The 72,089-nt window shown below is 35.1% G+C and overlaps 5 protein-coding genes and 1 non-coding gene across 7 annotated transcripts; 3 read left to right on the top strand and 3 right to left on the bottom strand.

Moving 5' to 3' along the window:
* The first annotated feature begins 4,380 nt into the window (after positions 1–4,380).
* Positions 4,381–8,069, top strand: LOC132623849 (peroxidase 19). The gene is made up of 3 exons (XM_060338660.1): positions 4,381–5,041; positions 5,509–5,709; positions 7,287–8,069. Exons 1-3 carry the CDS (start codon positions 4,769–4,771, stop codon positions 7,866–7,868), a joined length of 1,056 nt encoding a protein of 351 aa, XP_060194643.1. The 5' UTR covers positions 4,381–4,768; the 3' UTR covers positions 7,869–8,069.
* A 6,739-nt stretch (positions 8,070–14,808) lies between these two features.
* On the top strand, positions 14,809–19,391 carry LOC132621246 (uncharacterized). The gene is made up of 7 exons (XM_060335435.1): positions 14,809–14,948; positions 15,032–15,123; positions 15,202–15,268; positions 17,430–17,460; positions 17,698–17,838; positions 19,108–19,133; positions 19,230–19,391. Exons 1-7 carry the CDS (start codon positions 14,814–14,816, stop codon positions 19,290–19,292), a joined length of 555 nt encoding a protein of 184 aa, XP_060191418.1. The 5' UTR covers positions 14,809–14,813; the 3' UTR covers positions 19,293–19,391.
* A 92-nt stretch (positions 19,392–19,483) lies between these two features.
* LOC132621245 (negative regulator of systemic acquired resistance SNI1) lies at positions 19,484–27,572 on the bottom strand. The gene is made up of 15 exons (XM_060335434.1): positions 27,321–27,572; positions 27,175–27,241; positions 26,041–26,134; positions 25,861–25,950; positions 25,687–25,764; positions 25,486–25,554; positions 24,794–24,875; positions 24,628–24,677; positions 24,284–24,505; positions 24,141–24,211; positions 23,992–24,061; positions 23,709–23,774; positions 21,305–21,457; positions 20,992–21,125; positions 19,484–20,251 (listed from the first exon to the last, which is right to left on the bottom strand). Exons 1-15 carry the CDS (start codon positions 27,436–27,438, stop codon positions 20,179–20,181), a joined length of 1,437 nt encoding a protein of 478 aa, XP_060191417.1. The 5' UTR covers positions 27,439–27,572; the 3' UTR covers positions 19,484–20,178.
* Positions 27,573–27,609: 37 nt separating this feature from the next.
* TRNAE-CUC (transfer RNA glutamic acid (anticodon CUC)) lies at positions 27,610–27,682 on the bottom strand. The gene has a single exon. It is a non-coding gene; the product is annotated as a tRNA-Glu (tRNA).
* Positions 27,683–49,800: 22,118 nt separating this feature from the next.
* Positions 49,801–52,953, top strand: LOC132623064 (GDSL esterase/lipase At5g45950). Of its 2 annotated transcripts, XM_060337768.1 has the most exons (6): positions 49,801–50,142; positions 50,714–50,844; positions 50,945–51,178; positions 51,302–51,361; positions 52,111–52,360; positions 52,539–52,953. In XM_060337768.1, exons 1-6 carry the CDS (start codon positions 49,866–49,868, stop codon positions 52,727–52,729), a joined length of 1,143 nt encoding a protein of 380 aa, XP_060193751.1. In that variant the 5' UTR covers positions 49,801–49,865; the 3' UTR covers positions 52,730–52,953. The 2 variants fall into 2 exon arrangements, with proteins under 2 accessions (XP_060193751.1, XP_060193752.1); XM_060337769.1 differs by lacking the exon at positions 51,302–51,361 and having other exon boundaries at positions 49,803–50,142.
* Positions 52,954–59,242: 6,289 nt separating this feature from the next.
* LOC132624939 (GDSL esterase/lipase At5g45960) lies at positions 59,243–64,594 on the bottom strand. The gene is made up of 5 exons (XM_060339705.1): positions 64,074–64,594; positions 63,483–63,613; positions 61,508–61,741; positions 59,766–60,027; positions 59,243–59,665 (listed from the first exon to the last, which is right to left on the bottom strand). Exons 1-5 carry the CDS (start codon positions 64,390–64,392, stop codon positions 59,472–59,474), a joined length of 1,140 nt encoding a protein of 379 aa, XP_060195688.1. The 5' UTR covers positions 64,393–64,594; the 3' UTR covers positions 59,243–59,471.
* Between the last annotated feature and the right edge of the window lie 7,495 nt (positions 64,595–72,089).

Here is a 72,089-nt window from a genome sequence, read left to right on the forward strand (position 1 = left end):
GTTTGACAGGTTTAGTATTTACTTACTACACCTTGGTTTTCAATGCAGCAAAGCAGACTCATCATTGTTTGTCATTAAGAATAGAAGAGGTATTATCTTACTTCTTCTATATGTGGATGACATTATTATCACTGGAAGCTCAGATGAGTTCATTAGTGATATAATTTCTGGCCTTGCAAAAGAGTTTGCTATGAAAGATCTTGGACCATTACACTTCTTCTTAGGAATTGAAGTACATTATTTCAAATGAGGGATCCATCTGAGTCAAGGAAAGTATGCTGCAGAATTGCTGAAGAAGACTAATATGGCACTTGCAAAACCAGTTGGCACACCTTTGGCACAAAAACATGGTCTACAACTAGCAACAGGAAACACAGTTGATGCACCATTGTATAATGTAGGAAGTCTCCAATATCTGTGTCTAACTAGGCCTGATATATCACATGCAGTTAATCTAGTTAGCCAGTTTATGCAGGCTCCAAACACTGAACATTTTCAGGCTGTAAAGAGGATTCTTAGATATGTGAGAGGGACATCAAACTATGGTCTGAGGTTGCTAGCTAGATCATCACTTACATTGTATGGATTCTCAGATGCAGATTGGGGAGGTTGTGCAATAACAAGGAGGTCAACTACAGGTTACTCAATATATCTAGGTGCAAATTGCATCTCTTGGGCCTCTAGAAAGCAGCATACAGTGTCAAGGTCCAGTGCTGAAGCAGAATATAGAGCACTGGCCTCAACAGCAGCTGAAATGACTTGGATAATATACATTCTTAATGATATAGGAGTGTACTTGAAATCAGCACCAACACTATTTTGTGACAACATCAGTGCATTATACATGACAGTAAATCCAGTTTTACATGCTAGAACTAAACATGTGGAAATGGATTATCACTTTGTAAGGGAGAAGGTAGCTAGAGGACAGCTTGTGACACACTTTGTGAGAACTAAAGATCAACTGGCAGATATTCACACTAAGGCATTGACAAAGCAGGAGTTCACAAGATTCAGAAGCAAGCTAGGAGTGTGCATACCACCACCTCACAAGCTTGAGGGGAAGTGTTGTGAGATAGAAGACTCATGCATGGATATGAAGTCTTCCATCTATGAGATAACCTAGTTGACTTACAATAGGTTTTCCTAGCTTAAGTGTACATGCAGTTGTATACATATTAGGAGTGTATTTCTGTATTTCCTAGTTGTTTACTACTTAGGACTCTACAATTACTATGTATATAAATAGAGCTAATTGTACATGATCAATTTATCAATAATACTCAACCTTCTCTCATCTCCACGGCTGTGTAATTCTACAGTTATCTTGTGACCAATTCAGAGGGTTTGAAGTTCGATACAAAACTTTATGAATATTAAGTTATAACAAGATTGATCAACATTGAATAACTCCGGTCCTTTTGGTTTGTACTAAAGTGGCTCAAATGTTTGAGCTACTTGAAGCTAGAATTTTCTCTATTTTACCCCATTTTTTAAACCGTCATGGGATTTCAACTCGTGGACAAATGGATAGGCAGAGTGGAATGATCATGACAACATGAAAGTTTGAATTTATGTACTCTCACAAAGTGGTTTCTCACTTGGAAACAAAAACCTTATACTCGGGATGGACGTTTTAGAAATTCTCCTTTTTCAGGGCCACAAAATGGGGTTTGTTCTTTCTCCATTAAAGCTTGGCATGAGAGATGTGAAGCCTGAATTGCATGGTCCACAGCTTTTACTGAGCTCATTTGTAGTAGATAGCCAGTGATATCAACAAAGGGATGACTGAATTTTAAATACAAAATGTAAAAAGTGCATCTTTTGTGACTTGCTTGCTGACTTGGGTCCGTTATTGCACTTGCACATGCTCTGCATTTAAGGCATTTAAGTGCTCTGAGCCACATAAAGGTCTTTCGAGAATTCTTCTTTAGGTGTGGTTTGGAATGGAATTCATTTTCTCATGAATAGTTTCTTATAAAAATAGAGCTACTCCACTGGGTATTACCGGATATCTCTACTCATCAAGAGAAATTGAAAGAAATCAGCTAGCGTTTTTGTTTCAATTGTGATTTGAACCCTTATTTCTCATGACTTTCGCCTACTTCATTGATGTTTAGATCATACTCTTAGGTGATTCATTTTGTTGCGAAGAAAATGGAATTTCCTCATTGCCGCTTCTTAATTAGTATACACAATTTGCATAATCTACACGGTATTGGGTCCATTACAAACACACATGTTTTGTTGTAAAACAACATAAAACAAAAATCAGCTCTCTCATAACAATATCACTAAATCAAACACCCCCCAGCCAAAAAAAAAAAAACGTTTCCAAGGCTCATTACTTTTTGACCTATTATGTAGTGAAAAGAAGAGTTAATTCTTCAAATGGTCGCCTAAAAGGAGAGGAACGAAGCTTCGTCTTTGTTTTTCTTCAAACCCCCAATCCGCTCTCGCTCGCCGCTACTAACGGGGTCTCGGTTGATTTCCCATGAACTTATAGAAAAGTTCTACTAAAGTAACTTTTGAATTTTTTTAGACAATAAGGTCATCAAACTATGTTCTTGTTTTCCAATAAAGTAAATTAACCCATTTTTAGACATAAAACCTTTAACCCATATATAAATTATAAAATCCATTACCTAGGCACAATTTTTAGAAACTCCAAAATTCTTGTTCAAGTTTTAATAATAAAATAGAAATATTCAAATAATATTTCAAGCTATATGAATAAAATACTATAATCGTTCAAACTTTAAGTATGCTATAAGTTGATTTTCTTTGTTATATCAACATCTTTTGAACTATTTTGATATTTTTCTATTGTTCAAAGTCGGAAGTTAAATATTTTACTGAATAGAGGTGCTTGGACATAATTGAAACACATGAGACGTTATATAAATCCATGATGCATGTAATTATTATTTTCGGTTTTTATATATATATATATATATATATATATATATATATATATATATATAGAGAGAGAGAGAGAGAGAGAGAGAGAGAGAATTAGAATGAGATTGGTTTATTGGTAGAATATTTGGATAAATTTTCTCAAGAAAAAAATCGTGTTAGATAACGACGTCGCAACAATGAAAAAACTTTTACAATTAGTTGTATACATGCTTTCTAAATATAAAATGTTTAAATTAATTGTAATCCACCTATGTATAAAACTTAAATAAAATCAAAATATTACAAGTTCACCTTCAAGAAAATAAAAATACTAAATATTTTCTTTTATTACTGAAAATTTTAAAATAATTTACAATCAGTTAAAAAACCTATAGTTAAACTTTGTGCTCAGTTCCATTACCATTCAACTGTATCCTCTTATTGTCCACTGAGATATAATTTTGGAATATTCTGAAATTTTTATTCGAATTAATATTTCACATTTTGAAAATAAAATAGAAATATTCATGGACATAATTTGATGACCTTATTGTCCAAAAAAAAATCAAAAGTTATTTTATGGAGACTTTCCTAGAAGTTCAATGACCATGGAATTTGTGGAATTGACTCGTGAAAAGAAAGGGACAATCATGAGCTTAACTGCTTCTTTGCTTGAAATACAAGTTGCTTTAGCTTTAGTTTTTGTTTTTGTCTACCTCTTCTTTATGGTTTTGGTTGAGTATTTATTACTATAAAAATGAAATGGTGAAGGCATAATGGAACAGAGAAAATGAGAAAAGTTACTAGTCCACATGGACATATCATTAGAATTTCTCCATGTTTCATTTGAATAGTACCGGACACCTACCTTTTACTTTTCGCCTTTCTTAGTTTCTTTGCTGTACTTTGGAAAGCAGATCAGTTAAATTTTGTGTTTATGACCCATAGCTTAGTCACTGTTCCACTCATCTTTCACCTTTTACTTACTCTCCTAACTTTTTTACTTATCCAGATTCTAACATAAGATTCTCTTAAGTGTACGACATAACTTTGGTCATCTATAAGAGCACTAGCAATCTAACGGTAACAGACGGTTGCATCCATTTGGTCCCCCACCCCCCCAACCCCCACACCCAAAAAAAAAAAAAAGAAGTAATAGTACTATATACGTAAGAAGTTAAAACAGTCAAGTGAATGAAAGAGTTGTAGATATACTACCAATGCAGTTATAAACGCGATTGAGGGCTAGCTCACAGTTCATGAGGGGGAGAGCTTAAATGGCGTCCATAGCATAGCAATTCCTTTCTCCTTCCCCTCTCCTGATGTAATAAGAAAAAAAGGAGCAACAACAAATTCAGAGAAATTGCTCATGTAGTCCCGATGAAATACTTGAAACTAACTACCCTTGTTAGAGAATTATGAGTTTGTTTTATTTACCTGATGAAAGTAATTCATACGTATCATGTGCTTAAACTGATTTTATAAATAAATAGTTACACGATTTGAATAAAATGATTGAAATTAATTTTCTAAATAAATATTTACGTGTTAGAATAATGGCTATAAATTATTCTACGATGATCATTGGTCACAAGACTCACAACTACCGTAACGAAATAGGAAAAAAAAAAAAAAAGAAGATAGAAAATGGCTAAGAAGTATTCACCTGATGTTTTTCTGTCTGCTATCATATTTATTACTTATGTATTCCAATATTTATATTGAGCATCCCCTCACGGGTCCATGATTCTCTTTGGAACATGACTACTTCTTGTCTGTCTATAGCAGTCACCTTTCGATTTTTCCTATATACTACTACTCTCACTGTTTCTTATTTTGTCTTAGCCACTAAACGAAACCAATAACCATGTCTTCTTTCTCTACTTCTTCTGCCACCATTTTTATGTTCCACTGTTTCTTCTTCTTCCTCAATTTACCCTTCTCCAATTCCTTGCCAAAATCCCCACCGATCAATGCCACCCTCAGGCGGGCGCCTCGACAACTCTCTGTTAATTACTATGCGAAATCTTGCCCTCAAATTGAATCTCTGGTTGGCTCAGTAACCTCCAACATGTTCAAAGAATCCCCTGCTTCTGGCCCTGCCACCATTCGCCTCTTCTTCCATGATTGCTTTGTTGAAGTAAGTCACAATTTACTAGAAGCTTTTTTCACCATAATTTGAATTATATACGAGGCTAGCGAGGTTAAGAAATGCTGTAAGTATTGAATTCCTTCTATTTGTACAAAGTCTTAATGGACAGAATTATTTGATACCTACGGAGGTGGATTCATAATTTAAACTTTAAGGGTTCAGGATGCCATTAAACCACTAGCCATTTGAGTTAGTCGGTTTGAAATTTAAAATTTGTACATATTTAATAAATTTCTTAACATATATACAGAGTCTGAGCTAAAGCTATCGAGTTCTGCCGAGTCCACTGGTGAAACTAGGGTACTGAAAAGGGTTTGTCGAAAATTACATTGTATATACAATATTCAAATTATATTTTAATATATAGTGGGTGTTGAATCACCTTGACTTCTATATGTCCTGCATTTTGGCTTGTGAATTTATTGTTCTCGTTAACTTTCATCCTTTTGATGCAGGGGTGTGATGGTTCAATATTGATATCAAGTAAAGCAGGAAGCAAAGAATTGGCAGAGAAAGATGCAGAAGATAACAAGGATTTAGCTAAGGAGGCATTTGCAGGCATATACAAAGCCAAAGCTGTGGTGGAAAGCAAGTGTCCTGGTGTTGTTTCCTGTGCAGACATTCTTGCCATTGCTACCAGAGATTTTGTCCACTTTGTAAGTACTAATTCAAATTACTACACAAGTTAGTCTACTAGGAGTATAGTTTAAATGGTACTGTGGTTTTTTTTTTTTTTAAGCTGCATTATCATGGAAAATCATGGCCCTCATATGTTATAATTAAAAAGGAAAAGTAACAGATAAAAACTCGAAAGTTTGTAACCTAAATTCATATAAGAAAATCCATGGTTCAGATGTTTAGGTTGAATACCTCATAAGTTCATTACTTTTCAAGATAAATTGTGAGCTTATATTCCCACTTTTATGATAGTCATAAAGAAGCTATAGATGAGTCCTTATTGTAATAACAAGTTTTTACCTCTTATTTAAAGTTAGAAAAAATCTCGATGGAAATACATGTATGTCTTCAATTATTCCTCAATAATTAAATGATCTCAGTTGGTCAAAATTGATATGTAGTTTTACTTTATTCTCCTACTGATGTACAGTTCTTAATTTCCTATTTTCGTTTGAATAATGCCTAGGAGTAGGCACTATTGCCTTCCTGTTGTACTTAATTTGGACAACGTACGGCCCCACAAAATAAGTCGGGATAAAAAGGAAAGAGCCATTTGGTCTTCTTTCTTTTTTCATCGAAATTGTCTCCTCCTCATAAAATCTAATACTAGATGCTATCAAGATGCCTTATCCCCTCTTTCCAAATGATTTTATTTAAGAGAGAATCAAACGGTTCTTGAATGTTTAATATGTAGAGGCAAATAGTCCAAAATCGTGCCGTGCTTTTTTTTTTTTTCCACATAAAAGCTGAAAATAGCTGCCCAAGTTTTGGCATGACCTGAGAAACAAGACAAAGGTCATATATTTATCTTTTGTCAATTACTCCAGTAGTCATCTATATATATGTGGTTTCAGAAGATTGGCTTTTCTCCACGGTACCAAATTGCAATAAACATGGTTCATTTGCTAGCAAGGACCTGACTAAATAGATATTATTGAAATACATGTGAGCTACATTTTGTTAATGTTATTCCATGGGCTCCAAATGAAATCTTGGGATAATTAACAAGTCTTTGACTTGTCTTTCTTCACACTGGATGTTTGAAGAAGGGGCAGATGGTTTAGAATGGCCAATTGTCCCAACTGTTGTCACCTTTTGCTCCACATTGACTACTGATGAGCGGAAAAAACAATAGACGAACTCGAGAAAGAAAAAGAATGTACTAAGTAGTAGTACTAGCTAATATTTTATGGCACACGTGAAATGAGAATGGAATTTTAGGAACTTTATTTCATGAAATTGGAAAATTACAGAGTTCTATACATACTTTTATACTATCAAGTTACTCATAAACTAATTACAATTTATTATAGATAGTAAATACGGTGTTATTTAGTAGGTAAAATCACACTGATAATGTAAGTTATACTTATTTCACACTAATTTAAGTTATGTACATTGATTATGTAAAATTTTCTTTATTATAATTCAATATGTTATACCATGTTAGTTATCATTTCTACCGCTTTATTAGTTAAAGTTTATCGTAAGACATGTAGGTAATTATTTCATAAGTGATCTAATTGTATAAATATGTGATAATTGCCTTGAATAGGTTGGAGGACCATATTATCAAGTGAAGAAAGGAAGATGGGATGGAAAGATATCAAAGGCATCACGGGTGCACTCAAATCTTCCTCAATCAAACTCAACAGTGGATCAACTTTTGAAACTTTTTTCCTCTAAAGGACTTAACCAAGAGGACCTTGTGGTCCTATCTGGTGCACACACTATTGGTTTTGCACATTGCAAACAATTTGTTAACAGACTCTATAACTACAAAGGGACCAAAAAACCTGACCCTAACATGGATCCTAGGCTCTTCAAGGCCCTCAAAATGTCATGTCCACAATTTGGTGGCAATATTGATATTGTAGCACCCTTTGATGTGACAACACCTTTCTCATTTGACAATGCTTATTATGGCAATTTGGAGGCTAAGTTGGGATTGTTGGCTTCTGATCAAGCTTTGTCATTGGACCATAGGACTAAGTCTTTGGTGCAAGATTTGGCAAAGGATAAACATAAGTTTTTTAAGGCTTTTGCTGATGCTATGGAGAAAATGGGAGGTATTGGGGTGAAAAGGGGAAGAAAGCATGGGGAATTTAGAAAAGATTGCACTATGCATCATATGTGAGTTTTGGTTGTTGGATAATTCTCCTAATTATTCATTTTTTTCATTTGATTTTTTTTCTTCTTGGTCCTTGTTTTTTTCTTTTCTTTCCTTTTTCTTGAAGGAATCTTGTACTGTTTGTTCACATCTATGATATCTCCTCAGAGACAGAGGAGAATGGAGAGTGAGATTGTGACTAAAAGAAAAAGAACTTTTCTTAAATAACTCTTCTTTTTGTCCTTTATTATTATTTTCTCCTCCCTCAATTAGATGATTTTTTTTGCAAAAAACAACAAGATTTTTAAGAAAGTATTTACACAATTAGGTCATCTAAAAGTAATTAAGCTAATTTTATTTAACAATAGTATTGATTGATAATTTTTAATATATGGTAAGTCAGTGGTGGAGCCAGAATTTTTACTAAGAAGATTCAAAATATAAAAAAGTAAACATAAGAAGAAGCCAAAGGGAGTTCAACATCTAATATATATATACATAAAAATAATTTTAACCATATATAAATAGTATTTTTTTCGCTGAAGGATGAACCCCTAGGCCCTATGTGGCTCCGCCCCTGTGGTAAGTAACCAGTTATAATAAGTATGTTAAATAACACTATGATGTAAGAAATTCATTATGTGTCATCACGTATAACTTAAATAAAAAAAATACATGAATGGATAGTTGATTTTCCTCCTAATTATTACTGCATTTTCTACATCAAAGTCAAATAGGAGTAGAATATAATAAATTTTGAAGATATTCCTTTTTTTATTTTTACTATTTTTTTAAGGCGAATTTCATTTATGTTTCCCAAAAGGGAAAAAGAGGAACAAATAATACACATACTGTTTTTTTTTAACTCTCAAATGTACGAGTAGCTGTTCCGGAATCTTGAGAATTTGACACAAAAGTTTGAGTTGAAGAACACAACAGAAGAGAAAAAGGGATTCGATACTAACAAAGACAAAGAGTGTTCTGATTACAAAGAAGGGTTATCAAATGCAAAAAGGTCATCAGATGCAAATCTCATTTATCCACATTGGGCTTCTTCAACTCGGGCTCAATTTAAGCATTTGGACAAAGGAGCAGCCCGTGTACAAATTCAAGATGAATCTGAGCCCAACAAAGCTGTGGACAGATCTGACCCAAATCTGGCCATACAGCTTGGTGAAAATGACACCTGTGCACACCTGTACAAAATCAGAAAATCCCATCAGTACAAAGAATAAAAGCTTGTTAGAGAATTAGTCAATAGAAGACAGACAAATATGTATGGGATTAATTGCTTTCTTTATTTGTTTTAAATACATAGGCTTGTATATATAGGGGTACTTTCCATGATGAAATACACAAGAAATATCTCAAATTTACTGGTTCATTAAATATTATATGGTATCAGAGCAAGGTTAATATCACCTGCTCTTCTCATCCTATTTTCATCATCTTCACTCATAACTCTCACCATGGGTGACAATGAAAGAAACACTACTTTGCCACCAACTCAAACAGCCATAGAACAAACTAAGCAGTCAACCATTGATCTTTATCACCCATACTTTCTTCACTCATCAGATTCACCATGAATGGCCTTGGTGAACAATCCCTTTGATGGTAGAGGATACCAGGGATGGAAAAGAACTGTGCTGATAGCACTTTCAGCAAAAAATAAGGTTGGATTCATCACTGGTGCTCACACTACACCAGATTCAACCTCATCAGACTTTCACCTCTGGAGCAGGAGCAATGACATGGTCACATCCTGGCTCCTTAACTCACTTTCAAAATAACTGGCTAATAGTGTGATTTACTCCAGATCTGCTAAGGAGTTATGGACCGGCCTTGAGCATAGATTTGGCCAATCTAATGGAGCTAAACTATACCACTTGCAAAAACAGTTGAGTAGTTTGGTGCAAGGAAACTCAAACATAGCAGCGTATTTCACTTCACTGAAGAGGTTATGGGATGAATTGGAATCTCTCAACTCTGATGTAAAATGCAACTGTGTATGCATTTGTGAAGATAAGGACAAGCTGAGAAAGTCTCTTGAAGATGAGAAACTCATTCAATTTTTAATGGGGCTGAATGATGTGTATTCTCAAACAAGAGGAAACATATTAATGATGAACCCTCATCCTAATATTAATGTTGCTTACTCTCTACTTCTTCAGGATGAGAATCAGAGAGAGGTTTATGTCAATCCTCATTCCTCTACTGATTCTTCATCCTTCATGGTCACTGGTCAAAACTACAACAACACAAACAGAGGACCAAGACAAAATTAGAGGTTCCCTATGAATAATCAAAGGTCAGGACAAGCTAATCAAAGGAATGGAAATCAGAGGATTCTTCCAAAGTGGAGAAAATCCAAGTACAATCCAAATGTCTCTTGCACATATTGCAAGAAAACATGATATGTTGTTGATGACTGTTACAGGCTCATTGGGCTTCCTGAGGATTTTCAATTCACTAAGAATCAAGTCAAAGCAAATGGGGTTATAGGAGGTGAGGACCTTGAAACTATGACAAATGAAAATCCGGACCTGAACTTCATAGGCAAGCATCTCAACAAAGATCAACTTGCACAAGTGGTTCAGACAATCAAGCAGACCAAATTTGGTGGTGAAGGAACATCGGGAGGAAACTCAAAGATAAACTCAAATGCTGTGGCTGGTACTATCAATAAATTTTTTGGAAAATGCTTATCTGTTTATAATTCCTACTCTTGGATCATAGATTCGGGAGCATCAGAACATATGTGTTACAACAAAGATGTTTTTCTAGCCATGTCACTCCTAGAAAAGCCTTTAGATATAAATCTTCCAAATTCTCATAAAATCAGTGTCACTCATATAGGACAGGTTGCTATCTTTCCTAATATCATCTTAAATAATGTTCTACATGTTCCTAGTTTCAAATGCAATCTATTGTCTGTTCATAGGTTTTGCTATCAATTTAAATCTATTCTTTTATTCACCTCTCTTGCATGTCTGTTGTAGGGCCCTTTAATGAAGAGGCCACAAGTTTTTGGTGAAGCAAGTGAGGGCATCTACCTACTCAAGCCTAGTGCCTCAGGATCTGTTTCATTATCTAGTGTTAATGTTCCTAGTTTTACATTAGAAGATAGTAGTCATGATGTTTCTGTTTCTATTCCAGTACCAGTTTCTTTAAGAAAGCATAGTGATGGTGTTTCCTTTCTATTAGTGCTAATGTAAGTTCTGATGTAAGACTGGCATATCAGGCTGGGGCATTTGCCCTTTTCATCAATGAAAAACATCAGTTTTATTTTATCTCCTTCTATTTCTGATTGCTTTTGTGACAATCAAGACTGCCCTTTTCTTTAAGTCAATCTTCCACTAAGTCCATTTTTCACTTGATTCATGTGGATACTTGGGGACCCTACAAAGTACCAACTCACAATAATTTTAGATATTTTCTAACTATTGTTGATGACTATAGTAGAGGGACATGGACTTTTCTAATGAGCAACAAAGGAAATGCATTTTCTGTTTTACAAAATTTCCTACAAATGGTAGAAAGGCAATTCCAAACTAAAGTGAAAATTATAAGGTCAGATAATGCCATGGAGTTGGGAAAAAGTGTTGCTGGTTCTGTTTTTCTACAATCTAATGGGATCATTCATCAAACATCATGTGTGGCCACCCCTCAACAAAATGGTATTGTTGAGAGGAAGCATAGACACTAGCTTGAAATTGCAGGAGCATTACTGTTTCAGTCAAGAGTACCTACTGGTTATTGGGGAGAATGTATTATGACTGCAACATTTTAGATCAACAGGATTCCTTCTAAAGCTCCTCAAGGTAAGACACCATATGAGAAATTGTATGGTAAAGCACCATCTTATGAATTTCTAAGGTGTTTTGGTTGTCTTGCCTATGCTTCTACTTTGGCACATAACAGAGGAAAATTTAAACCTGAAGCAAAAGCTTGTGCATTCTTAGGATATCCTAATGGACAAAAGTGGTATAAGTTGCTTGATTTGAAGACTAAGGTTATTTTTGTCTCTAGAGATGTCCAATTTCATGAAACCATTTTCCCTTTCAACACAGATTCCTTATCAACTGATCAGTCTATTTTTCTTCATCCCATTAGTTCTTCATCTCCTGATTTTCCAGAACCTAGAGTGGATCATTCAATCCCAGAAACAGAACCACCTACTTCACCTTCTGATATCTCTCCTCCCACTCCAGATTCTCTCATCACTCCCAATATTTCAACTTCTTCAGAATCGCCTATCTCATCTATACCTTCTAATATTTTATCTCAAGATCAAGTCCCTCCTACTCCTACTTCAATTCCTAACTTATCACCTTCCCATAATATGGCCACTAGACAATCTGCTAGGATGAACAAAGGACAACTACCCTCTTGTTTGAAGGATTATTATTGCAACAACATTTTCCTAAGCAATGTCACTGATTTCTGTCTCACAGCACCTGGTCATCCTATTGTGTTACCAATTTCTGTTTTGTCAATTACAAATCAAAAATTACTTCATTCTGTTTCTCATATCAAAGAACCAAGTATTTTTTATCAAGCTAATCTAGATGTTGGATGGAGGAAGGCCATGGATGTTGAATTAAAAGCTTTGAAAAGCAATCACACGTGGGACATTGTCCCTCTTCTTAATGGTAGGAAGGCTTTGCCTTGCAAGTGGGTTTATAAAGTGAAGCATCATTCAGATGGTACTATGGAAAGGCTAAAATCTAGACTGGTCATCAGAGGTGACATACAAGAAGCAGGGATTGATTATCATGAAACTTTATCCCCTGTAGTTAAGATGACTACTATTAGATGTTTAATTGCTGTTGCTATTAAGAAAAGGTGGCCTATATCACAATTTGATGTGAACAATGCATTCTTGCATGGAGATTTGCGAGAATAAGTGTATATGAAATTTCCTCCTGGCCTAAAGTCTACTTTTACTGATCTTATCTGCAAACTAAGGAAACCCCTTTACGGTTTAAAACAAGCATCTAGGCAATGGTATGCCAAGCTTGCTGGAGCTTTAAATTTTAAAGGATACATTTCATCCCTCAATGATTATTCCTTATTTTTCAAGAATTTTGGGGGTTATACAACTATTGTTGCTGTTTATGTAGATGATATTCTAATTACAGGCAATCATTCATCATAAATTGACATGCTTAAAGGATTTCTTCATTCAGAATTCAAAATAAAGGACCTTGGATCTTTACACTATTTTCTGGGAATGGAAATCATCAGAGAACAACAAGGAGTGGTAATCAGTCAAAGGAAATATACCTTAGATCTTCTCCATGAATTTGATGTTTCACACTTAGCAAAAGTTGCTTCACCACTGGATCCTTCTTCAAAAATCACAGCTTCTTTAGGTCAACTTCTTTCTGACCCCACTTTGTAAAGACATCTTGTTGGGAAGTTGAACTATCTAACCCACACTCGACCGGATCTCTCTTTTGTTGTTCTAACCCTTAGCCAATACATGCAAAAACCCACAACTACTCATTTTTCAACAGCTTAAAAGTTCTTCAATATCTTCAAAATGACCCGGGTCAAGGTATCTTCATGTCTTCTTCACCCAATTTTTCTTTAATAGCTTATTGCGACGCCGATTGGGCTTCATGTCGCGATTCACGAAGGTCAGTGAGTAGTTTCTTCATCAATTTAGGGGATTCACCGATTTCTTGGAAGTCCAAGAAACAAGATTCAATTTCTTTGTCCTCAACCGAGTCAGAATATCGATCAATGAGACGATTAGTCACTGAATTAACCTGGCTTCGTCGTTTGCTAACTGATCTATCCATTTCCCCTCTTCTTCCCATTCCTATCTTTTCCGATAGCCAAGCGGCAATTCACATATCTCGCAACCCTGTTTTTCACGAGCAAACCAAACATGTAGAACTCGATTACCATTTTGTTCGGCAACAACTCTTATCTGGTTTGATTTCCCTTTCCTTCATCCCTTCCAAACAACAGCTTGCCGACATCTTTACCAAACCCTTACCTGGACCTTACCACAATTCTATTCTATCCAAGTTGGGTGCGACTTCATCACCCTCTAACTTGAGGGGGGATCTTGAGAATTTGACACAAAAGTTTGAGTTGAAGAACACAACAGAAGAGAAAAAGGGATTCGATACTAACAAAGACAAAGAGTGTTCTGATTACAAAGAAGGGTTATCAAATGCAAAAAGGTCATCAGATGCAAATCCCATTTATCCACATTGGGCTTCTTCAACTCGAGCCCAATTTAAGCATTTGGACAAAGGAGCAGCCCGTGTACAAATTCAAGATGAATCTGAGCCCAACAAAGCTGTGGACAGATCTGACCCATTAAAAGTTGATAAAACAAATCTGGCCATACAACTTGGTGAAAATGACACCTGTGCACACCTGTATAAAATCAGAAAATCCCATCAGTATAAAGAATAAAAGTTTGTTAGAGAATTAGCCAATAGAAGATAGACAAATATGTACAGGATTAATTGCTTTCTTTATTTGTTTTAAATACATAGGCTTGTATATATAGGGGTACTCTCCATTGATGAAATACACAAGAAATATCTCAAATCTACTAGTTCATTAAATATTATACGGAATAGGAACAGCAATCACTCAATAACCCGAATAGGAACAGTAGGAGCAGCAATAACCCAATAACCCGAATAGAGCCTGTTTGGCCAAGCGTTTGGAGGCTTAAAAGCACTCATTTCTTTTCTAAAAAGTGTTTATTTAAAAATTTAAAATGTTTGGCCAAACTTTTAAAAGAGAATAAATGATTGAGAGTAGCATAAGCTAAAAAAATAGTTTGTTACTAACAATAAATACTTTTAAGAAAATACACTTATAAATATATTTCAAAAGTTTGATCAAATACTAATTAATATTCAAAAACAAATTTAAATTAATTATCAAACACTTCTACTTCTCATTTAAATTACTTTAAAATAAACACTATTAAAAAATATGCTAATTTTAAAAGCTTGGTCAAAGAATAACGAAATCCAGGGCCGTGCTATATTACGGCATAATCGCGCACTTCACTTGTCAGATCCAAAAATGAGGGCCGTAGTCCAGCGTGTTGCTTCAGCCAGTGTAGAGGTCAAAGTCAAACCTCCTATTTTTTTTTATATAGCTAGGAATAATACTACTTGTCATTGCTCACCTAGTACGTAAATTGGCAGGTGGAAGGGCGTATTATATCAGCAATCGGGCCGGGCTTGCTGGTTCTCGTGGGCCTTCATGAATCAGATTCTGACTCCGATGCTGACTACATGTAACTTAACTGTCACACTAGTACTACTTCGATATGCTTAATAGGAAATATTTTCTGTTGATGTTTGTAATATTGCAGATGCCGGAAAGTGTTGAATATGAGACTGTTCCCAAATGAGGAAACTGGAAAGACATGGGATCACAGTGTAATTTTCACTCTCTGTTGTGCTGGTTAATTATATTGATCAACGTTACACCTTTGATTCATTTTCTATGGTGGTGTTTGATTGAACTCAAAGTTAAAATGTTAATTGACTTGTGTATTATATTAGCAGTAGTGGAACAAAAAAAAAAATACTCAAGTACTGGCTGAAAGGAATTTATTCACGGCAAATTCTAAACTTGAATTTTCTTCAAGTTGTAAAAGTTTATTAGTAGTCGCATTAGCACAATATAATTTTTTGTGCTCAGATTTCTGCTATTATCTGTTATTTCATGTGCTTTGATTATCCTGTGTTATCTGTGTCGCTTGCATTATTTCATTTCGTATCGCTTTGAATCTCTTAACCTTATCTGACTTCTTTTTATGCTTGTATTGAGCGGAGGGTCTTTCGGAAACAGCTATCCTACCTTGGTAGGAGTAAGATCTGCGTACACTCTACCCTCCCCAGACCCCACGATGTGGGATTTCACTGGGTTGTTGTAAAAGTTGTTTAGAATGATAGTATATGTCAATGAAGTTATGTCAAAAGATTTACAACATTTCAAAAATGAAAAGTGTGTGATATAACTTGAAATGGATGGAGTAGTTTATTTTTAATTTTCTGATCAATTCATTTATACATTCCATGTAGTCATGAAGCTTCTCGCTGTAGAGTGAACACCTTTATTATGAGCTTTTGTTGCTATATGATGGAATTTTGAATATTTATTCTTGCCTGATATAATATGTGTGGTTTCTGAGTGTTGATTTTTACGGCTATCTACTGCCTGTTTAGTACCATTATTAACCGATTATCTGATTGGACATTGGAAATTTTGGCTTGAATCATTGCTTTATTATTTTGTCAAAAATTGACCTCCTATGCTAGTTGATTCTTAGAAGGTATACTGCTGATAAGCATTGACACAGAATGGTTCATTTCATGAGATGAACCTTTGGCTGCATAACAAGAGTATTCCATGTCCAATTAATTAGAGGAAAAGAAAGAGTGTATACATACAGCGTTCATATAACCGACGCCAACTAATTTACCAACTGTTTTGTGATTGAGGTCTATTTGATTTATTGAACTTGTTGCTACCTTATACACTGTAAAAGGAAGTAGGATAAAATGGATAAGTTACTCCCTTTGTTATTAACTGGAGGTTACATTTGTTTAGAAAATGAGAAGTTCATCTTTGCAATGTAATGGTGTATTCAATTTTTTGACTCTGTTGCTTTAAAAAAATACTTGCTCTCGTTCGGCTTTTTAACTTCTATTGGAGATTCTATGAAAGATGGGAGATTGTATACTCTAAGATTGCAAATATGATTCCAGTTTTCTGAAATTTTGAGACAAAATCATGGCTCGAACTTCAGACAGAACAATAAGACGAACTGCATTTCTACTTCACAAAGAATGTAAATGGACCATTTCTTGTACTCCCTTTGTGCCATTGACCATACTCTCTCCGTTCCATTTAATTAGACCTATCTTTCTGGTCCATTTAAAATAGTTTGGCCTAGTTTTTTAAATGACAAAGATTTTCTCCTTTCTCTACTAAACTTGATGTAATAACCTATTGAACTTGTCATTCTTATTAGACTCCACAAAAGTCAAATAGGTTTAGCTTTTTGAGATGGATGGAGTGCGTTGATCCCATGTAAGTGTTACCAAAATACCAACTAGAAACTGTGGCACATATTACATATGTGAACATCATTTAGAGACTTTTCATTTCTTGCATATATATTATTTGATGAAAAGTGTAAGGATTAAAGTTCAACCAAAAATTGAATGGCATTGTCATGGAAGATAATGTCTAAAAAGCAGAAAGTAGGATATAGAAGATCTTTAACCCCAATAGATCCTCAAGCTAGTTATACACTTATTAAGAAGTTTGGTGTTTAAACTCTTATGCAAGACTAATTTGAATATGTCACCATGTTATTGGGGATTTATAGAGTAAGAATATCATTGTTCCTTTTCATATCTTGTCAGAGTTTCTTATGCATCGTTGTAAATGATGGACTGATGGTAGTATTATTGCATAACTTGGACATTTAGAAAAATAGAACTGTACTATTTACTGCGTAGAACTGTCATTTAGTTTTATGTCACTGCTTCAGTATTAAGTTTATTGGCTTCTATTGTCCATTGGCAGGTAGTTCAGAAGAATTATGAAGTTCTATTAGGTAACTGTTTTGCTGTACAAGTTCTCGCAATGGTCAAGTCTTAAAGATATGATACTTTGAAACTCTATGATGGGAAAAGCATCAAACCATCTCAAAAAAAACTCTATGATGGGAAAATAATTTACAGTGGCTTTAAAGATGATGCATTGACTGTCTCAATGATGAGAAAATAAGTTAAAACTTTGATCAGGGTGTATAATGATTTACTTGTATGTCTAATACTACTGGATGGTGCAGTGAGTCAGTTTACACTCTATGGGATTATGAAGGGAAACAAGCCGGATTTTCACGTCGCAATGCCTCCTGAGAAAGCGAAACCCTTCTATGCCTCTTTGGTTGAGAAATTCCAGAAAGCTTACAAACAGGATGCAGTCAAAGGTGAATAATGTTTTTTCCGTGAAGTCTCCGTTTTGATCTCCTTTCTGTTATCAATTGTCCTACGAAAAGACAAAAGTGGACATCGCTTTCTGACTCTCTTGTTCTTTTGCTGACTGGCGTCTATATTTTTGACTGAACTCCTTCCTACGTCACTTTCATAACAAGTTAGCACCAGTTTCAGGCTGTCAACACTACTATTTTGCCTCCTGCGGGATCTCATTGCCCTCAATGCAGATTACTTGCTTATCTTTACTCCGTGCACAGGCTACACATGTTGACAACTTGATCCTGAAGGTTCTAGTACAGAATGCTAATACTTTCTTTTTTCCTTAACTCAACCTTGACAATTTCAGCTACAAAAGGGAAGAGTCATAAACTTAGTGCGGAATTTGCCTTAAACTAAAGAGATCTAATGTGGAATTTTGAAATATGTTCTAATCTGTAATGGCGTGATACGTGGGCCTAGCCCCTGCTGTGAGAAAGAGCATTAAAGAATAATTTCCTCATACTAGAATACTTGTATATCATTACATCTGGAAGACAAGGCCAAATTTCTCCAGCCATTGTGAGATATTCTTCTACGTATTTGAAGTGTTTGGATGAGCTTCTACAAGCCTAAGCTTTTAGATTTGTGTTCAACATCATCCATGCAGCCATACTCACATCTGATAACTACTTCACTGGATAAGGCTGTTGGTCTTGCATCCATGGTGTTTCTCTGTCAACTATTCATTGTTAGGCCTCTTATATCTGCTTGGTGTAGAAAAATGTCGCATATATCTGTATCATAGATCTTAAAACTGAACTATTATCTGCCGTCTTTCAAAATCTCCAATTCTTGAAGATATTCTAGTCTGTAGGTAATAAAGTAGTTCTTCATCGGTATGACTGTTCTCTCGAGACGGTTTAATGGTTTCTTCTGCATGTGCAAAGAAGTTATATTTCTCTCTGCAGTGGTCAAAGATTGGCTGGCTTTAATGCTCCTATTCTTGTTATGACTGATGAGGCCTAAAGTATTATATCCTCTTATTTTATGATTGTACTTGTTTAGTCACCTTAGATAAGCTCAGCTACTTGACTGAATGCTTTATGATGTTGTGGGGTGTCAGATTGCCTTACTGGCTTACTCGGTGAATAATGAATCCATAGGAGTAACGTCTGCACTTCAAGTTTCTTTCTTTTCCTTTTGAGAATGCTAAAATTGCAGAAACTGTATATACGAGGTGCCTACCTATGTAACTTTTTTGTTTTTGTTTTGATTTGTTGCAGATGGTGTCTTCGGAGCAATGATGAAGGTGAAGGTTCCCGAAAATATTAAACATCTTTTTAGCTTTAAAGTTCAGTTGAACCGGGCGTTGTGCTCAGACTTGTGTATTTGTTTAATTTGGCAGGTCAACTTGATCAATGATGGCCCTGTCACTATGCATCTCGACTCAGCACAACCATCAAAATGAGACTGAAGCAATTGATGAATTGATTCCTAAGCACTTCTGTAGCTATTTGATTGATAAATATCAAACTTTACCTCATTTAAAAAAAGTTTGATTGATAAATCTCACGTTCTGAAAGTAAGCAACAAGAAGCGTTGGGTTATTCATTTATAAAATTTTCGTAATCTGAAACCTTGTAAGGAGTCAAAAGAGGGTAAAAGAAAAACAATTACTCTTCCTTAAGTTGAAGAAATGTAAAGAAAGTACCCAGGTGGAATTTTGTTATTCATACATGAATACACTCCAAACTCTTTCACTTGAATTAAAGTATGATGAACACAAATTCAGTTTATGGCTCTTATCACTTGTTGAGATAGCTGCAAACCAAATCGCTAGTACGCTGCATCAAAATCGTTCAAGGACATCCTGCAAATTGCCTCCGAGCAGACGCACCACCTCTCATAAGCCCATGACGCTCCAACTAATTCATCAAACAGTTTCAATTGAACAGGATATAACATTAGACTTTCTTCGTTTTTTCACTAATGATATTCATTTGCCAATCTCCTTAGACAGTGCTATATTTTTTGGTTTTCCTTTAGCTACAAGAGTGCCTCCATCAGTTTCCATTGCTGTCAAAGAGGGCCTTAGTTCACCAGCCAGAAGTTATAGAAACTAATAATGCAAATCTATTTTGCTGTCATATAGTGCCGTTGCAAAATTAGAGGTGAATTAAATTTCACCAATCACCATAGAAGGCACATAGGTAAACTGAGGTTTCCTTGACCAACTTTTTACCCCTATTGCTGTGTGAAAAAATCATTAGGCCAACTTCAAGAGGTAGGGGCTTGCTAATTGCGTCCATTTGAACAAAATATACATCATCAGCAACAAATAGTAACCATTTCACTTATGACTTAGTTGAAAGAATGGTTGCTGCTGTAAACACCGCTTCTCTACCAAAAAGTAAAATTTCTGTGTTCCTGCATCATGATATGTCAACTTATTAACTGATGCAACAGTATATTACCATGTTAGTATATAGTCTGAGGCATCAAATAAAGTTTTATTCTAATACTACGAATCCATAAGGAGAGGAAATCCAGGATTGCGGAACAGAGACTTAAATGCACTTAATAGCTAAAATGGCTTTTTCAACACTTCGCCAGAATATGCAAAAGGAATTCTAGCTGGGTACACCCTGTAATCCTCTCTTGCTGCTTGTTCTTTTTCCTTCCTAGCTACGAACGATACCAGGAATTCTAATTTATTAGGACTTATATCTCACCCAGTTGTTTTTCTAACTATAGCACTAATCCAAATCAAAGGTTAGCCCTTCTAATCATAATTTTCTGGATCAAACGTGCCCTTTTGATCTTATTTCCGGATTTGTATCTCATACCATTTAGCTCTACATGGAACTACGCACCTCAGGTACATGTTTCTGCGAGAAGCTAAAGTAATAAGATGAACGTGATCTATGCATAATTCACAGGGGAAAAAGACAAATATAGTACTTCAATTGTCATCTTGCAGATTCTTATGAACTTCATATTTGCCCAGATATTAGGGAATCTAAAGCCAGTAGGTGCCTAATTCATTAACGTGAAGCTTGTGCAATGGGTGGTTCCATAAATATGACAGCGACAGAAAAAGAAAAAGAAATTAAGAATATCTTGAGAGGTGAAAGCAAACCACTCAACACACACCAAGTGAACCTTACTTGTTTTCTTTTCTGATAGCTGTAAAAGCGGCTATTATGAGCTTGCAGATTTCTGTGAGACAGCTTCCTTTAACTATCTCTTCAAAATCATGAACATGTTCAGCAGAAGATTCCACCGATACTGACAAGTAGGCCTATAAGAGAATGAAATACTTATCCTGGTCAGGAAAAGATAATGATTATCTATAACTGAACTCAAAGATCTTTTTGCAGCAACGTCTTCTGGAAATTCTGCAAGTGAATTTACTATTCAAGGAATCAAAATTGGATATCCTAGAAGTGAACAAATTTGTTTGCGAGTAAGAAGAATCACCAAAAAGGCATGTCCTAGAAGCAGCTGGGCAACATCTGTTCCAACTTTTTTTATGATACTCTTCGTGCTGCTGCTATTTGAGAAGCACTTCAAAATACCTTCAAATGTGGAATCATTCACTTGACTGTTTAATCTCCTCGTACGAACAGAAGACTGCAACGAGTAAATTTAAGTGGTTTTAATAAGGACTGCAACATGGAGTACATTAAACTGGTATTAATTTCTCAAAATTCTAGCTTGTAACCTCTGCATTAAACCAGGCAACATCAAACAAAGATGGTGAGAAAACCAAATAGAACAAGCTTTCTGATAGATGACACCTCAACCAATATAAGGTACAGGGAACTAAAAACAGAACCAAAAACAAAATTGGGGCATGAATCTTTTGAAATTCCTAAAAAAGGAAACGCAAACGAGTCATATGTTGAAAATGTTCAACTTGTCAAAACTCAAAACTAAGGACTTCTGCAATAGTCCAGGGAACTTGCTTGTATACCATTTCCCATAGAGGAGCTACGGAAAATTTATGCCCCATATTTTCCAGCTCCCAATAAATATTTCCATAAAGCATCTAGGCTGCAACCTCTATCCATACTCGTCGAATGTGATGAATTGAAAGCAAAAGCTCTTGAATATCAAGACATTAAGCAACAGACTGGTTCCACAATCATGCCTAGTACTTCAACTATGCATCGACCAGAGTCTAAATATCTGTACAGAAATTCATGATTAAATTTGAAAGAGATTGGCAGGTGCACTGGTTAAAGGTAAATAGTACTTTTTTTGATAAGTCTGGTTAAAAGCTATGTTGCTCGGACTCGAGTACGGGTATCAAATAAGGGTACGGATCTAGAGGTCGGATTTGTCATGATATAAATTTTAAGATTTGTGGGTACGGATCCAGGTACGGATACGGGTGCGGGGATTCGGAAAAAAATAATTCTAAATTCTAAAATTGAGTTATAAAACCTAAATTATGAGATATTATGTGGAAAATTTGAGGAGAAAATATTGATCAAGTTATTCCATTTTCTTCAATTTCACAATAGTAATAGCTTTTGTTTTGATTACATAAATTAATGAATCTGTCCAGAATTTCTCCCTCGATTTTGGTCAAAGTACCCAAAATTGGTTGACCAGATCGGGCACGGATCCCACACCCACACCCATGTCGCGTCGACACGGGTGCCGCACCAGATGTGAAGAGTCTGAGCAACATAGGTTAAAAGTAAATATCTTGATAAAGAATTTCCTACGCTTACATGCACGACTTCACATTTCTGCCATCAAAAACAAAATGAAGAAACCAGCACGATATGAACTAAGACAGCACAAACGAACAGTTGTGTTTAGGAAGTATATGGAATGCTAGAATGAGAAAGGAGCCATCTGCTATATGCTAATGTCTAATACTAAGTCTCACGGTAAAATATCTACAGAGTCCAAGGATTCCTCAAGCAAAGGTTATGAGTCTTTGCCTAGAATTTACACACTATTTAACAGCTTGGACATCTCCTGAATTTAATGTCTTGACAAATTAACTATCAACTCATCCCTGTATTTATATATAAAATGAGAGTACACTTCTTGCCTTTAAACTGAATGCATCATGCTGCAACAAAAAATAGGACTGAGGACATCTAGATAGCGTCCAGAAAAATGTCACTACTCACTACAGTCAAGTCTCAACTCCCATGAAAACGTGTACAAGTACCAAAGCTTCACTAGAAGTTGACTTTTATGTGGTAGCAAGAATCACAACGATCACGGCTTCAGCTTATGAAAACATGTAAATGTCCTACTAAATGGAGATGGAAAACCTTTTTTATGCTTTTCGAACAGCAGATCAATTCAAAGAAGTGTGGATTATCCCAGTGGGATGGTTGGACAGCATGGACCAAATAGCATAAGTATTCAACTGAAGGGTAGGACACTTCGTATGACTTACCTACACCTGCCGTTAATAGTGTCACATGATATTGAGCAGTATGAACCCAATAATCGAAAAAGTGGAAAAAAGGTTAATAGGATAGAAGAAGAGGTTAGTAGAAAAGGTTAGAAGTATTATTGAAAGCATGGGAGAGGTATGTATCAGTAGCATACTATCTAACATCCCAACAATATTTCATGTCTATCATGCATGCATCTGGTCCTATCACCAAAAAGTTAGAAAGAACCCAAAAATCCAAACAAATAAAAGAGCAACAATAACAAAAGAATGCCAATAACAAAATACTAAGCTTCATAATGAAACTAAATTCAATAAACTAAAACACTGCCCCAATCACGTATCTAGCCTACATTCCACTATAAAATTCCTACCAGGTGAACGAAGTGGAGATACTTCCACTGTCGGTTTTAAAATTTGTTAAGATCTGTCATGATGACAGAAGAATGCGTTTACCTTAGGCGTGTACTTTTGAAAATACTGCATGATCATTTTTAGCTTCCACCAGGGGTCATCAAAGACCTGCAGAAAATTGTCTCACCATATAAGCATTCTCCTTGAGAAGGAAAATGCATCAGAATGCCAACGAAACATGTAGTGTAACAAAAACTCAAAGTCTGATTTAGCATTTGTGATGTCAGATTTACAGGGACCACGTAGAGAAAATGTTAATATCTTCCCAATAAAGATACTAAGTTTCATCTCATTATCCTACTAAAGTAGGAAAGAAGGACATTACCTGAAAAAAGGGTGAGAGCATATCAGAATTGTAAGCGAGCTCATCCAAAATAATCTCTGCAGCAGGTGTTCTGCACCATCTCTGATATCAATCACATTTCTCAATCTGATGGTTTTATTTAAAGCAAAATAGTTCATTCAACGAAATACCTCACACCATCAGCTCTGTTGGTAAGGCCTTGAACATGTGCCACGTTCCGTGATATATCCAGCTCCATCATCTAATTATGAAACAAGTCACAGTTAGAATTGGTCAAATACATATTTTAAGGAAGAGAATGTCATGAATTCACCATTCTGAGGAGCTTCTTCAGATAGATAGAAGTAGATCGTTTGAGTTCAGGTAAAGCTAGTACAAAAGCAGCAGTGCAATTATATGACATTTCGTTTGAATGAGGTGCCAGTGAATCCAAATCAGAGGTGGACTCAGATTGGTCAGATAAGTCAGAGCGCACATCACATATAACCGACAGACAGTCCTTGACTAAGCCTTTGTAGATTAGTTTTCTTGACCCCTGAACAATGCGTGGAAGACAAATAAGTAAAGGCATCCTACGCACACCTCAGTGATCTAACACTTCTAAGTAGAAATATTCCAGACAATTAAAAATGGTAACATTTGAAAATGAAGACATACCAGAAGCATGTTGAGCAACGAATCCCGCAAAAGGGTCCAACTCATCTTCTCTGTAAGACGAATCTTTTAATGATGGTTTCAAGAAGACCTCTTAAGGTGCATGACACTTCATGAGAATTAAAATCCTTTTTGGTAATGAGAATTAGAATCCTCCGAAAATCATTACCTTTAAATGCATTATTACGAGGCACAAAGTCTGCTTCAAGCACACCGACAAGATAGTGAAGTAGTAACATCTTCCTTAATATCTGCAGTGGGTCTTGTCAGATTATTTGATTAAGATACAAAGACAAGGTAATTCTTCAATGACACTATGCACAAATTCACGAACCAACTGGCTGACAAAAGATAAAACTACAAAATTGACCTGTGAATTTTCTTTCTTAAAGAAACAATTAGAAAATTGACCTGTGAAATTATCTTATTAGTCAAAATTGTCAGTGCCATGTTCAATTCAATGTACATCCACAAAGGAATTCGATATGACTATATATCCAGCGTCAAAGCTCAATAGAAAAACGCACGCCGTTGGTAGACAAAGAAGGGTCAGAAGCTAACTGAACATTCTAGCACTTTGTTAAATACTTCATCCTCACCTGGAGATACTGCTTCAGTGGTAACATGTGAGATACAAATAAGTTTTATACTTCATAAATACCCAAGGAAATGGCAACATCTGTGCATAAATCAAGGAAATTGTGAAAAGGTCAATATGGGCCAAAGAACCTGGCCGCCGGACTAAGTGTAGTTGAAATTTCCACGTCTACTGGTATCTCAGCTGGCAAGCTATGATAATAAAAGAACATACACTATTACAAAGCATAGAGTTTGAAAGAAAGCTTCAATAGAGTAGCTGACCTTTGTTTCTAATGCTTTTGACTTCTGGTTGATCATTTTCCCAAGTTCTTGTATTAGTGAATGAAAGCCCTAAAATCACCAGAAAGATTAACACCACCAAGATTCACATGAGCGGGATAATAAAGTTCAGTAAAACAGTAAAATGCACATAAGATATTGGTGTAAATGTGTGATATAGCCATTACATACAATCTGACTCACCAAGGGGTCAATTGATCCGCTTGAGCCTTTATTTGCTTCCTCATCCCTATCCAATCCTAGAGAAAATGGACACCAGGCCTGACAAAGAGTAGCCAATCATTATTGAAGTTAATATTGAGAAAACAACTCCGTCTGGGAACTACCGGGTTTTCAAGTGTCAGAGGATAGAGATACCTCTTCAACTGAACCAGGTTCATTGAGAATGGTCGGTGGCAGACATGATTCTGGTTTCTCCATTTTGGGCAAGCACACCCTAGGAAAGCGCTAGATTCACCAGAAAATACTTCCCAAGTAAGAATGTTAAATGCGGCAATAATATAAAACTTAAACGTACTAAATACGGCAACCTCGTACCTTATCCAACTCATTTAGAAGTTGATAACTTCCCATTATTAGCTCAAGTGAAGTCTCTTCCTTCAAAATTTGGAAAATCGCTTCCCGCATTGTGCTGTTCCAGCATATACGTAAAATTAAATGATAGGAACTGTGCGTGGTAACTTGAAAGCTAAACTGACACACATTTAAGCTGAAGGAGGAGGGGTGGAAAAATCAATCATGCCAACTACATCGCAGCAAAAGGTTTCTTCTTTGGCTTTTCTTTTTGACGAGTAATGAGCAAAACGTTATATTGCCACAAAAGCTGAACAAATACAAGCAACATAAAGAGGCAAAAGTCATAGACGAAAAGATGTTTTCACAATCATCTATACAAAAAGGGAGAAGTTCTATGGACTCCGTAAGTTTACAGAAACGAACAAACATTTGAACTAGAACTAAGACCATGCAGATTGACAAAGAATACAACTTAATTATAAGTAAACTAAAAGTGATCCTATATATCAATCAGTAGATGTAATAAGAAACTCCGCACTAATATAGACAATTGACTAAATTAAAGACTTGCAACAAACCACGACTACAATTATCACATATTTCTTATTACAAGAGAAGGAAAAATAATTAGAGAACGGAAAGGGGAAAAGGAGAAGCTGAGATAAAATCTTCAGTAGCCGAAAAGCAGAAGTAAAAGGTGTCATCTTTTATGCTGGTAAAACACAATGTGTGAAAGGAGTATATAAGTAGTCATTCTTAGAACCCGTTTGGCCATGTATTTTCACTTTATTTGAAAATCAGCATTCGGCCGTGAAAATTCCATATCCTGTTTTCACTTTGAGTAAATTCAAGCAACCAAATATTCTTTGCAAAAACTATAACCAAACACAGCTTCATCTTATCAATAATTCCAAATAAAGTGAAAGAAAAACAAATTGCAATTAACATGATTTTCAACTTCATTTCTCCTCAAATCCACATTAAGATGTTAAATTTCTAATATAACAAGAATATCAAGCACTCATACCACAATAACTCTCTCTACATAGTTCAGCATATATATATATATATAGAGAGAGAGAGTTATTGATAATGATAATATCATACAATATATTATGCAAATAGAAAGAGAGAGAAAAAGGGGGAAGAAAATACATAGTAGGTGGTGTTCCATTATGTGGAAGTAACGAAGCAGAGCGAATAGCTTCCAGAAATACAAGACCTACACGAAATTTGTTACACAATGAAGAAAAGAGATGAACAAATGAAAGGAAAAAAGTGAAGTAAAAAAAGGTAGTTACTATCGTCATGGCGGTGGTGAGAGTCTCTATTGAAACCACAAGTGTCCAGAATTGCCATTGTGTTCTCTTCTATTCCTCCATTATTATTCCTTCCCCTCACTCTCTTTCTCTTCTCCATTTTTTTTTTCAAAACCCTAGGAAGAAACGAGTTGATTCTCACTCCCCTCTTTGGTTTTTTCCCGCCACTGTAATGCGGTGATTCAGATGGATGTTATAATCGTTTAATTTTATTGGTATCTGTCACTGAGGAAACAGGCCCCAAAAACATAATTTAAGTAAAAAAATTGAATTCCGTTGCCGGGACTTGAACCCGGGTCTTTCGGGTGAGAGCCGAATATCCTGACCAACTAGACTACAACGGATTCTTGTGCGAAGTTTCATATGATTTTGATTTTCTTTTCTCTTCACAAAAAAAAAAAAACAGAAGTGTCTTTTCATAACAGAGGAGGATCAACAGTCCACTTGCCTTCATCATTCAAACATTCAATATGTTATGGGTGGCAAAGGTGTTATGAGCAATTTTCTAGGACTACAACAATAATAACATACTCAATATAATTTTACAAGTGGGGTTTGAGGAGAGGTGGTGTGTATGCAGTGTTATTCCTACATGTGAGGTAGAGAGGATGATTCCTATACATCCTCTGCTCAAGTAAAGTATATCAAAATTAAGTACGAAAAGGAAATACAAAAAAATAAAAGAGAAAGAGAACAATAGCAACTACAAATTAAATAATATGGTAAACGAAGCAAAAGACCAAAGTGAAGGAAACAATATGCAATAATAAAATAGATGACTAAGATAGCAGTAGAGTAGTAATAATAATATGGATAAGAAAAATTAAACAATGCTCGATTACCTACTAACCGTCTAACCTAATTCTCGATCTCCACATTCTCCTATCTAGGTCATGTCTAATCACCGCCAAAACTTAAAAGTAAGTTTTATAAAGTGATTGTTAGAGAAGCCATGTTAAATAAGGCGGAGTAATGATGGGATTCTAAGTAGATATAAATTTGCATTTAATATCATATCAAGTAGAAAAAGTGATTGTCTTGGGTTTGTGTTGATTAGGAGAGTGTATATTTAGTGGCGTACGCAGAATTTTTAATAAGCAGTGTCGCATTTAAGATGTGACAAAAGAATATATCACTATAACGACACAATATTAAAAGGCTGCATCTTTTGTAACACTAATATTCCAATCTTTCATACTCAACAAACCATCAGAGATTAAATACAATTGACAATAAAAGTTATTTTGAGAAAACTTGTGATTCGAGGTTGAAATTTACGTGTTTTAAAATGTGTTTTTATTCTTGCATCATGGTCATATTGATAATATTTTCGAATGTGAATCTTTTACGGGGATCAACTTTCAAGGAACTTAAATCAACTCTCACTTATCAATGTTTTTTTTTTCCGACTTATTTCCTCTTTCTTCCAAGCAAGATGAATTTTGAGATGTTAAATTTGGTTTTAAAAGTTTGCAAAATATTTTAGGAAAATTTCTCCACTTAATTACAATTTCAAAAAATCAATTTAGAAAAAATTTAAATAATTTCACAAAGTGCACCAAACAAAGGAAAAACAATGAATGTGAAGAAACTCTAACCGGAGCTTCGCACCAAAATATTACAAATTTAACAGGAGAACGAATAATTAAATTAAGTCATATTTTAAGCATGCTTGAATAATCAACATCTTTTTAATTTCCTTATCAGTCTCCACGAAATGTAGGTCAATTACTAACTTTAGTATCTCAATTAATATTCAATACCAGGCTACCAGCTATAAGGCTCTAAATATTTTTAAGAAAAACTGGAAAAAAAAAAAGAAAAACAGTGCTTACTGAGTATTGAACCCCCGACATCTCAGACACATTAGGCTGCCTTCACAGCTAAACCAACTGGCTTTTACTGCCACGGTTTGTCATTTTAAGCCTTTTATTCATTGGCTTTTTTTTTTTTGGCATGTAATATATATCTACGAAAATTTTCGGACGAAGCCATGTCGGTTGACACCAGTGGCGGATCCAGGATTTTCACTCAGGGGGTTCGAAAAAAACCAACAAAAGCCAAATATAAATAATAATAACAATAATAATAATAATAATAATAATAATAATAATAATAATAATAATAATAATAATAATGTTGTTCCTAGGAATCGAACCTAGGACGCTATAGACAATTTTGAACACCCTAGACTATTTGCATTTGTTCAGGATATTCAAAAGTTAATATATGTACATAATCACAAAAAACCTACCCTATATATACATTATATTTCTTGCCGAGGGTGTTCGGATGAACACCCTCTCTACCCTGTAAATCCGCCCCTGGTTGACACCCCTTCATACAAGGTGTGTCCGCCCCTGTGTATATTAATCTCTACAAATTAAAGGACCATGAATCATGTATATAAGTATATGATTTTCTTCGTTTAGCTAAGTATAAATGTTTAGAGTACACTGGATGAGATTTGACTGGGGACAAAAGAGTTTCGTGTTTTCCGAAAATGTGTAGGATCATATCTACTTTCTGAGTCTAATAAGCTTTAAAATCTTGATTCTGACTTGAGATACTCAATCTTGATTCTGACTTGAGATACTCTTACTCATGAGTGCATAGCTTGGACGACTCATTTATGATATTCCAATACAGAGAGAGAGAGTACGCAAGAGTACTTATCTAAGAATTCTTCCACTCAAGGGTGTTGCTTAATAGGTTAGTGGTTAATGAAGTGGTTGAAATTCATGAGGACGACTTAGGTACAATTTTTAGCGGGAAACAAAAATACTAGGTGACTTATTCTCATTCGTGCAAGCTAATGACTATGTGATCATAGTTATCTGATACCTGTAGTAGATAACATATATTTCGTCAAATTAATCGAGGTATGTGTAAACTATCCGTATATCATTGTTATAAGAAAAAAAAACTCCAATTCTTGCTGCATTGAAAAATAAAAGCATTCACACTGAAAGCGTTTCCTTGAGAGATTCATGGAGTAGCAATTGATATTTCATTTATGTTTGATTGGAGTATGAAACGTACTTTGCCCTGCTCACAATTCGCAGAATTGCCCTTCTTTTGGGTGGACTTTAAATTTTGCCCCTCATATTTGAAATCTTTAAATTTTGCCCTTCGACTAAATCTCATGGGTTCCGGGTTCGAACCCCCACACAGTTAAAATTTTAAAAAAAATTAGCAAGACAGAGTTTAAATTTCGCTATGCCCCCATCGGCATACACTTGTGAAGGAATTACCAAAGTTATGTCGGACCCGGCATACTTATGCCAAGTCTGCCCATAAGGCATAAGTATGCCGGGTCCGGCATAACTTTGGTAATTCCTTCACAAGTTTATGTCGGGTCCGACATAAAAGTTTCCCCATTAAAAGTATGCCCCCACCGGCATAAACTTGTTAAGGAATTACCAAACTTATGCCGGATACGGCATACTTATGCCTTATGGGCAGACTTGGCATAAGTATGCCGGGTCCGGCATAACTTTGGTAATTCCTTCACAAGTTTATGCCGGTGGGGGCATACTTTTAATGGGCAAACTTTTATAGTATGCCACATAAGGCGGAATTTTTCCTTAAGGCATAACTAAACGTTTGCCTTATAAGGCAAAGTCTATACCTTAAGAAAAAATTCTGCCTTATGGGGCATACTTTTGGTTATGCCTTAATTAAAAGTCTGCCCCATAAAGCATAGTTGCTTAAGAAAAAGTTTTGCCCCATAAGGCATAACTAAACTATGCCTTGAGGAAAAGTTATGCCCCCTCCGGCATAACTTTAGTTTTTCCTTAAGGACTTTATGTCGGATCCGGCATACACTCCCCCCAGCCCTGCCTTGCGAAATTATTTTTTTATTTTATGCCTGAACGGGAGTTCGAACCCAGAACCTCAGGTATCCAAGCGAAGAATAAAATTTAAAGACCACAAATATGAGGAGCAAAATTTAAAGACCACCCCAAAAGAAGGGCAATCCATGCAAAAAAAATGCTCTGTTTGCCCAAAATAATGAATGCTAAGATTAATGGTCAACTTTAGAAGTTGAAATATACCTACTTTTTCAAGCTTTTAATTGCCCAACGTCCTTTGAAATACGTACACTTGCTGTAACTATGTGTGTATTATCACATTAAAGTTAATGAAAATATTCTATACTTTACCATATGCATACATATCGCTACAATTAACAAACCAAAGTAGTTGCATAATATTGGTATTTTATTTCATTCAATATACATAAATACAAAAGTATTATCTGATAACATGATATACTATATATATATATATATATATATATATATATATATATGATGAACCGCTGCTTTTCTGGTTTTGAATTTGAATTTTCACGAATTTAAGTTCTCAAAATATAGATAGAGAGGAAATTTTTTAAGTCAAAGAGTATTATTTTCTACTATTTAGAAGAGGGAGTTTGGGGCACTTCGTCGTCTGCCTTCGTCGCCAAAACAGTCAAAAGTAAAACAAACAAAGTGGGAAATGTCAAATTGAGACATCAACGTAGGACCCACATGGTCATGATGCAGAGCTTTGGATATTGCAAAGCCAATGCGTGACATTCAAATACAAGTGGACCCAGTGTATAGCAAATTAATACCCACGTGAACAAGTGATAAAGCATCAAGTACAACATTTTAAGGCATACAAATCTTGAAACAACAACTAAAATTAAAAAAAAAAATTATGGGCCCCATATATATTAAACAACAACTAATATTAAAAAAAATTGTGGGTCCCATATTAAACACCAACCAGTATTAAAAAAAAAAAAAAAAGTGGAACCCACCACATTCAAACTCACAGAAAAAAAAGTGGACCCCATATTAACAAAATCAAGCAATATTAAAAAAAAAGTGAATCCCATATTAAAAAAATAAACAATGTTAAAAAAAATTGTGGTTGTGGGCCCCATATTAAACACCAACCAGTACTAAAAAAAAAAGAATAAAAAAAAGTGGAACTCACCACATCCAAACTCACAGGAAAAAAAAGTGGACCCCATATTAACAAAATCAAGCAATATTAAAAAAAAAAAGTGAATCCCATATTAAAAAAACAAATAATATTAAAAAAAGTACTTAGAAAATCGAACAATTAAATCAATAATGATGGACTCATTGCCACATGCGTATCAATCCATTAGTGAGAGTAAATGAAATTATTGTACAGCAACATACTTATCTATTAAATTAAGATAGAATTTAATTACTTTTTCATTTTTTCCTTACTCTAATAAATGTGAAAAGAGATTAATGTCATAAAAGGAAAAATAATATTAAATGGTGATTAAATAATTAATAAGGTAAATTAGTGAAATTATAATTCTAATTGATGTTTCCTTAAAAAATCGTGTAAAAAATAACATGACAAGTAAAATGAGTTAAACAAAAAATATTTACTAAAAATTAAAAAATCGAAGTTCTTCATTTAAATAGAAAATCAAATTTCTACTTTGTTTCATTTTAAACATGTAAAATTAATATAATAATTTGAATTAGAATTATCCAAATCAAAATTTGATAAAAAAGTTATATGTGTTACTTTACTATTACTACTATATAGAAGAGTCGGTTTAGGCAAGATCGTCGTTCGTGTTCGGTCCTACTTTTTTATTTAAAGGTTAAAAAATCCTTTGTGGTCTCACCCACTTTTTTATTTAAGGGCAAAAAAATGACATTTTATACTTTATATTACCAACTCTTCTAAAAATTAGATAGAAATACTTTATTATATTTCTATTTTTCTACTATATAGAAGCATCGGTTTACCCATGTTTCGTCGACAGTCACTCTTAAAAAAAAAAAAAAAGGTGAACCCACCCTCTCCAAACGCATGAAAAAAAAAGTGGACCCCACCCTCTCCAAACTCATGAAAAAAAAAGTGGATCCCATATTAAAAAAAAAAAACAAGGCAACATAAAAAAAAAAAAAAAAAACGTGCACCTCATATATTAAAAAATCAAACAATATTCATGTAATTCCCAAAGTATCCCCATCAAGTCAATAATAGTGGATTCATTGCCACATGCATATTAACCCATTAGTGAGAGCAAATGAAATTATTGCACAGCAAAAAACATGGACCCCATATTATTACTTTTCTTCAAAATATTTAATTGCTGTATTTGCTATTCCGCCATGTCATTTATTTGTTATGTTTACTAAAATAAATATACTTAATATATATTTAAAAAATAAGATACAATTTAATATCAAATGAAGATCAAATAATAAACAAGGTAAATTAGTCAAATTATAATTCTAATTCACGTTTCCTTAAAAAACCATACAAAAGACAACATGACAAGTAAAATGAGTTAAACCGAGAATATTTACCAAAAATTAAAAAATAGCATTGCTTAGTTTAAATAGAAAATTAATTTCTACTTTGTTTCGTTTTAAACATGTAAAATTAATTTAATAATTTGAATTAGAATTATCAAAATCAAAATTTGATAAAAAATAATAAGTATTTTACACTTTTAAATTAATTAAATTAAAATTGAAAGTATCAACTGATGCTTAAATATTGCTATTATTTTATCTCAAAGAGAGGAAAATAGTTTTCTTTTAAACAAGTCTTCTCTTTTAAAAAATATTAATAAATATTCGTAGCAAACACGAATAAAATAAAGTTTTAGATACGGAGCACAAACTACAATGTTATATTAATTGTATTTTGAACATAGTATATATATATGTATATATATATATTATCACTATTTAAACACAACTACATATATATAGATACACTATAATCCGAAATGTTGGGCTCGTGCGCAGCACGGGCATATCCCGTCTAGTATATACGATAACAGCGAATACAAGAATTGGTAGCACGACTCAAATGAAATAGCTGGGATTTCAAGTGGAATAATAGAAGACAACAACAACAACAACAACAACAACAACAACAACCCGGTGAAATCCCACATCGTGGGGGAGGGTAAAGTGTAGAAGACAAAGAAAGACAAAATATGTATATATGTGAACTCTTCTCAAAGGATTTGGGTTGCATTAGCAAATGGACAGATATGTAGGACCTATCATGCATGTTAGATAGACTTTACAACTACTCGCGTGACTTAGGGTTCATATGTGATAAATCTGCAACCACCAAATTTAAGAAAATTCCAGCTATTTTATCATTTGTCGTAGACACTATGGGAACCAGCTAGCTGGGCCATTAATCCTGTTCAAAGGTTGGCTGGAAAATTAATGTACCGCCGGTTGCGTATTTATAAGATGTTTGTCAGTCTCTGGAGATTGTACGACGAGATTATTGATCAAATTCCTTCTTTTTTCAGTTTCATAGGAGAAAATATTACTCCCTTATTAATCCAAATTTATGTGAAATTGGGCATGGCATTTAATTAAAAAAAACTTAAAATTTATAATATAAAATAAGTCATATATATTTGTGTCGCTATAAGTTATTCTCATTAAAAGTAAATGCAAAGTTTAAAGTATAATGGAGTAATTTTTAAATATAAAAACATAGTCTCATTTTTTTGTGACATACTAAAAAGGGGAGTGCATCACTATATTTCGTGATAGATGGAGTCGATCAAGCTGTAGTTTGGCTAAAGAAAAATAAAAGCATTCTTGAATTAGCAGTACAAAGGATAATAATAGAAATCAAACAAGAGTTTTCAGATAAAGGAGATTTTTGTGTGAAATATCGGCTGATTGAGGAATCATCAAAGACATTTAAAGCTCCAATAGTTCAAATCTTCTCAACAACCAAATGACATGATCAATCTGAAAATTGGGACATTAATTAGCAAACAAATTCACATAAAAGCTGTTTTTGTCCTTTTTATTTTTGGGTAAGGAAGAGGCGGCAGGGGTGGCTGTTAGTAAACCTAACAATATTAATTATAGGCTGACCGAGAAAGCAACGAAAGCCACGTGACAATTTGAAAACGATGGATTTAATTGACAAATACTCCCTCCGTTCATTTTTAATTATCCATTATATTAAAATAAATTTTCACTTTTACTTATCTACTTTAACCTAGTAAGGAAAGACAATTTTTTTTCTTGTTTTACCTTTTACATTAATTACTCATTTTCAAATTATTCTTCAAGTCCAATGAGATTATACACCAATTAATATGGGTATTATAGTAAAATGTTTATTTCATTTCTTAAATTTTAAAAAGCATGCAAAATCAAAAGTGAATAAGTAAAAGTGAACGAAGGGAGTACAAATAATGCCTTTGCTTTGCTGCCCTTTTATTAGGGCAGGGGAAAAAGTGGTAGGCGTGGGTGCTTATTTACATGTCGCTCCTCCGGTCTTATTTACATGTTGCTCTTACAAAAAATAATTATTCCAAAATATTTAGTTTATCGTTTTAGAAATTCAAGATTATATTCTTACTACTCTAATAAAAGTTGAAAGAAGCAAACAATTTGAGAAATCAAATAACTAGTACTATTAATATTTAGGTAAATAGCGTGCAAAAGTTTAAAGTCATAAATAAATTGAACTTTAAAGGAAGTTATAATATTTCAAATCACACTATTATGAAATCAAACCTGAAGAAATGTCTCTAAAATTATTCCTTATTATTATAATGCGTAAAATAAGTGACAGTATGAAATTAACACGTTCATGACAAACAGTTATTTTGTCACATAATTCAGACAAACGTCTTACTGACTATCCTTTGTCGAGTCCGGAATCAAAATGCCCCAAAAAAATCATTTTGAACCAAAATACCCCAACAAAAAAAAAAAAGTTACCAAAGTACCTTTAGCGCAGTAAAATACTGCGCTATAGCACTTCACGGAGACGAAGCCGTTAAGTGCTATAATGCAGTATTTTACTGCGCTATACAAAAGTTTCTCTCACCTATAATGCAGTAAACTACTGCGCTATAGGACTTTGTCTCTCACCTATAGCGCAGTAAAATACTGCGCTATATCACCCCACTAAAACCCCATCGGGTTCCACCATTGGTCCCTCCAGTGGCAAAAAAAAAAAATTGAAAATGCCATTGGGGGTGAGCCGTCCCCACATCCAAAAAACGTCATTTTCTATTAAATTTCGTCCGAAAAGTTTAGATTCTCGGTATATTCAAGTCAAGGAGCAAGATTCTAAGTTCGAATTTTGAGAAAAAACGGCGTACAACTCGATTAAAATAACTCTACAAAAAATCTTCGATTAATATTTTCTACTACGAACTTTTGTTATTATTTTGTTATATACATTATATTGCATGCATGTTTAACATTTAATCGTCATTCATTTTCAAAAAAAAAAAATCGTTTTTTTTTTGTTTGATCGGGCTGGGCAGTGGCTTATGCCACTGTTCTGTTTTTTTTTTTTTTTTTTGTTTAATTCATTATTTGTTAAATGTTTATGAATTGTTAATTTGTTATATATTTATGAGTTGTTAATTTGTTAATTATTTATGAATTGTTAATGAATTATTATTTTGTTAATTGAGTATTTGTTAAATATTCTTTATGAATTGAAAGAAGTTGATTGGTAATGAATAATTATGTTGTTAACACTTTGTTTGGATGATTGTTATGTATTGTTTTGACAGTTATCGCATTGTGTTGTATTGTATAGGACCAAATCAGTGGTTACATAAAATAGGACCTTTCGTCGTTACATAACAATAAAATTAAAGTAGCAATCAAAGCAAACATTTTATTTAAACTAATAACATAATATAATACAATAGGTAACAACCATCCAAACAAGTTGTAAATGATTATGAAATGTTAATCTGTATAATTTTAAAAGCGTGAATATATATGTTAAATAAAAAAAGATTATCTTAAAAAGAATAGTTAAAGTTCTTCTTTTCATAAATACATAATCTCACGAAAAAAATGTAAAGTTTGTAGGAAAATATGTGGTCGACGAATATACTCTTTTAGTTTAATTTTATCGCAGTTGTGTTGGCTATTTGGTCAACTAAAAATATATCACATATTCAAAATAGAGTTCCAAACAAATATTACTGCTGAATTTCGATTCCCAAACTAATTAACTTAACAAGTCTTTGCCATCACATAATTCAAAAGTAATTAACTTAAAAATCTTTGTCATCATAGATGTGTCCTTACTATCACATATTAAATTTACTGCATATCCCATGTTAACTATTCACAAGATATAATACTACATAATTCACATATTCCCTACAAATTATTAATTAGTTAATATAATTTATCTTTCATTTCAAGAATAATGACTAATTTAGTTTGTACAGACCGGACTCTTTCATGGATCCGAATGTTCCCCTTGGGCCCGATGTTCCCCCGACGCCCGATGCTCACCCGAGGCCCGATGATCACCCGGGGCCCGCTGATAGATCAGTATTGTCTTTACAAGACAATCATAGGTCAGAGTTATTATGGGCCTGTACTATAGGGATATCTACTAGGCTCCGTCCCCGTAGGCTGCAGAGAGTGTGGGCTCTTTTACGCGAGCACCCCCCACGCCCTCGCGTGTTGGAGATATTGTTTCGGGGCGGCATCTATCGTTGCGTGTCCGTTGGTCGGGTACAGCATGATTGGGTGCTCATCACGGCCATGGTTGAGCGGTGGAGGCCAGAGACACATACCTTCCATCTTCGCACTGGTGAGGCCATGATTACACTTCAGGATGTGGAGGTCCTCTTTGGATTGCTGGTAGATGAAGAGCCACTGTACACTCGGTACGAGCCTCCTCCTGGTCAGACGTGGGTGACAGAGTTGACTAGGCTCACCCACTTCGTGCCTGATGCCGCGACCCAGATATCGGGATAGAGTCGGGTTCAGCTTAGTGCACTCTGCACTTATTTGGAGGGTCTGGATTCGATTGTGGACGGCACCCCGCAGGACGATGTTGATCGTCATGCCCGTTTGTACCTGCTTATTATATTTGGGGGCATCTTGTTCCCGAATTCATCGGGTGCCTTTGTCAGTTTACGTTACTTGGTTTTCTTGGAGCATCTGGACCGCTTGGGAGACTATAGCTGGGGCGGTGCTGTTTTGGCGTATCTTTACAGATGCCTGTGCCGAGCGTCTATTGGTGCCGTCAGAGATGTGTGTGGATTTTTTGCTCTTCTCCAGGTAATGTTTTAAGTGTGTGTTCCTTTAATGTCAACAAACCTCTTGAAAGGATGACTAAAAAATCGTATTTTCTAATATCGCTTACAGTTATGGGCGTGGGAGAGGATGCTGCCTTTTCAGCCCGTACCTAGGCATCACCTCGAGATTGACATGCCTTATGCGAGGAGGTGGACAGCGGGTTTTGACTGGGATGTGGATACGCACCACAGTATTCTTCCATTCCGGGACCAGCTTGATCACATAACGGACGATGCGGTAAAACTATTTGAATTTACATTAATAATTTAATTAAACGTCTTTTCTACTTGGTGATCACTGATTTGTATTTATATGTTATGCAGCTATTTATATGGACATCGTACGCTGCTATATTAGATGGTTTGTCCCCCTTCTGTAGGGCAGGTCAGGGGGTTTGGAGGTCGCGGTGTCCATTGATACACCTGGTTATCGTAGAGGATCACATGCCCGAGCGTGTCTTACAGCAGTTTGGGCATACACAGAGTATACCCCCTGATGTCCGTCATGAGCTCCGACACTACCAGCGGGACGATCGGGCTGCCGTTGATGATGATTTTTTGGCTTTCATGGATGTCCAGCTCCACCATTGGGAGAACAGGTTGGGCACTTTAGCGGTGGTCGGCCATTTGACTCCCATTGAGCATCACATGCGTTGGTATCATCAGATCACACACCGATTGATCGGCAACCCAGCTTTGCGTCCCCCTAGGGATGTAGGATACTCAGCACTCGCGGGGCAGTACGAGACATTGGTAAGTTTATCGTATTTAGATTTATCTAATTGCATTAATTGTTACGTTTTAAAAATAATTTTTTTTGTTTCTGTTAAACACAAATGCAGCTGGTGGCCGTACAACGTTTACGCATCTTGGGGTTAGAACACATGCCTTACCCTGGGCTTGCGGGGCTTGCCGCGGAGATGGTTAGGATATCCGAGGATGGTATCCGGCAGGTAGGCGAGATTAGGCGCATGGCGGAGCCTGCTCCTGAGGCTGAGTATCAGGCAGCACCGGGTGTTCCCAGAGGAGGAGGCCGTGCTGGCAGAGGACGCCGTGCTGCCGGAGGATGTCGTGCGCGTAGAGGACGCGGCGCTGTTGCTAGAGGACCTGGTGGTGGAAGACACCATCTGGTAGATGAGGCGGATGAGGCCGATCCCATTCCAGAGGGCGTTCACGGTCTAGTCCATCCGCAGCCGTTCCAGGCCAGTGACAGCTCACCTGGGGACTCACCTACGTTTACGCCGACGCTCTTACTTGCTGAGATACTCGGGTCTTCATCACAGTCGAGCCAGAATGCATACATGGAGGAGCGTGATAACGTTGATTGAGCGGCATTACGCGCTTCATTAGCTGATGAGCGGCCTGTGAGGAATTTAGAGGGAGCCCGGATTCTTGACTTCGATGAGTTTTTGATCCCGGTTAGTATTTAAAATACTTATTTATTTTAAATATATATATATATATATATATATATATATATATATATATATATATATATATATATATATATATATATATATATATATATATATATATATGTTACTCATTATTTAGTACTATTTTATATTTTAGGATTCGACGCCAGCGGGTCCACCAGAGCCACCCACTCAGGCATTTTCTCATGGGCCTGCCGAGCCAGCGATGTCTTCCCATGTGACTGTCGAGCCACATGTAAGCTTTTAATTAAAATTAGTTTTATTCAATATAAGTTCAATATTTAATATACATATTTGATCATTTAAAGTACTTATTATTTCATTTTTTTCATATTTTAGGATTCGGCGCCAGTGGGTCCACAGGAGCTGCTCATTCTGGAGCATTCTCATCAGCTTGTTGAGGCAGAGGTGTCTTCTCACGAGACTATCGAGGCGCATGTAAGTTTTTTACTTAAAACTAATTTTATTCAATATAAGGTAAATATTTATTTAATTTTTATAACCTTTACTTGGACTTCGAACAACATCTCGTCCAGGAGACTACCTCATATTCACCACCACACCCATCTCAGGAGCCTACTCAGGCGCCCGTTGACACACAGGTTTGATTAAATAAATAATGTTAATGTATTCAATATAAATAAGAAATGGTACTAATATTTATATACTTTTCAAGTTCATCCTTCGGCGCTTGCGGTGGCGACTCCCGATGAGGAAGAGGTCGAGTTTCTAGACCCAGCTCAGCCTAAGGTTCTGAGCGTGCCAGTGATGTGGCGTGATTTTACACCACAATCGATGCTTTTTAACTATAAGTTTTACTTGTTTTTAAGCAAGTCTATGTCATTTTACGTAGTTTTTGTCATGTTTCAGGTAATACGAGGTCCCTAGAGCCTAAGTGTGGAAAACAAGCAAAAAAGTTGCAAAACTGGAAATAACTGGAAGTTCTGGAAAATACCGTGGAAAAATACTCTACGCGATCGCGCAGAGTACCCACGCGATCGCGCCCACGCGGGAATTGCACTCCACGCGTTCGCGCTGGAATGTAACGCGACCGCGCCCACGCGCGTTGTTAATGACACGCGATCGCGCAGGCTCGACACGCGATCGCGATTAAGGGAGCAGGGGAGCTGACGTCATCCACGCGATCGCGCAGACACATGGCGCGATCGCGTTGAAGGATTTTCGGGAATTTCGACCAGAACTCGGATTTTGACGATTTCTTCCATTCCAGTTCATATAAATAGAAAATTAGGGCAAAATATTAGATATCTTTGGCAGCTCCCACAAGTTGGAGGCTAGGGTTCCTACAAAAAATGTTCTCTCTTCTTTTTTAATCCTTGTTGATGGAAATCTCTTGGTGACAATTAAGATTGAAACTCTTGTTGTGCTTATTTATTCATTTGCATTGTTCTTAATCAAGTAAGTTTTTGCTATTTTAATTATTCTTGTTCTTGAATGTTTTCAATGGAATAGCTAACCTTTGAACTCGCCCATTTACTTTGTTTGAAACTCGGAAGAGGAAGAACGGAGTTGGGTTAGAATAATTAACATGAATTTGGGGCGTTAACCTTCATCTAATGGAAATTGACCTAGGAATAGGCAATACCACTTGTAGCCATATTCGGGTGTTCTTAATGCTCCTAATTGCTTGAGGGATCTTCAATTGGGTAGTCTAGTTAATCTTCGGAAGAAGATAATTTAGAGTCATTATCCGAGGCTAAATAACATAAACTTGCTATTATTTACAATTCGTGAAATAGATTGGATCGTTACTTGAGAAGTAGTTTCCCTCCTTCTATTCTTGTTGCCATTGATCAATTTACTTGCTTTCTAGATTAGAATTTATATTTCCATATTTTATAAAAACCTTATCAAAAACCACCATTGATGCGTTCGGGCATAACTATTATTAGTGATAATTCCTAATCTGCTTAAATCACCTACATATTGTTCTCTGTGGGATTCGACCCCGACTCATAGTTGGGTAAAATATATTTGCATACGACCGTGCTCATTCTAATTAATAGGGTGGATTTGGACGTTATCAAAAATGGCGCCGTTGCCGGGGAACAATTGGTGTATTTTGGCTAATCTAGGAAATAAGCTAACTTGCTTTGAACTGAACCCGTAAATATTTGTGTAGTTGTTTTCTGTGTTTTTTTTTTTTTTTAAATAATAATAAAAAAAATGGCATCTTGGAATGAAAATGGGTTTGATGGTTGTAATCCATATTTTGATGACCCATGTCCATATTGTGGAGGACCCCACTTTTGGCAAGATTGTGAATATGCTCCCGGGAGAGAGATGTGTGCACCGTCTCAATCCTATGATGAGAGTGTTTGTAATATATGTGGTGGTCAAGGTGGACATTGGGGTGATTGTCTCAATTATTCCACTTCCCCTCCCCCTAGTTGTTCTAACGAAAATGCTAGCTATGCTTTTGAGTTTGACAGGGACAACAACATGACAAGTGAAGGACAAAGTGCCGGACATGAAGGCATTATGGCAATGCTCCAAACATACTTAGATCGAGAAGCTAAAATGGAGGAAGAGCGAAAGCTCCTCCAACAATCCATTTTAAAAAATGGAGAAGCCATAAAAAGAATGAATGAGTCATTTGAGGATGCCAATTCCTCAATTGTCATGGAAATGTCGACTCCTCAAAATGAAATGGTTGAAGAAGAGATTTCAAGTTTACAGGATGAACCCGAAAATTCTTGTGACCACGACGAGAGTTGTGAAATTGAAGAAATGGTTCAACTTGAAGAAAATGAGCTAAGTCATGAAGAAGAAATCTCCAATTCTCGAAAAGAGGAAATTGAGGAAATGTTGAATAGCATTATGGCGAGAAATGAAAAATATGGGAAGATTGTGGCCAATTGGTGGGAAGTAGTTCAACATGGAGATGATGAAACTGTCCAAAACATGGATTTCACCATGTTAGGATTTTTACAAGCTTTGGACGATTCTCACCATGAAGAAAAACTTGACAAAGAGGAAATTTTGAGCCAAGATTGGCTAATGAATCAAGCTCAACAACTTGAAGCCTATGAAAATCACCGTGAAGGCTTTTCACGGATGATGGAAGAATATCTAAAAATGCATGTTGAGCAAAGTCAAGAAATGGAGTCATTTGAAATTGCTATCCAAAAATTGGAGGCCGAATTGAATGCAAAGATTGAGGAATGTAACACTCAATATCAAAAGGCCATGGATAGTAGTTTTAAGTTAGTTTCCAATTAAGAAGTGGTCACTATTGATTTTCAAGAGCTAATGATAAATTACCAACCAACAAATCCAAAAATAGTGAATGATGCCAAGATTGAAGAAATGATACTAGAGTTGCATAGAAAAGTTCATGACATGATTTTTGAAGACTCTAGTTCATTTTTTGGTGAAGATGCCAACACTCATGCAAATTTGGAATTTGAGCGCGCTGGACCACATTCTAACCATTTTTCAACATTGTGCTTGGTTGATGATATGGAAGTTGAACTAACCGAGCCAATAGAGAATTTTGGATATGAAGAAGAAAGCGTTTTTATTTTAAAGTTTGCTACGCCAAGAAGACAAAATGGCATTCCTCACTCAAAGGCCAAAAAGTGCAAAATGAGACATCCGAGAGTTGGCCTTTTTGTTTTTCTGCCACCGCCCCATGAGCGTCATCATAATCTTGATTCAAAATTGGGGCGCAAATTCATATGCTCCAAATGGCGAGAAAAGCGGTAAAATTGGTATCCGTCGTGCCGCGACGTTAACTTAAGCGCTTGGTGGGAGGCAACCCATCGTTTTTAAAAATTTTAATCATTTTTTGAAATTTAATTTTTTAGAATTGTTTAGTTTATGATTTGTGACTAATCTGCAAAATTTCACAATTTTTGGAATTGTTTTGAATAGGTTGAGTTTTCAGAACAGCCACAAATCAGTAGCTGCTGGTTTCTGCTTATTTTCTGAATCTGGAAAAACAGGGCCAAATTTATCCCTTCGCGATCGCGCCGAGAACCCACGCGATCGCGTTCAAATAAAAAAAAAACGAGTAAATTACTCTGCGCGATCGCGCCACATCACCACGCGATCGCGGAGAGGCGCGTTTTTAAAGAACTAAACAGACCTGGGGGTTAAAATCCCCCATTTTCCTCCCATATTCCTCCCATTTCCCTAATTCTCTCTCAAACACAATTTTAATTTTTTTTGAAAAATTCTTCAACTTGCAACCACAAGGTATGTGATTCCTTCATTGTCTTGTTCCTAGGGTTGTTTTTATCATCATTCCATGTTAGAAATTGTGAAAGATTTTTTTTTCTTTTACTTGTTTAAGCATGAAAATGTGATGAAATTGTTGAATTTCTTGTCAAGAAAATTGTTGTTTGTTGTGAGTGATGTGAGTTGAGAGTTGGGTGTTGATATGAAAAGAAAAAAATGGGGCAAAATACGTGCTAAGAATCATTGAATTTAAGCCCCAAAAATGATGCCCATAACCTGTTTGTGAAAATGTTTCTGAGAATCTGAAATGACTCAGCGCGATCGCGCTGATAATAGACGCGATCGCGCTGAATAATGGCTCAAACATTGCGCGAACGCGTCATGTTGAACCGCGATCGCGGTGAAGGAAAACAGCAAAATGGCGCGATCGCGACTCCTTGTCACGCGATCGCGCTGAAGGAAAAATCCCAGTTCACAAACAGAATGCTCGCACAGAGCTGTTCAAAACTTGGGTGCCCAATGTCCTTAACCCAACTCCTCATTATACATCCTTGTAGGTGTTCATATGCATTGTGTTTGTTTTGTAGGTACTTAAACTCAAAAAATGGCTTCATCATCCAGTGCTGCCCAAGTACCCTTGATTGAATATTATGACACCACCACCTTCCAGTCAGCAAAATGTTCGAAGCTATATGATAGACTGCTGGGAAAGAGCTTCATTGAAGAGAGGGGCTTTGTAACAGAAAGTTTGGAAGAAAAGATGCCCGAGTTCTATGGAAGGTTGGTAACAAGCGGCTGGATACGCTTTGCAGATGAACCAATCAGGGCAAATCATACCCTGGTGCGGGAATTCTACGCAAATGCTGCAGAGGCAGACATTACACATAGGGCAATTGTCAAAGTCAGAGGTGTGGATGTCCTGTGCAATGCCTCAAGAATCAATGCCTATTATAATCTGCAGGATGGTGACAACAGCGAGATGGCACAGATGTACGAGAACCTGCGGCAACAATGGTTTGTGACCCACCTTCACGGTGGGGAACAACCAAAGTGGCTAAACACAATGCAGAAAAGGATTGACTCTGCAGAGTTCACCACTGAAGCCAAAACTTGGCTTGATATTGTCACATCCAGGGTGCTGCCTTCAAAACATGATTCAGAGGTGCCGCTTGAGAGGGCTAAAGTAATTTGTGCTGTGATGGAAGGATTGCCTGTTGACGTGGGGAGGCTCATTATGCAGGAAATCCGGGAGGTGGTGCTTGAACGGACCAAGAGCTTATTCTTCCCATCATTGATCACTTACTTGTGCTCCACTGATGGAGTGCCCATAAGACCAGGCGACAGAGAAAAAGGACCTGCTGGACCGATTTATCCGTTGAAAAAGAGAGGGCCTGGTAATGTACAGAAGAAAAGGAAGATTGATATAGCAACATCATCATTTGGGCAGTTCACCTCTACTGCATCAGAGTCGACTGGTGGAGCATCTGCTCCCCCCATGGCTATACCAATTTTGCCACCACTACAAGAAGCCGCCAGGCCTTTCCAATATATCTCCACCCAGGTCCATGGGGTGGACAATCGGATTAAGCAGCTAGTGGCTAGTCTCCCTTCGGGCCCACATGGAGAAGGCACATCTACAGCTCCCTCTGTTCCTATTGGTCCGACATTAGCAGGTGTGGTGGAGGACATGAAGCATATCAAAGAAAAGCAGGGAAAAATAGAGAGGAGGCAGAAAAAGGCAAGGGAGCATGCCAAGAAGCAAAACAAAAATCCTGAACAAAATGATGAGCATTCTGAGGAGTGTATGCGGCGCACAGCATGAAGAGGAGGAAAATGAGGACGATTTTATCCTGCCAGAGCCCAGCAGCTCCAGTTCAGAGGGTGAGCAGAGATGACCATAGCACGCAGTGCTACGAGGTATGGAAAAAAAAGTTTTTCTGTGTTGATGTACTGCAGTGAGGACACTGCAAGTTTTTTTAGTTAGGGGTAGGAACCTCCTCGGCTTTTCTTTGCCAGAGTTCTTTTCCTGAGGGGGGTTTTTATTTTGTTGAAACTGGCATGTTTAGGATGTTACTTAGGTTGAATAGAGTAATTTTGTTTTATTTGGTACTACTTGGTAACTAATGGCATGTATTGTGTTTTGTTGAAATTTTTAGACCCCTCGAAATTTTGAAAAATGCATACTTAGAACAGTTATTGTCTGACATGATTGATTCTTTATATGACATTATGATTGTTGGGGTGTTGTGTGTGATGAATTACTACTTAGGAGGTCACAAGTGTAAAAATTATTGTCCTTATGCCGATGTGTGTGTGAGTTGTTAGTTTGATTCTGTTTATGCATGTATAATCTAGAACTTGCCCGGTTGGTCTTGTATGAAATCCGAAAGTTAGTTTGGTTGTGAGATGATCTTAGGCTTTCTTTGTTGAAATAGTCACCTTGCCTAAATAAGCCTTACCAAAAGTGTTAAATATCCTTAGTTTCTCTTTTGAGCCTTTTTGACCTTTTTCTTGGCTAGCCAATTATGAAACCTTACCCTTTGTGAAATTAATCCATCTTCGCACCCGTTTCCTCCTTGATGCTACTAGTTGGATGAGGCAAAATGCCTAAGTTGGGGGTGAACTAAATGTGGAGTACATGTTAAAAACATAAGTTGGGGGTGGTGGAGTTTGCTAGTGGAGATTCGATGTGGTAGTTGCGTATATATATATATATATATATATATAAAATAAAATAAAAAAATAAAAAAAATAAAAAAATAAAAAAAATTCAGAAAATTGTTGTAAAAAAGATTTGTAAGTTGGTTAGGAGTAAAACCACATCGAGGTTGAAAACTGAAAGAAAATAAAGGGGTGAAAAGAAAAGAGGCGAATTAAGGTGACAAGATGTTGTAGTGTTCAAGGAGGGTGAGTCAGTAATATCCAAAAAGTATTCGACCCGTCCCTAAACCTACATTACAAGCCGAAACAAGTCCTAATGTGATCACAACCGAACGAGCCTAGGATGAGAACATAGAAAATAAGGGCAAGCCTATGGTATTTGCATGTGTAGATATGAATTTCTTTGTGAGTGTGAGTGTTTTTCTCTTCTCTTTCGTCTTCGTCCCATTCTTGTCGTATATATGTGTGTTGGGACATTCTTTGGTCTATGTGAGGGCATAAGGATGAGAATTGAACAAAATAAAGTGACCGCCTAAAGTAGCGTTTGTGTGCACCATAATATGTTCGATAATGTAATGTCATTCATTGAAGCTTCATTGTTAGTCGTAGTGTTCTTGAGTTGTGCATATTGCTTTAAAGTAGGAAGTTGGGGTGGTCGTTTAAAGGAAAACATGCATGCCGGTAGTTCAGAGTCAAAACCAATGCAGACATTGTTATTCTATAATATCTAGGTGTTAGATTGAGTCATAGTTTTGTATGGCTTGCTTGAGGACAAGCAAATACTTTAAGTTGGGGGTGTTGATGTGGCGTGATTTTACACCACAATCGATGCTTTTTAACTATAAGTTTTACTTGTTTTTAAGCAAGTCTATGTCATTTTACGTAGTTTTTGTCATGTTTCAGGTAATACGAGGTCCCTAGAGCCTAAGTGTGGAAAACAAGCAAAAAAGTTGCAAAACTAGAAATAACTGGAAGTTCTGGAAAATACCGTGGAAAAATACTCTACGCGATCGCGCAGAGTACCCACGCGATCGCGCCCACGCGGGAATTGCACTCCACGCGTTCGCGCTGGAATGTAACGCGACCGCGCCCACGCGCGTTGTTAATGACACGCGATCGCGCAGGCTCGACACGCGATCGCGATTAAGGGAGCAGGGGAGCTGACGTCATCCACGCGATCGCGCAGACACATGGCGCGATCGCGTTGAAGGATTTTCGGGAATTTCGACCAGAACTCGGATTTTGACGATTTCTTCCATTCCAGTTCATATAAATAGAAAATTAGGGCAAAATATTAGATATCTTTGGCAGCTCCCACAAGTTGGAGGCTAGGGTTCCTACAAAAAATGTTCTCTCTTCTTTTTTAATCCTTGTTGATGGAAATCTCTTGGTGACAATTAAGATTGAAACTCTTGTTGTGCTTATTTATTCATTTGCATTGTTCTTAATCAAGTAAGTTTTTGCTATTTTAATTATTCTTGTTCTTGAATGTTTTCAATGGAATAGCTAACCTTTGAACTCGCCCATTTACTTTGTTTGAAACTCGGAAGAGGAAGAACGGAGTTGGGTTAGAATAATTAACATGAATTTGGGGCGTTAACCTTCATCTAATGGAAATTGACCTAGGAATAGGCAATACCACTTGTAGCCATATTCGGGTGTTCTTAATGCTCCTAATTGCTTGAGGGATCTTCAATTGGGTAGTCTAGTTAATCTTCGGAAGAAGATAATTTAGAGTCATTATCCGAGGCTAAATAACATAAACTTGCTATTATTTACAATTCGTGAAATAGATTGGATCGTTACTTGAGAAGTAGTTTCCCTCCTTCTATTCTTGTTGCCATTGATCAATTTACTTGCTTTCTAGATTAGAATTTATATTTCCATATTTTATAAAAACCTTATCAAAAACCACCATTGATGCGTTCGGGCATAACTATTATTAGTGATAATTCCTAATCTGCTTAAATCACCTACATATTGTTCTCTGTGGGATTCGACCCCGACTCATAGTTGGGTAAAATATATTTGCATACGACCGTGCTCATTCTAATTAATAGGGTGGATTTGGACGTTATCAGCCAGTGGGACTAGATCCCAAGAAGAAGCACGTTCTAGTTAAGGGCGCAAGGGCTAGGGGAAGAGGAGATGATCATGACTTGGAGCGCCCGGTTATTAAGAGGAAAAAGGGCGATGGAGACGATGGCGAGGGCAGTGGGGATGGTATGATCCTTAGGCCTAGGGATAGTCTCCGGCATACTACATGTGGGACCCATCCTTGATAGTGTATATACATTAGTGTTGTACAATTTATCGTAAATATTATATATTTTTTACATATTTATAAATATTATCTTAGTCTTTATTATTGTTCATAGTTTCACATCCTAAATTGATAATTAAAAAAAATGTGACACATTCGAAATAAAGTTAAGCATTAATTTAAAATTAAGACGAAACCCTAAAAGATAAATAACTTAAAGCTAATGACTACAAGTCTTCAAATAAAAAAGGACTTCGAGCACTTTTCAACCACTAAAATGACAATCCAAAGCATTGCGTATTCTTGATGTGTTGAGCCTATTTTATTAATTGTACAAATATAACTAGAGTTCTATATAAAATATTGAAGTTCCGGAATCTCAAAGCATGATTAATATACGGCTAAACTACGTAAAAAAGATAAACTACGTAAAGAGGAGTGAAAATGTGATGGACTTGAAAATGACGGACTCCTATAGCGCAGTATTTTACTGCGTTATAGGTGAGAGAAATTTTTGTATAGCGCAGTAAAATACTGCGTTATAGCACTTAACGGAGACGGAGCCGTGAAGTGCTATAGCGCAGTATTTTACTGCGCTAAAAGTACTTTGGTAACTTTTTTTTTTTTATTGAGGTATTTTGGTTCAAAATGTTTTTTTTTTGGGCATTTTGGTTCCGGACTCTCTTTTGTCCACCGACCCGGAAAAAAAAGGAGAGAGAAGGGGTAGTTGCTACTTGGCCTAACAATAATAAAGTCCTTTTACCCTATTTAAGGACAGGCAGAGTTCAATTGAAGTTTAATCAGTAAAGTTTACGTAATATTCTTTTGTTTGAATTGAGTGTGTGAAAATGCTGATGAGGCTGATTTTCATTTTTCTACTGGCTCTGGTGCCATTTCATCATAATGCTGCAGTAGAAGCCATTGAAGTAAGTGAGCTGAGGAAACTGGCAGCAAAGAACAATGTGACATGTATCTTGGTGTTTGGAGATTCAAGTGTAGATCCCGGAAATAACAATCATATTTCTACTATAAACAAGGCCGATTACTTGCCTTATGGGATGGACCTTCCCAATTCTCAACCTACTGGCAGGTTCTCTAATGGAAAACTTGCCACTGACTTCATTGGTAACTACTCACTATCTTCATTGGCTGTTTTGGTTTTTGTTTATGTTTGAAAAATTAGATGTTGATGCTTCCACTTAATGGTTTGATTTGAAAAAAGAAAATTTTCAAGTATGCTCCTAACATTTGCTATTGTCTTACATTTGTTCTTTGTTTACTTTTCTGCCCGTGTAAATTTATACCATTATCTTTCGTCTTAACTATGGCCTCACATTCTCACTCAAAGAGGCAGAAGCCGGCTACGGGTTTCACCGAACGCAGTAGCTAGCTTTTGCTCAAATAGTGTAGTTTTGTTATTATAAAATTTATTAAAATACATGTAAACATATTAAATTTAGAACTCAAGCATTAACAATTGAAACTATCGTTCTAAAATTTAGAACCAATGGTTCCACCTCTCTTTTTTTTCCCGTGAAAAAAATGGTCTAATTTAACTAATATGGTGGAAGCATGCACAAGAGCTAGTATATTGTACCTTGTCAATTCTGATTGGCTGTTATATTTTACTTTTATAAATTAATTACTACACCAACTGAAAATGATTAAACACAAAAGTATAATTATGGTTTTGCAGCGGAGGCACTTGGTTATGTGAACTTGACAAGAGGGTTTCTGGACCCACAAATAAACAAGGTGGATATGCTACATGGCATTAGTTTTGCATCGGCAGCTTCTGGTTATGATGATCTCACTGCCAATTTGTCTGTACGTTTTTTCCTAGCCACCTGGTCCTTTCGTATTTTTATTTTTTTTGGATTAATTAAATTTTCTATCTTTAAACGTTTTCTTTTTCCTGAAAAATCAGAATGCAATGACACTAGCCAAGCAAAGGGAGTATCTCGGGCACTATGAAATCCACTTGAGGCAAATGGTGGGAGCTGAGAAAGCAAAAGAAACCATGAAGAATGCACTATATATAATAAGTATGGGCACTAATGACTTCCTCCAAAATTACTTTGTGGAACTTGTACGCTCAAAGCAATACACGGTGGAACAGTACCAGAACTTCTTGATCCATTCCTTGTTCACTCACGTCAAGGTCTTCTTTCTCTCTCTCCTTTCAAATGTTTGAAGACGAGTTTATATGTTTCTCCTTTTTCAATAACGTATGGTATGGTGATTTGATTTTTTTTTTTTTTAAATAACATATGGTGGCCGTCAGCTTGCACATATATCGCTGTTCAATCAGATACTATTATTTTCCATCAGCACAAGTAAAAGGGTAATTTATAATTCTGCCCATAAAAAATTTTAGGCATTTCATTGACTACTGGACCAGTCTTCTTCTTCTTTTTTTTCCTTTCTTGTGAAAATAAAACTTTATTAATCACCAGAAAAAAACTACTGTATTACAAACTGGACCACAGTCTTGGGTGTATTTATATGCATTACTTGCCCTTTCCTAGATAAAAAGATCATTCTTGATATTCTATATGAATAATGAGTAAAGTTTGGTTGGTGGAATTGAAATGAGTGGTTCGTGCGTATGTTACTTGTTCCTGCTGCCTAGCTCCACTAAGATTCAAAGCGCGGGGTAAGGCATAGAAAGATTGTGTGTTCTCTGTGAACTTGTATTTACGTACTTTCCCTTTCAATTCATTTTTTAAGTAAAGTTTTACCAAATTAATTAGTAGACCCTTCAGTAAAATTTTATTACTAGTCATTTCCAAAACTTAAACCTACGGAAAAAACAAAATCAACATGCAGTTCGTTAATTCAAGCTAAGTTTTTGTTATAAAGCTTATATGTAGTCCTTGTATAAGTTTAATTAGATCGATTGACCAAATATGATTATTTTCTTTATTTTTTTCAATTTCTCCTAGTTTCTACTTAGGGATGCATGTCTTTTTCTATAGTAGTTCTAGATGAAACTAATGAAATAGTTGGCAACGCACACTTATAATGGCTTTATGCTTGCACATTTATGTTATATGATATATGAAGTGACTTAATTAAATATTTATTTTACAGATAATTCATGGTCAAGGAGCAAGAAGAATTGCAGTGGTGGGAGTTCCTCCTCTTGGGTGTGAACCACTTCTTAGAACCATTCGGGATGATGAAACAAAGTGCGATGATGATTTGAACAAAGTTGCTTTCTCTTTCAATCTAAAAATCAAAAGAGAATTGCAAGCCCTTAAAAGATTATTTGGCATTAAAGCTTCCTACATAGACATCTATAGCATCATTCTTGAAGCAGTCCAAAATCCCCATAAATTCGGTAAGAAAGCTACGTTTATTACTCTTTGTATCCCATGGAATATGTTTTCTATGGGATGGAAAAATAAGTAGTAACTTTTATTTTCATAAACTATTTTTAGATTACGTGAAAGTATCTTACTTATTTCACATGTACTTTATGTTGCTAATTATAATTATGGAAATGAATTAATTAACAGGTTTTACAGAGACGAGTAAGGGGTGCTGTGGGACAGGAACAACAGAGTATGGAGAGACTTGTAAGGGATTGAAAGCTTGTGCTGATCGAACAAAGTTTGTGTTCTGGGACGCTGTTCATCCCTCTGAGAAAATGTATAAGATCATGGCTGATGAAGCTCTTAAAGCAATAAATGTTGATTTACTCGACTAATAATCATCTTTTTTAAAAAAAAAAAAATCATTTTGTTAATTGTTAGTTTCCTACCAATGTTAATGTCGGGAAAAACTGTTTTGTTTAGTCGTGCCTGTGTCTATGCTTTGTGGCTTATTCCAGATTGCAGGAAAATTAGCTTCTGAAGTGGGGAACTTTGGAATGTGTGGTTCTCCAATTTGCGTGTTGATTCAGTTGAATAAATCTATTAATTTTTTGTAAAAGTGTTCTTTTCGCTTAAAATTAAAGTTAGTATTGATGACTTTAGTTGTTCTTTCTAAAATAGGGGGCGGGGGCAGACTTAGGGCCCGCTACAACAAATGGAATACAGGCATAAAAAGCAAAAGCAAATAACTAGAATCGAATTTGCCTTAAATATAGACAACACATAATCACAGATCTTAATCAAACATAAAATCGTCACTTATCTCTTGAAACGTGACTGCGACCACGAATCTATCCTTCAAGCATGAGATTTCCGCAGCAGCACTGCACACCAATTCCGCAATCTTCGACTATGTATCCTAAATATTCTATGAACTAGAATACCCGAGGGGCGAGTATTGCGGCTAAGAAAAGTGTATCACTTAGGGCTGAAAAGCCTTGTATATATACACACATTTAGGTAGGGGTGGACATGGTATGGTAAATACTGATTACTATGCCATACCGGAATCAAATTTTTTTATACCGCAGTTTCGGTATTATGGTATTTGGTACGGTATTTGGCATGCATTTTTAAAAAGTTTGGTATTCGGTACGGTATTCGATATTCATAAAGAAAATACCGAAATACCGAATACCATAGCGAAATATATAATTACATATACAATTCATATATCTTAGTATTATAATACTAACGAATATATAAACTAGCATTATTAGAAAACTAATTGTTTAAACGTTGAAACTTTGACTACTCTATCTTGACTTAAATGCCTTTTTTGTGTAATTGATTTACGAAGGGGACCACTTGTACTTTCCTTTGAATATTTTTACATGTGTAAGGTGTTTAGCACATAATAATTGAGACGTTTCTTAAGTAGTGGAAGTCATAATTCTCCACGATATGAGTATATATAAGTCAAAGTCGGACAAACTATGGTACCGATTTACTGTACCATAAAATACCGAAACCGAACTTTAAAATACCGAACCATACCGAATTAATTTGGTACAATAATGGTATAATATTTTTAGAAACCGAAAATCGAAATTACCGTACCGAAGTCTCAAATACCGTACCATGCCCACCCCTACATTTAGGATGTAAAACCCTAGTAAAAAACGTGTGGCTTTTCCTTGCCCACCAAGAATATTATTTTCTTGTTCTAGATTATTCAGGCATAGTAGGGACCACAGATTTAATAATAAGGTTTCCTATTGTGATACTAATTCGGAATACGGGATAATTAATCCTATCACAATAAATTACAATTTATTCTACTAAAAAATTGTAACTGCACTCCTCAGTTTAATTTCGAAATCATACATTAAAACTTATTTAACTATCAATGTTAAGATTACATATGTCAATCAATTAAATTAAATTATTGACAATTTAACGCATTGACTAATTGAATCCTTTTTATTTCTGCTTAACTTATATCATGTAACGGATACAAAATTCACCTGCAGGATTTTCACATGAGACATATAAGCATTCATAAAAAGGTATCGCATCAATCTCAAAGTCGAGACATGGATTCTATCAACTAATTAATATTTCACAAATGTATTTTGCCATTATCCAATTTATCAAGAATATATTGGCTCTCAATTGAGTCGCACCTTTTAATAAATCAAAATAATGAACAAATCACATTGATCATAATAATCATATCAAGATTAAGAGTATAAGTATATTTAATGAGTTTGTAACACCCCGTAAACTTGAACTAGTGTGAATATGTAAAAATCTAGTGTTAAGATGATATTTTATCTATATGAATCCATTCTTGATGAATTCGGGTGGAGGATGGTCGTTTTGAAGTCAAACCAACTAGTGAAGTTCTTAAGGGCTCTTAAATTCGCCTAAGTTTTGGTAGTTCTGTCTTCTGGGAGATTTTCATGAAAATGTGTTGCGAATTTGGAAAAACTTCCTTGATGAAAGTTGTAGATCTTTGAAATAGCTTTCCAACGGTAGGTCGTCCAGCCCAAACAAAGCTACGTACAAAAAGTTATGCCCGTTTTACTGAAGCCTGTCTTCGCTGGAAATTTTGCCTGTGTTACGGTGAGACGTTACGGACCGTAACACGTGTTACGGGCCGTAACACGTGTTACGGGCCGTAACATGAACCGTAACGTCTCAAAAATTTCCAGAAACTCTCTGGAAATTTCCACTAAGGGATGGTCCAAAGGACGGTCCGTAACACGAAGGACGGTCCGTCCTTCAGAGGCGTCCTTTGGCCCGTTTTCAGCAGAAAAATATAAATAAGACCCTTGTTTTGTTTATTCCTCCACTTCCTAAACAACCCTAAGGACGAAAATCATTCCCCCAAGTCTTCAAATCAAAGGTAAGGGCATCCTTAACATTACTAAATCATTCTAACATCAAACCCATGATTCTTAACATGATTTTTGTGATCAAAACCTAGGGTTTGCAACATAATGCTTTCCAAAGTGATTCAAGCTAGGGTTTGGGTGTTCTTCATTAGAAAAGTGATTTGTTAAACCTTGTTTAACAAATTAAGGTATGTCTCTCTTTTAAAAACTTATTTTGAATGAAAGTAACTTTTGAAACTATTGTTGGAAGTATAAATTTTATTCAAGATTCTTTAATGAATGAAAGTAAGAGTAATCTTTTCATGTTTCTTGGACTCTAATTCATGTCTAAATGGTGGTTAATGTGTGTGAGGGGACAAATCCACATTAAACCTAGATTGTAACAAACCCTATATATGTATAAGATATTATGAATGTTTTCATCTATGAGAGATGCTTAATAATGATGGTTAAGAGTTGGTGATGACATTCTCATTGATGAATTATGACATGGAAATCTTTTGTAAAGAAGTTATACGTTTTCAAAACTTTGATTGGAATGACTTATTCTTTCGATATGGCATAATGAACTTTAATGTTATTGATGGTGTGACTACTTTGAGACAAATTGTGAATCGGCTTCTATGCCATGGACTTTGTTGTTGTGTTTGCCTTGCTATTCGGGAGGAAGAGTAGCCACTATGGATCCTAGTGTATTAATTGCCTTGCCATTCGGGAGGAAGAGTGGCCACTTCCGGGTTCGCTACCTGGGGTGTATTAATTGCCTTGCTATTCGGGAGGAAGAGTAGCCACCGTGAATCCATACTCCGGTGAATTGCGCAGTGTGCGTTGCTATTCGGGAGGAAGAGTAGCCACCGTGAATCCATATTCCGGTGTATTATGCAATGTTGTTGATATTGAGTTGGGCCTATATGGGCGATTGTGATATCCATCTTTATTATGGAACTGATATTTATGCCTGATCGATTTAAAGCATAATTGAAACCGGGATTTTGGAATGGCTTTATAAACTGTTCAACAAATGATATTAAGAATCATAAAGTGGAATGACAGTTTTTATACTATCTTTTCAGAACTGATTTCTTTATGTATTATTCTATTTTATTTTTATATTACTTATTTTCCCCAAGGCACTCACTGAGTACGAAGTACTCAGACATACCATTGTTGTTTTTGATGGTATGTTAGGTAACGGAGGAGAGCAGGTTCTTGATACTTCAGGCGCTTAGGAAGGACTTGCTGTTGCTGCTGATTTGGTGAGCCCACACGTTCATTCGTGGGACACCTATTATTTTGTTCATTTATTATTAGTTTTTGGGCTGCGTCCCGATGAGTCAAACTATTACCTCTTTATCCTAGAAGCTCCATAGTATACATTCTTGTGGGTAGTTGTTGAGTTTTGTTAACTCTTGGGCGTTGTCACGTTTTCATTTACTTTTATGATATTAAAGACTTCCGCTGATTTAGTTCATGTATTCATGATTTGTTACATTTAAATTATAAACTGTTGGAGGCGAATGTTGAACTGGCGGGTTCAAGTATTATTGTTGTGTTGTTTAGGTTCTTCCGATGTTGTTCATGACGTCGGATGCCGGTCACGTCTAGGGTGGGTTTTGGGGCTTGACAGAGTTAGAGATGTTGTTTTATATATTCAGTACAAAAACACTTATCTCTACTTGGTTCATTCAATACACACAAAATGTACTAGCACAAGAAGTCGGAACTATACTGTTCCTATAATGAAGATAATTATAGTTAATGTTGTACTACAATCATACCGATAGCTTTGTCCAATTTTCATCTTAGATCGTGAACATAAAACTTTATACTTATAAGAACCGATGATTTATCTTTCATGTATAAGCTAAACTCTATACACTAAATCATATACTATATAAGTAAAGGACACACATACTAGTACATGATCTATTTAACTCTTTATTAAAGTTGAATAAATAATTGTTCTATAATAAATACTATATCCAAACACATTGTTAACAGTATATATCCCAATAATCTCCCTCTTAGAGTTTTAATCATGACAATTGTTAGAATATATCATATCTAAATGCATGATTAATGATATATACTCCAACATTATCACGTAGGCTCAACCAATTGGGTCCATCTTAGGTGGGATGGGGGTCACCAGCCTAGGCTGTCAACCTTATGACTTTAGTTTTTGGATAATTTTATGATGATTAATGTGCTGGAAATTCTCAAGAAACATAAATTAAGTGCTCAAATAATTTGGGCATCGTCGTGAAAAATTATACAGCAGAAGTAGAAATCAAATCATTCAATAATTAGACGCGGGCTTCTTTCAGAGTGGGCTTCCTCACGTTGGGCAATTTGAACCAGATTGAAAATCATATGCATTACTGGTAAAATTCATTGGGCTGGTCTTTAATTTTTGTCTCTCAAATGGTTGGTCTTTAATTTTTACCATTCGCTTAAAAAAGTGGCCGAAAATATCCTGAAGTTCTGGATTCGAACCCTCGCTAAGTAAAAAAAAAAAAAAACTCGCAAGATAAGACTTTGCAAAAAGTCTGCCTTATGCCGCAGACTGTGCCTTAAGGCATAACTAAAAGTCTGCTGCATAAGCAGGGGCGGATCCACGCTTTAGGGTGGGGGTGGCATAACACTCCCTAGATTAATAAAATTTTTATATAGTTATGCTGTAATTTGCTTAAATTAGGTTAAATATTTGATCCTGCTACCCCCAGTTGTAAATTAGACAAAGGTGCCACGGCTGGTGGACACAAGTTTGAATCTACCTTGAACATTTTCCGACTCCCATTTTTCTTTGTGCCTTTTTACTTCCTTTGTACCAGTAATTCTCTTTTTGACTCTCCCAATTTTCTATTTATCTTTTTATTATTTATATTGTCTTTCCTATTTTCTAATATTTTATCTGTGAACTTTAGCGAGAACACACAAATAGAAACTTCAAAAACCCTTAAATTAAGCATTTCTCTTAATCTCAAATCTGTGAGTATTTAAATCGAAAAATTGTGTCTTAATGAAAATTTTGGATTGAGATCAAAATTCAATTTTTTTTTATATAATTTCTTTTGTTTATTAGTCCCTCCATCCATGTTTACTTGTCTATATTTGACTTGGGACACTCTTAATAAGCAATAAATAAAATGAGAAATGAATTGGAGTACTTAATAATAAGGGTAAAATAGGTATAAAATGGTAAATTATGTCTTGGTTTTTCAAACTATATAACTTACACGTAAAAGTGGACATATATTTTTAGTATAATGGACAAACAAAAACGGACAGAGGGAGTGTATTATAAAAAATTATGCTATTCGATAATTGTTAAATTCAACTTAAATCACTTTACTACTTAAATTGTGATGGAAATTTCGTAAGCACTGCTTAAAAAAATGAAATTTATGATTTATTTTTGAGAGTTTGTAGTTTATCTAATTCTACATTTACTTATGGGGTGTATTTACCTATTGAAGAGTTTTTCTATTATTTTTCTTATTTCGATTAGTGTAATTCCCTTATTGAAGATGTTATTTTATTTGTGCAAATTCATTTTTTAATACACATAAGAGATGCAATCTCTTGGTGAAAATGTTGATTTTACTTCTGTTGTTAATGGGTATTAATGGGTGTGATTCCTTGTTTAAAATGCTAATTATGTTCGTTTCTTGATTTTTGAGATGTAATTTTCATATTTGCAAATAAAAAAAAGCCAATTAAGTTGATCCGAATAAACTAAAAAGAGATGGACTATACCCAAATATACGTTCCTAACAAGATGCACATTTAAGAAAATTATGGCACCTGTCACCTTCAAATCCTAGATCCGCCTTTGTGCATAAGGCAGACTTTTTTGCAAAGCCTTGCGTTGCGAATTTTTTATAATTTTTATGACTAAGCCGGGATTCAAAACCAGAACCTCAAGGTATTTTAGGGGGAGGACAAAAATTAAGAATCACCCCCAATGAAGGACAATCATGCAAATTGCCCGGTAAAATTCACAAATAGTCAGTTTTTAGTTTTTAAAATTGAAAAATAATTACTTTTGTTCTTAGTAGACCCAAACATTAAAAAGTATTTCCAATTAGTAGTAAAAAAGAAGAAACCACAACCACAAGTCCACAAGTCATCATCTACCACCTCCATAATGATCTAATCATGATATATGTAATATATTTCTTACACAATTTCCAAATCACCAAGCACATCTTATTCCCGCCAACCAAATAACTTTTTATTGCTTGAGGATAGAATCAATGGTGGGACGCAAGGACTTGAACAAATTATAATAAGTAGCTTGAGTTGGATGCACTGCGTCCCAAAAAATAAACTCCGAAGCATTACCGCAAACAATTGAATTTGGATTGCACAAAAGTGCAAGCTCGAAAAGCCCAGTTCCACAACAGCCAGTGTAGACATCATCAAAACCTATAAAAAGAATTGGTAGGTACATTTTTAATTAATCAGAACAAGCAAAGAATGGACCTAACAAAATGGACTTAACAAAAGAGAAGTTTTTGTCACTCACCATACTTGTTGGGATTTTGTACCATGTCATATAAAGGATTGTATATATCACCATACACTAATTGTGTGCCATGAATATTCATATTCTTTAACATATTTTGGAGAAGAAAATTATACTCTTTTCCCACGGCGGAGTATGAATCAATACATTGACGGGGTTGCAATGGGTTGCTGGCCGTGTTCGTGGTGATGACCACCGGTAAGCACCCGATTGGCGGTAACCCTACAATTCCGACGAGTCGAGCTCCCTCACCGATTAAATCCTAAATCAATTAACATTGAAAATATTTTTAATCAAATCAGAAGTAGCATGTTAAACACTTTGTAAATTCATACCATTCAAATGGAAACTCATACCTAGGGTGGAAAAATAAACACATGAAAACATGATGTGTCCAATCTGCTCAAATTTGGGCAGTAATCCCTCATTTATTAATATAATTCATTTTGACCCGCTCAATTTAATCCATATATAAGTTGGGCTGAGTTGGATTAAATATGTAATCGAAATTGATCCATGAGAAACCTTGTAAAATATTTAAAAAAGAAACTTTTGTTTTGTTTTGTTTTATACGTTGTGTATAACCATAATAAAGAAAAAAGTTTTATTATTAGTTTTATTAGGCAATTGAACAAACAATAAGAAAACAAACAAACAATTACAACATGGTAAAAGTTGGGCGGATTGCGTAATGATGTAGACCATTATTTAGCCCATTTTGACTCAATCTATTTCAAACTAGGCAAGCCTTTATTAACCAGCCGGATTCTACCCAACTCGTCCATTTCACAACCCTACTTATAAAAGCTACCAAGAAATGTCAAAAAAAAATTGTTATTTTGCTTTCCTCTTTTCTTTTTAAGCTTTTGAATTTGATTAGCTAACTTATATTACACACCAAGTCTGGTAACATAACGATATGATACTTCATCACAAATTGATGTAATAAAATCTAGAGAAGATAAATAAAAGTGCCACATATAAGGAAAGCGTCCTTCGACCAAAAATGGTACTTATAACTTTTATGGCTTGTCTGCATGTCTGGGATCATCCTTGGTGGTCCTATTTGGGAAAAAGAAACACGCAGGCGACTATAATGGTCTAAGTTGAAACGTGCATTTTAAATCATTCATTTTTTGGGTCATATATTTGTTGTTACCATTAAGATGCACACCTAACTTCTCTTTTGTTGCTTTTACTCCCGGCAGTTACACAACAAACATATCCCTACCATCCTTCGTTAATTACCACCATTAAAACATTTGAGTTTAAGTCCTTCGAGGAAGTAGTATAAAATATATTTACACAGTCAATCATTTACTTCACATAAAAGACAGTTACATATAGCATAAATATCGCAAAAAATATTTACACTTAGCTTCTTGATTATTACCATCAAAAGTGTTGAAACCTAGACTATTAGTGATTTTCATAAATCCTATTCATCAACACTTTCTATTCAACTCCAAGTTTCAACACTTTCTATTCAACTCCAAGTGATCAGCATTTTAGTTATTTCCTTTTTGATACCTAGACTAGTGTCTAGTAGTGATTTTCATAATGTACGTGTAATGCTTTTCAAATTAGACTGAAATCACAATATGTTGACGTGTAAGAATACATTATCAATATAGTCCAATCTCTATAATAGTTACCATTTTTATCAGGTTATGATAAATTAATGCTTTTATACATATTGATTTACAGTTAACTTTTAAATTATTAGTTGAAAGAGACTTTACCTGAAGAAACTGTTGCATTTGTTGCAGCATGAACTGCTGGTAGCCAGAGACAGTGTAGAACCGTTTTCGAAATTGAGTATTAAAATAACTAATAACAAAGTCATTTGTGCCAGCACTTATCAAGAATGCTGCTTTGCTTATTAGCAATTTTGTTCTTTCCTCTCCAATCTCATTTTCAAGCCTCATTTTGTATTCTTTAAAATATTCTAGCTGCTCTTCCAGTGGAATTACGCCCTGACAAATATCAAATCACCAAATTAATTGTCAATAAATTTCTGTACAAATAGAAGGGTTTTTTTTTTTTTTTTGTCTTTCGGAGTAATATTTTTTCGCGGACCATTTTTCTCATTGATGGAATTTAATGTAGGTAATTACAAATTTCTCCAAAAATCTATGCGCCGGTCCATATATATTTATAAATGATGTTTTTAGATTTTATATTAAGTCCAAAATGAATGATTTTTTAGATATTATCAAGAAGGTACTCCATCTTGATAAAAAAAAGAGTCCACTTAGCAATTTGCACACCCCTTAAGAAACAACTCACTTCAAGAAAAAAATATGTAAATTGACTAAACTACCCCTAATTAAATAGGCATTGAGATTTGATCACATAACACTTAATAGGGGCCAATTTGCAAAGATAAGGTTAATTGTTTCTTGATTTACTAAATGGACACTTTTTTTGACCCAAGAAAAAAAGGCTAAGTAGACACTTTTTTGATCCGGAGAGAGTATTAATTGAGTTTTTTAAAATAAGTGAATGTTTACATAACCATATTAACTAAGGGTAATTTAGTATAATTAGCTTTTACTTTCTAGAAATGAGTGAATTTCTTAACGGATGTGTCCAAACTAAAAATATCATGTAATATGAAGCTGAGGGTGTATGTATATACAATCTTATCAATGTCACACCGCTTCTTCGAAAATGAACAGCTTAACTGCTTAAGTTTACAATAAAAATTGTAACGGCTGGAAAAGTTAATGTTAAAAGCAAGGTCTTGCATAAATCTGATCTTTTTCATTTAATTTTCTTGATGCAATTAATAGACCTTACAATAAAGCTATACTTAATTTACTATCTCCCCGTTCATTTTTAATTATCCTGTATTGATCACTTGACAGTTGACACCCTTTAAGGAGCTAGTAATAGAATGACAATTTTACTATTTTAAGTCATCTAATGATTGTAATTAATAAAACATATTATAAAAGTTGTGCAATCACTAACAGTTTCTTGAAGTTTGCAACTCAATAATTAATAATAAGTGTAAAATAGGTACGAAATGGTAAATTATCTCTTGATTTTTTAAACTGAATAAGTAAAAATAGACATCGATTTTTAGTATACCGGACAAGTAAAAATGGACGGAGGGAGTATAGTAGAGCAATTTGCTTAAAAAGAAAAGTCAGCTAGCATGCCGCAAGCCCAAGCCTAATCAAATCCCATGCATGTGTGGTGTATGTTGCACTTAATATGTCTTAGTATATTATGCAGAATGTTGATTACGTGCAGATTACACCCTATTATAAATTTAAAGCTGATCATGGGAGTACTAACCTTGAATAAGTTTTAACTTTTATAGATCAACTTTTGTAACTATCAGATGTCATCGAAAGTACTCACTCCTCTTCAAAATAAGTGTTCACTTAGTATTTTAATTTATTTTAGTTCAAAATAAGTGTTCACTTACATAATAAAAAAGAAATTAATTATTTTCTTCTAAATTTATCTCTATTTAGATAAGTGAGTTTTTATGTAATCAAGAAACTATATTGATTAGGTAATTTTTTTTTTTTTTTTAGAAATTAGTATTTTCTTAAGGAGTGTACAAATGGATAAGTGTACACTTATTTTGAATTAAAATATAATGATAGTGTAGAACTCTGGATACGATTAATCTATGCAATTTAGTTGAAACAAACTTGATTAACACAATGAACAAATGATTGAAGTGAGAGAGAAAGAGACACTTATTTGAGCTGTGAGAGGGTCGAGACCAGAGCCACCAGAGGCGAAACTAACGCCAGTCATCAGCTCCTCCAAGCTAAGTGCTGGATCCAAATATGGTGGCACGAATTCTTTCACTCCTATATAAGATGCTGTTCCAAAAAACACAACATCAACACAGTTATGAAAGACAAAAGCAAAGAAATAAATGTACATGTTTGTTTATCTTTTCCTTTTATTTTGTCAGAAAAAAACACACTTATACACAACGTGAAAACCAACCGTTTTGCATGAATTTGACTAACATTTTAAGAGGTACTTTTTTACCAAATTGATATGAGAAAAGTTGCAACTTATAGTATTTTTCATGTAGTTTTTACATATATAAATTTTAATCTTAAATATTGAGTTAATCTAATCTAATTTAGCTTTAAAGTTTAGTCAAATTGACTCTTGAAAAGCGAAAAATGTCACAAAAATTGGGACAGAGGGAGTAATAATTGATGGCTTGTGTTAGACTACAAGTTTCAATAGTTTTTATTTATTTCTTAAATTTTATGTCCAATTAATAGTATCACGTAAATTGGGACAGGAGGAGCAGTTAGAAAGTACCCGTGAAATCAGTGACGAGGCGGCCATTGGTGAACCGTCCAGTGGGGATGTGGTTCACAAAGTCCCTTCCATAAGGAGGAAAATTGCACTTAGTAACAGTGCTTATGAAGTTGTTGTTGCCAGAGTCAACTGTGGAGTCTCCAAACACAAAGAAAGCTGAAATGGTGTTATTGAAAGGCCTAATTAGCAGGTTCTTTTTTGTTAATGATCGAGTTTGAGCACTGATGTTAGTAATGATGATGAAAAGAATAAGGAATGGAGAATATCGAAAACACATACAAGAACATCTCATTTTGGTCTCCAATCTTAGAAAGACCATTAAGACAAATTAAAGAGATGACACGAATGAACTTTGAGTGGTTTGTGTGTGTTGTATATATACAATAGAAAACAAATATGTGTAGGAGCAGTAATTGCAGCGGACCTTTGTTTGGGTGCTTATCATTTATGACTAGTTCACTTTATGTTAGAGAAGTCCAAACTCATGTAAAATTTTGCATATAGAATGGACTGTAATGAAGTCTAGGCTTGGCATTAGAGAAAATCTTAAGCTAGTAGACATGCTACAATTCAGAAGATTTGACATAACAAAAACTGATATTTGCGGCACTTTTTGGGTTCATAAAAAGAACGAAAAAGGCTCAAATATGACATCTAACTATCAGAAATGACTCATTTATATCACTCGTCAATAGTTTGGCTCATTTATGCCATCGAACTATAGGAAATGACTCATTTATGCCATTGAACTATAGCAAATGACTCATTTATGTCACTCATCAATAGTTTGACTAATTTATGCCATCTCCTGTTATCAAAATGGCTCATCCATGCCATATTTCATTAAAACTGGTTTTACAATACCATATGACACGTGACTTGCAACTAGATTATGGTTGTGGGTGGGTAAGGTGTATGGGTCGGATTTTTTATTAATTTGGTATTTAAAATTGGACTGGTTTAATTAAATGACATAGACCTCTAATTGGAGGCCACGTGTTATATCTGGTATTATAAAACCAGCGTTAATGAAAAATGGCATGGATGAATTATTTTGATAACGGGCGATGGCATAAATGAGTCAAACTATTTATGAGTGGCATAAATGAGTCATTTCCTATAGTTCGATGGCATAAATGAGCCATTTCCTATAGTTCGATGGCATAAATGAGCCAAACTATTGACGAGTGACATAAATGAGCCATTTCCGATAGTTGGATGACATATTTGAGCCTTTTCCGTAAAAAGAATCATTTGAAGGGTCTCTTTCATTTTTGCTTTTAAAAATAAAATAAAAAATATTTCTTTTAATAAGGCGGGGGAAAGAAAATGTAGAAGGAATTTAATTAGAAGGTGAACAATTGAACCTATCGACAAGACTAAAATTCAAGTAGCCAACCAATTATATTACTATCATTTTTTCTTAAGAAGCAGAATATAAGATGATATGCTAGTGATTTTGTTCTTTTTAATTTTTTTCAAATAATTACATAGCTTATATATATGTTGGTCAAAATGTACGTACTACGCTTTAAGTGAAAACTGAAGGACACAATAATTTACTTCATTTGGACCATATAAGTAATTTTTAACACATTCATGAAAACTCACTTAATAACGTTAATTAAAAGGACTACATGTCAGAGAATGCTTGATTTTCTCTATATAAGTCCTTTTATTTTTGGGGAAAGTTCAAGAATTGATTCAATCAAGCAAGTACGTACATTGTGCGAGATAAATACAAGAAATTTAGAAAAGGTGAAGCCAGAACAAATACTCCTCCAGAGTTACTCAAAAATGAATAATCTATTGGTGGAGTTATTATTTTGTGTCCTAGGTATGTTGATTCGCATAAGATTGTTCTTTTCCTCTTTCACTAGCCTGACCTCCCATCATTAGAGGCATGCATCTCCTTGAAATGTTATTTGTAGACGTGTAATCAGGACTCGAGAGTAGAAGGCAAAGTAACACGCTAACCCATTGGCTGATATGTACACCTACCTTTACCGCTGGTCTAGCTATTTGATCATCATTAAGTTATCTATAGTCTATATATGACTAATGGAAAAACTGTGTTTCTATTGCAGCAACAGGTAAATTTATTATCCTCCAATGATTGATTTCTAAATTCATTCAGGCTGGCTTTTACGGGCAGAAAGAGTAGTGTATGGGGAAAGCAATGAGTCCAATGACTAAGCATAGATTAATTGGGAGAATCTATATTTTGGGATAATCCCCTTGTGTTCTTAGTTGATCAACTAAACAATGACCATTTAGAGATAGTATCGTTTAGATCTATCTCCGCAATTTCAGGGTAGCATCATTTAGATGTACCCTCTCCTCGTATTTCAGTTCTTCCTTTTACTTTGAACACTTTCCTTTCAGTAAAATCGTCAGTTCGTCAACAAAAATTAAAAAAATTAAAAATAGATTAATAGCTAAACGAATAAGTCGGTAGGAGAATTCTGGACAAAGAAAGAACTCAAAATTTTACTGTAGTCTTAGTGCTGCTGAAAGATGATTATAAGAGTAAATTAAAGGGATTTTCATGTAATTAGATTAGTCATCTACTTTTATAGTCATCGAAATAGCATGATAAGTTTAGTATTACAAGTTCTAGAAATCCTTTTGGTCTGTAGTAAGATATTTCTTTTTTTCTCGGATGTTATGTACAGTCTAATTAATACCGCCATATAAAATGGGAAAAAAGGTTTAAATATATATGCCACTGAACTTTGAAATTGCCCAAGCATGTCATTTATCAATAGTTGGGGTAAAATATACCCTTATCATTACAAAATTGGTCCAAATATGCTCTTATTCACTAACGACGAAAGCTTTCCAACGCGTGACCTTTTTTTACAAGAGAAATTAAAGACTCAAATTTGCCCTTAAACTTTGTGAAATGGTCTAGATTTGCCCCTGAACTTTGCGAAATTATGCATATTTCATTTTTGTCAACTACCACTCATCATCGCTCTAAATGAATCATCACTATAACAATTGATTCTCTCGACTCTAACAACTGTTACTGCACCACCACTTCACCTCGACAACACTCACATAATGAACACACAAAAATTCCACGCAAAAATCCACTCTCATAACTTCATTTTTTTTCTACCATCATTTTACCTCTATTGTAAGATCAATGCACCTCAACCACTATACCCCACCCTTGATCACCATAATATTGGGACAAATGATTTAGAAGCTAAATATTGTATATTTAGGCTTTTTTTAGCATTAGGAGGTGGAACTTTTACATCACTATTAGTGATCTAAGAAGGATTGGTAATATTGAATTGATTGAGTGTCCAGCAAAGGCGAAAATTTAACTTGGTGGTGCACACTATTGTTCATTGTTTGAGTTCTATTTGGTCGATGATTCGAGGTTTGGGGGTGGTTAATTGAGTTCGGGGATAGAGACATTATATATGGAGCTTTTGTGTGTTGAAGAAGATGATGTTGCTGTCATGGGAATAATTAGTAATTTCGCAAAATTAAGAGGCAAATCTAGACCATTTCACAAATTTCAACGAAATATTTGAGTCTTTTCTCTGATAAGAAAAGGCCACCTGTTGGAAGCTTTCGCGGTTGTACTAGTGAATAATGCCATATTTAGATCAATCTTATTATAATAGGACATATTCTATCCCAACTTGAACGGATAGCATACCTGGGTCATTTTCCAAAAGTTCAGTAGCATATTTCAATCATTTTTCATGTGAAATAATGAACCGAGGGGAGTACTTGATAATGCTAACTTTAAACAATTTAGATATGTATCCTGATATAACTATGTTAGGTGCAAAATTGATTACAACCAACAAAGGTCAGATAAAACAGGGACAGCCTTGGTGGCATAATTAGGACTTTATATAAAAGCAATGACTAACTTTTTTTTTTAACACGAGAATTATAAGTACGTGTACGAAACTTCTCCACTCTCCTTCTTCTTCTTCTGCAGACCTTATTCACGAGCCCACAAAATGGTTGTAACTTGTAAGGATTGTAATTAATATTAAATGAATGGAAAGTGAGCCAGCTTCTCGCTGTCACAGGTGCAGAAAGGGTCCCTTTCCAATCAAGAGTCACAGTCAAGGGTAGACCTGAACCAGACCATGACCATGGGTGCATGGACCCTTGCACTACATATATATCACTACAAGAAAACCCTGAATTGCCAACGGATTTTACAAACGACCCAAATCCGTTAGTATATTAGTAACAAATTTGTAACTGATTTGTTATTCAAAATTTAGCAACAGATTTCTAACGGAATACCAACTAAAATTTTACTAACTAAATAATTTAGTTGGTAAATATGGCGGGAAAAAGTGGCGCCTAATCTAGCAACTTTTTACCAACATATTACCAACTGAAAAATCACCAACAGACACCTTTCGTTGGTAATATTACCAACGGAGTATATATTGGTAGGTAAATATGGCAGAAAAACGGGGAATATAGTTTACTAACAATTTACCAACGAATTACTAACTAAGTAATTACCAACAAAAGGATTTTGTTGCTAATTTTACCAACCAATTAGGAATGCGTTGGTAAATTACCAATTGATTGTTATCTGTTGGTAACTTGCCAACGAATACTCAATCAGTTGGAAATTTTTACCAACTAATTAATTTTATGGTTTGTAGATTACTAACATATTATAATCAGTTGGTAACATACCAACAGGTTATTAATCGATTGGTAAAATTTACCAACCGATCCATCTTTAGTTGGTGATTTTACATACAAATGTCAAATATTGCTACCACCTGAGATCAAATTTGTTGGTAAATTACAAACTGATATTGAAACAGTTGGTAAATTTACCAACGAGAAGGTTAAATTGGTTGCTAAATTACCAACCGGAGCTAAAACGGTTGGTAAATCAAGAAATGCTAAATCAATTGATATTTTTGATGAATTTAGCATTTGGTGGTAACTTTAATGATGGATTCTAAATCAATTGATGTTGGACCGATATAGAATTTAGTGGTTAATATATATTTACTTATCTAGTTTTATTGTACAATACGTTTACGAATATTATTACTAATTTCGTCAGAACGAATGGACTTACCATGATTCGTTCTTTAATTCTTTTATGAAAGAAAAAAAATAATACATAGATACCAGTAATTTATTTCTTTTGTTATTCCCAACATGCCAATATTGACACTAATGATATGTAAATATTTCAAAACAACTATTCAGTCTAGAGTTTCTAAAGCTCATCGTAAGGCTCGTTTGAAAACCCGTTATCAAAATTTCAAATCATTCATTTTAGCTATGTTAATAGTTCTACATTATTGATTAATAGAGAAGAAAATTGATTTACCAATGGATCGCTAAATGCTATGGTTCTTACATATAATTTCTGAATTTATTCAGAAGTAATACACGAAAACATGCACCTCTCTTTTCTAGTTATTATGGAAAAGGAAACAACTTATTGGTTTAGCCTATGCTTGAAATAAACAACTTGCACACACTCCCTTGTAAAGAAAAAACACCAAGCACTAACACTTAAATTTAGTGTTAAAATTACCGGTATTAAAGTCCTGAAATTTTGACATACGGCCAACGGCCCACAGAAATGAAAGAATCGATTGCGTTTTTCATGTAATATCATCTTATAAATAGCTAAAAATTCGAGTGGAGTTCTTTTTATGGCATCTCACCCCTCTTTTTATTTTTTATTTTTGAAATTGGGTCAAAAAATTTAAAGATATTCGAGTTAATTAGTTATATATTATGAACTAATGACTAGCTTTTTTATTGGTTATTGGACCGTTAACACTTCTTAAAAGAGTTTTCCTTGGACTATAAATGGAAATGATAGAAGTGAGTCAGTATACTAATTCATCATCCACAAAGAAGCCCGCCGTGTAGGTTCTTTTCTCAAATAACAATTACTTAAGAGGAAATCATAATAGAATTTGAAAAAGCAAATGACAATAAGTCGAAGATAGTAAAATATAGAAAATATATTTATTTTCATATTTCTAAGCTAAGATTAAACAAAAGTCTTCGAAAATAAAAGTAATACTACAATCAGTTCATAAATTGTTAAAGCTTCCATAAAACTAGACTAAGTAATAGAGTACCTCATATTTTTCCCTCTGCCTCAAGTTCTCTCACGATACCCTCCACAGCTTAACCTGCAACAGTCCATTGATCAATTCCAGGTCCAATAAAAGCAAGTATAAATCAGTGGATTCATTATAAGTTCCTTGTACAAAAAGAAATAGTTAATTGATGATAACAATCGACCAATGATATTTGGCACAAATATCTATAGTTTCGTGTCGCTTTCCCTCTAAAACTTAGTACTTTACTTGCTTTCTTGAAGACAAAATCGTAGTATCCGGGCTTATGTTGTAATGTTTTGTGAATAGGTGCAACGCAACCATTTGGAGGAGAAATGGGCAATTTGGTGGGCTTTTTGGAAGCTTTGGCATCTGATCGTGGCGACTGAGAAGCAGAAACAGTAGAGAAGAAGTGACGAATTGAAAAATTGGCTATCCATCCGCATCGCGGAACAAAATCAAAGGAATTCTATCTCTGATCAAATTGCACAATCATGCTTTTCATCCGTATCGCGGGGAGAAAGCGGACAAAACAAGCTCCTGACCAAAATTCACAATCAGGATTTTCTTCGGCATAGCGGAAGCAGGCTCGCGCGATCCATCCGCATCGTGGAAGGATAGCATGGTTACGCGCAACTTTCCCATTTCGATCGGGATTAGGTTTACTTATTTTTTGTTTTAACCCTAGGCTATATATAAATGTTTTATTGGCTGTAAACGGTGTGCTGGGATATTCTAAGACTTGGATGCCACCGTTCTACTTTCTCTCTAGGTTTATTTTATTTTCCATCTTTTCAACCCTACTTTCTTCATGAATTCTTGTTGTTCATTGAGAATCATGAGTAGCGAAACTTCTTAATTCTGGGGCTATGGCAAAAGACATGATAGTTGGTTTGACAACAATTTCTATCAATTAAATTTCCATATTTTGGGTTGCTTATTTATTCTTGTGCTTAATTGTTTGATTATCTGGTCAATAATTAAACACTATCTGTGGTGCATGAATTGGACTTGAGAAAGGGAATTCATGTACGTAATAAGAATAAATATAGTTTATTCGATTTAATCGTTTCCCTACTGAGGATTTAGATATACCCTTTAGTCCTACTTAGTTGAATACGGAGAATTAAATGCATTCTTGTTACCTCTGATAACCATAGAGATATAAACGTTATAGTCACATCTACAGGCTTGTGAGTAGGTTGAGAGAATATCATAAAGTTATAATTAACTCGTCAACTAGTAACCCAGGAAATAAGATAGGTAGAATTGTCAGAAGATCAACTGGATTGTCGAAAGCCATGACCCTAGAACTTTCTCTCATCTGATAAATCTTACAGTCATTGTCAAAATATTCGCAGTCACAAAAACACCAATCATGACTTGTTTCTTTTCAGTTTTAGTTTAGTTACAACAAACACTTTGATTTTCACTTTCTTGAATAGTTTGATTCGAATTTGAATTAGTTTAACAGTAGAATCTAAGTCTCTGTGGGATCGATATCTGAACTTAAAAGTTCTATATTACTTCTACGACCACATATACTTGTGTGTGCATTTGGGAGCAACAACCAATGAAAACTTAACTATTTTCTCGCTAGGATTCATGAATGAAGAACTTCGGATTGAAGTCTGAATTGTTAGAGCTACTTCAATATATATATATATATATATATATATATATATAACTTTTTAGCCACATAGTCGTCGTGAACCCATATGTATTTCGTTCTTCTATTCTTTGGTTCGAATTGTTAGTTAAATTATTTGATTGATTTCATCTATTTATTCATTCAATTCACATGTGTAAGGGGTCGAAAGCACTTCTAGTCCATTTGAATCCCCTAGGATAGTAGGAAAAAAGAAATATATTTTTATTTCATTTCGTATATAACTAGAACTAGTCGATATCTAAT

The sequence above is a fragment of the Lycium barbarum genome, chromosome 12, assembly GCF_019175385.1.
Source record: "Lycium barbarum isolate Lr01 chromosome 12, ASM1917538v2, whole genome shotgun sequence".
Taxonomy (NCBI): Eukaryota; Viridiplantae; Streptophyta; class Magnoliopsida; order Solanales; family Solanaceae; genus Lycium; species Lycium barbarum.

Bases quoted from the DNA above. Each gene is read 5' to 3' on its own strand.
- LOC132621245 (XM_060335434.1), bottom strand. From the start codon at position 27,438: ATGGAGAAGAGAAAGAGAGTGAGGGGAAGGAATAATAATGGAGGAATA. The intron at 24,062-24,140 runs GTATTTCGTTGA...GAGATGGTGCAG, and splicing joins AACAGAGCTGATGGTGTGAG to AACACCTGCTGCAGAGATTA. The intron at 21,126-21,304 runs GTGATTCTTCTT...ATTCTCTTATAG, and splicing joins TTCTAGGACATGCCTTTTTG to GCCTACTTGTCAGTATCGGT.
- LOC132624939 (XM_060339705.1), bottom strand. From the start codon at position 64,392: ATGGTCTTTCTAAGATTGGAGACCAAAATGAGATGTTCTTGTATGTGT. The intron at 63,614-64,073 runs GTACTTTCTAAC...TTTTTGGAACAG, and splicing joins CCTCGTCACTGATTTCACGG to CATCTTATATAGGAGTGAAA. The intron at 59,666-59,765 runs GTGAGTGACAAA...TTCTTTTTATAG, and splicing joins ACAAAATCCCAACAAGTATG to GTTTTGATGATGTCTACACT.
- LOC132623064 (XM_060337768.1), top strand. From the start codon at position 49,866: ATGCTGATGAGGCTGATTTTCATTTTTCTACTGGCTCTGGTGCCATTT. The intron at 50,143-50,713 runs GTAACTACTCAC...ATGGTTTTGCAG, and splicing joins ACTTGCCACTGACTTCATTG to CGGAGGCACTTGGTTATGTG. The intron at 51,362-52,110 runs GTAATTTATAAT...TTTATTTTACAG, and splicing joins CCATCAGCACAAGTAAAAGG to ATAATTCATGGTCAAGGAGC.
- LOC132623849 (XM_060338660.1), top strand. From the start codon at position 4,769: ATGTCTTCTTTCTCTACTTCTTCTGCCACCATTTTTATGTTCCACTGT. The intron at 5,042-5,508 runs GTAAGTCACAAT...CTTTTGATGCAG, and splicing joins TCCATGATTGCTTTGTTGAA to GGGTGTGATGGTTCAATATT. The intron at 5,710-7,286 runs GTAAGTACTAAT...TGCCTTGAATAG, and splicing joins CCAGAGATTTTGTCCACTTT to GTTGGAGGACCATATTATCA.
- LOC132621246 (XM_060335435.1), top strand. From the start codon at position 14,814: ATGCTAATTTTAAAAGCTTGGTCAAAGAATAACGAAATCCAGGGCCGT. The intron at 15,124-15,201 runs GTAACTTAACTG...GTAATATTGCAG, and splicing joins GACTCCGATGCTGACTACAT to ATGCCGGAAAGTGTTGAATA. The intron at 17,461-17,697 runs GTAACTGTTTTG...TGGATGGTGCAG, and splicing joins GAATTATGAAGTTCTATTAG to TGAGTCAGTTTACACTCTAT.